The sequence below is a fragment of the Magnolia sinica genome, chromosome 16, assembly GCF_029962835.1.
Source record: "Magnolia sinica isolate HGM2019 chromosome 16, MsV1, whole genome shotgun sequence".
Classification (NCBI taxonomy): Eukaryota; Viridiplantae; Streptophyta; class Magnoliopsida; order Magnoliales; family Magnoliaceae; genus Magnolia; species Magnolia sinica.
The window spans coordinates 7,711,402-7,783,490 of NC_080588.1; the positions used below are offsets into that span (position 1 = coordinate 7,711,402).

The 72,089-nt window shown below is 40.8% G+C and overlaps 1 protein-coding gene across 4 annotated transcripts; it reads right to left on the reverse strand.

The window, feature by feature from the left end:
• Window positions 1–12,180: 12,180 nt before the first annotated feature.
• On the reverse strand, window positions 12,181–48,478 carry LOC131228504 (isoaspartyl peptidase/L-asparaginase 1-like). Of its 4 annotated transcripts, XM_058224188.1 has the most exons (5): window positions 39,931–40,036; window positions 39,737–39,836; window positions 19,847–20,077; window positions 15,849–15,935; window positions 12,181–13,175 (listed from the first exon to the last, which is right to left on the reverse strand). In XM_058224188.1, exons 2-5 carry the CDS (start codon window positions 39,755–39,757, stop codon window positions 12,681–12,683), a joined length of 834 nt encoding a protein of 277 aa, XP_058080171.1. In that variant the 5' UTR covers window positions 39,758–39,836; window positions 39,931–40,036; the 3' UTR covers window positions 12,181–12,680. The 4 variants fall into 4 exon arrangements, with proteins under 4 accessions (XP_058080171.1, XP_058080169.1, XP_058080168.1 ...); XM_058224186.1 differs by lacking the exons at window positions 39,737–39,836; window positions 39,931–40,036 and adding an exon at window positions 48,265–48,478 and having other exon boundaries at window positions 12,181–13,159; window positions 15,836–15,935; XM_058224185.1 differs by lacking the exons at window positions 39,737–39,836; window positions 39,931–40,036 and adding an exon at window positions 48,265–48,477.
• Between the last annotated feature and the right edge of the window lie 23,611 nt (window positions 48,479–72,089).

A 72,089-nucleotide genomic window follows, 5' to 3' on the forward strand; every position in this document is an offset into this window, starting at 1 on the left:
AGAGAAGTTGTGAGTGCCTACGCATGTTCTGCGACAAATAGTTCTTACTGCACGCTCCACTAGAGCGTCTAATTCGCTTCCATTCGGCTGACTCATATGCAAGATTACATGTGAGTTTGGCTATAGACTAGGGGTGAAAATGCCGGTGCCAACCCATTACATCAACGAAACTACTCTCAATCAGATGGAGATTGGGCCATGGCAGCTGCAAGCCCGACTAGATGAGAGTGAGGACAAGACGGCTAGTGTGGAATATGGAAGCGAGGAGAAAAGCAGAGAAGAGATAGAGAAAGAACATGAAGAAGAAGTGAAGGCTCAGGACACGGATGAGAGCTCCCCTCCTACGGCAATGGAGCATGACACTGATCGGGCTCCTAGGGAAGTCCGCTTAGTTCGACTTGAGGAGGGCCGGGCTGCCCTGCGATAGGAGATCATTAATACCCAGACCCTTGTAAAACACAAGTTTAAGAAGGTGACTCGCACCTTGAAAGCTATCTTGTGCAGCCTGCAGGATTAGGGCACCCCTCCTCCGTCGCCAGACTCAGATGTCTAGTCATCCATGTCGTTGCCCTGTATCTTGTTTTGTTGTTGTTTTAAGATGTCCGTGTTTTAAATGTTGATGGGCCTAATAGTATTGTAGGTAGAAAGTGTGTTTGTGTTTGTTAGTTTATTTTAATGTTTGCGGCCTTGCTTGTAATAGCTCATATGCATTTCCTGTCATGATTCATGTAATATCGTATCTCATGTAATTGTGACAATTTTAGTAAATGAAATGCATAAAGTTTCTTAAAACTGTGTGTGAATGTTGTGTGGTTGAGTTAGTGGGCATGCTGAATCTAACCTGGGTTGCACTCTATGTTGTATATAGGGAATGCCACCTAAGGCCACACGGAGTACGACACGTCTCACTATTGGTAAGTCGTTTGACGGGGCACCCCCCCTAAGCGATAGCCATATGGACCCCAGTTCGGGCCCGTCTCCCTCTGACACCATGCCGGATTCTCAGCCGGCCACTAGCCCCACCAATGGGCCTATACCTATTGTACCACCGATTTCAGAGTAAAACCGTGCATCCTCTTCGACGCTATCTGGACCTCAGTCAGTTCCCCCTACTGATAGGTTGGAGCAGATGTTGTTGATACAGCAGCAGCAGCAGGCAGGCACAGCAGCAGCAATTTTTGACCACTATGGCAGGAATTTTTACCCAGGGCATGGGTGTGGCTCCACCTACATCACCTATGCCCCCTAGTGGGAATGTGGGTGCTAGCGGCCTTTTTGAGTGATTTCGGCGCTTGCGGCCCCCTACCTTTGCAGGTACTCACAGACCCGAGGAGGCCGAGTATTGGCTTGACCGCATCTCTAAGATGCTAAAGCTGCTGCACTGCACAGAGCTTGAGCAGGTGGAGTTGGTCACCTTCATGTTCGAGAAGGAAGCCAGCTTATGGTGGGACAGTGTCCTCCATACTGTTGTGGTCAGACACATATAGACGTGGGCAGCCTTTGAGACCCACTTCCACGAGAAATACTATCCCATCACCTATCGCCACGAGAAGGAGAGTGAGTTCCTTCACCTTCGATAGGGAGGGATGTCAGTGGCAGAGTATGAGAACAGATTTATGGAGTTGGGCAAGTATGCCCCGTTGATTCTGGGGGATGAGACGATGCGCATGCGACGATTTTCTAAGGGCCTACAACCAATATCTGCTCGAAGATGTGCTGCGCTAGCGTACCCAGCTATGCTGACCTAATGAGCATGTCTATGTAGGCTAAGCAGGACGGGGACAGGCAGTCCCGTATCGAGCACCTATGGCTCCCAGGCCGCGACCTGATCTTCCGAGTAGACCGTTCCTCAGTAAGAGGTCGCGCACAGACTCACCGCTGAGGCTGATGGCTTCACCTGCCCCAATGAGGCGACCTGATGTATGGTGTGCCTACTGCAAGAGGCCTGGCCACATAGAAGTGAACTGCTTCACCAGGATGAGAGATAGCGGCATCTCACCACCCCGGAGGATCAACCGCCAGCTTCCCCAGGTTATATCAGCACTACCTCTACTGTCGGCACCAGCTCATCCATCATTCTGGCCACCCGCACCTCGATCTAGGCTGCCTCAACGGCCTATGGTACCTCAGCCCAACCGTTTTCAGCAGGCTCGTGTGCACTCACTTACAGTTGAGGCATCAGAGGCAGCACCTACAACACCTATGACTTTCAATGTTACGACACATATTTAAGGTACTCCAGTCTTCTTATTAGTGGACACTGGGTCCACTGTCTCTATCATATCGTGTGAAGCAGTCAAGCGGCTGGGGTTGGAAACTAGTCCTATGGTTGGGGTGAGGATCCTTACCACCACAGGGACTTTCTTGGACGCTACCAGGATCTGTAAAGGGTGTTCGATAAATGTAGGGAGAGGGACAGTGCTCATCGACTTGATTGTCACCCCATTACATCATTATGATGTTATTCTCGGTATGGATTGGCTCACAGAGATGAAGGCAGAGATCGACTATGATACTAGAGTGGTGATAGCCTATGGACCAGAGGGCACGACCTTTACATTCCCAGTGTAGGTCAGTTAGCCCTATCGCATTGGTTGTTACGCTTCCATGCTGGAGGATGTTCATGGTCCAACACTTGAGGACACTCCTGTGGTCCAAGAATTCTCAGATGTGTTCAGGAAGATACCTGGACTACCCCCTCAACGCGAAATCAATTTTACTATCGATCTAGTGCTTAGTACGACAACTGTATCTCTTCCGACCTATCGCATGGCCCCGTGTGAGATGGATGAGCTGAGGAAACAGATCGATGATCTGTTGGATGTAGGCTTTATATGACTCAGCGTGTCTCCATGGGGAGTACCCGTGTTGTTCGTAAAGAAGAAGGATGGATCTCTGCAGTTATGTATCGATTATCGCATATTGAACCAAGTGACGGTAAAGAACAAGTATCCTTTGCCCAGGATAGATGACTTGTTTGATCAGTTGAAGGGGGCAAAGTATTTCTCGAAGATTGACTTGCAGTCAGGTATCACCAGTTGCACGTCAGGGATGAGAACGTGCAGAAGATAGCCTTCAGGACCAGTTTTGGACTCTATGAGTTTCTCATGATGTCGTTCGGCCTTATGAACGCACCAGCCGTGTTCATGGACCTGATGAACAGGGTATTTCGGTCGTTTCTATTCCGATTCATCATCGTGTTTATTGATGACATTCTGATATACTCTAAGAGTCGGGAAGAGCACAAGGAACACCTACGAGCAGTCTTGGATACTTTGAAGAAGAACCAACTGTTCGCACAGTACAAGAAGTGCGACTTCTGGAAAGAGGAAGTCAAGTTCCTGGGACATGTGGTGTCCAAGGAAGGGATAGTCGTGGACCTTTAGGGTAGCGGCAGTTCAGGATTGGGAGCAGCCCGGTTCGGTTACTGAGGTGAGGAGTTTTCTTGGGCTGACAGGTTATTATCGATGATTCATTCGGGACTTCTCCAAGATAGCCAGACCTTTATCTCAGTTGACTTGGAAGGATCTTAAGTTCACCTGGAATGAAAAGTCAGAGGCAGCTTTTCAGGAGTTGAAAGACAAGTTGACGTCCGCCCCTGTGCTACTATTGCCAAAGCAAGGGGTCAAGTATACAATATACACGGACGTGTCTCGAGTCGGTTTGGGTGTTGTTTTGATGCAGAAGGACAGGGTTATTGCCTACCTATCACAACAGTTGAGGAAACACGAGGAAAACTACCCTACGCATGACCTAGAGTTAGCGGCTGTCATCTTTGCTTTGAAGATCTGGAGACATTATCTCTACGGAGAGGAGTTTGAGCTCTTTTGTGACCACAAGAGCCTCAGATACATATTCACTCAGCGGGACCTGAATATGAGGCAGCGGCGATGGATGGAGACCTTAAAGGACTTCAAGTTCGAGGTTTCCTACCATTCGGGCAAGGCTAACCTTGTGGCTAACGCGTTGAGCTGCAAGAAGACCATAGAGTTTGTGGCTCCGCTAATGGTGGCAAAATGGGGTATGGTAGAGTTCGTGCGAGACTTCGAGCAGAAGCTCACCGTGGAGGAGCCATTTGAGAGCGTCGCACACGTTCATGTACGACCACTTATTGATGATATGATCATTGAGGCCCAGAAGGGCGATGGACGATTGTCTGAGCTTCGAGAGTAGGCTAACGGCGATAAGGACGCCGAGTGGAGAGTTGGTATGGATGGGGGCTTACGTTACCGTGGCCGCCTATGCGTCCCAAATGTTCATGATTTGAGGCAGGAAGTTCTTGAGGCTGCGCATAATTTGAAGATGGCAATGCACCCTGGAAGTACGAAGATGTATCGCGATATGAAGAGATCGTACTGGTGGGACAACATGAAGGCCCACATAGCGGATTATGTGTCCCGTTGCCTCAAATGCCAGCAGGTCAAGGCAGAGCATCGCCGACCTCCTGAACTTCTTCAGCCCATGCCCATAGCTGAATGGAAGTGGGATTTCATCTTATGGACTTTATCTCGAAAGACGAGGAAGGGTTATGATTCCATCTGGGTGATCATGGATCGGTTGACGAAATCGGCTCACTTCCTCCCGATTAAAGTTTCGAACTCAGCAGATGAGTTGGGCAGACTATACATCAGGGAGATTGTGCGTCTACATGGAGTTCCCTTGGGGATCGTGTTGGACCGAGACACGCGATTCACATCTATCTTTTAGACTCGCATCCTGGAAGCAATGGGTGTGAAATTGAAATTCAGCACCGCGTTCCACCCACAGACTGATGGGCAGACGGAACGGGTGAATCAGATTCTGGAAGATATGTTGTGAGCTTGCGTGCTAGATTTTAAGGACAGTTGGGACGACTGTCTCCCGTATGTAAAGTTTGTTTATAACAATAGTTTTCAGGCGAGCATTGGCATGGCTCCCTATGAGGCCCTATATACGAGCGCCGCATTGCTTGGCAGAGGTTGGCGAGAAGAGCTTAATTGGCCCAGAGTTAGTTCAAGTGACCTCAGAGAAGATCGTCATATCAGGCGTCGACTTCTGGCGACACAGAGCAGACAGAAGAGCTACGCCGATACGAGGTGGCGGCAGCTAGAGTTCGAGGTTAGGGACCATGTGTTCCTTAAAGTTTCCCCCATGAATAGAGTCCTTCGGTTTGGTAAGAAGGGGAAGCTTACGTTGCGATTCATCAGCCCGTTTCAGATACTTGATCGAGTGGGTGTGGTGGCATACCGCCTTGCCTTGCCCACACCACTTGCGGGCGTTCATAACGTATTTCATGTATCTATGCTGAAGAAATACGTTCCCGATCCTTCCCACATTATCAGATGGGAGCAGGTACAGTTGAGCGAAGATGCTACTTATATACTACAACCGACGCATGTCCTAGACAGGAAGGAATAGGTGCTGCGTAGCAAGGTTATCCCACTTGTGAAGGTACTGTGGATGCATCACATGGAAGAAGAGACTACTTGGGAAACAGAAGCCAAGGTTCGAAAAAACTACCCTCAGATTCTCGAGGAGTACGAAAAGGTACTAATTTCAAGGACAAAAATTTTCTTTAAGGGGGTAGATTGTAACGTCTCAAAAAAAATCCGTACAAAGACCCGAGTACCACCTCAGGCAAAAATCACACAGGACCAAAACCTTTAGAAATTAGGCGGGAAATAACTAGTGTTAAACTAGATTATCTGTGAAATTAGCATTAATCACTTTTAATATAATCTGCAAGACCCAAAACTCGTAGAATCATTGACGCTACCTTATCCTGAAATCTAGAATCAATCTCTAAACCCGGGTGCTTTTGGGAGCACATCGAAACTCCGTATCGGACCTAGACCGCACGTCAAAAGTCCAATAACTATGAAACTATACGAATGTGACCGCCTTGTTGGACTTGACAACCATCCCGCAAATCAAGTCCTAATTATATCCAGAAATGCACAACTTGAGCCCGGAGCGAAGTGTGCGAGAAACGCAAATACCTTTAAGAAATAAATCCAAACTTAAGTAAACTGAGTCGTTCACTTGCAGATCCAAATATAAGGATTCAGACCATCAAAATTTGACCCAATTACACCCTCAGATCAGGGAAAATGTCCAACACATGTCAGTGCACTAGTGACTCTGATCGAGTACCGGTGACCATCGAACTGAAACTGGACCGCCACGATCGATCTGTAAATCCGATGGACCGAAAACTCAGCTTGACCTAGATCCAATGTCAGGGATCTTAAGTCCGGCCGCACGTAGAAAAGGGGCCTCCAGAAGTGCTCCGTTGGACTGAAACGGACGCCCTTTGGATATAACCTAAGTATACCTTGGCCATGGGGCCATTTCCATCAGACCTGGGCCTATATAAAGGCCTAAACCCACTTCTCTCTCACCACATACGAATTTCCAAACCCTAGGAAGAAAAGAGAGAAAAAGAGAAGGAGAAAGTGACAAGAAATGAGTGAAAGTGGGAGTTAGTTGTCGGGATCTTTCCCTGACACTCCACGTGCTTAACCACGATTTCTGTATCGCTATTCCAACGATTCCAACGCTCTTCTTAGGTAAGAAAAACCTAACCCTAACCTGTTTTAGGGTTTCAAATCGTGTAAATGATGAAATAGCTAACTTATTTCATACTGTAGGTTGCCGTTGTGCTGTAGACAAAGACTCGTTATACAAACTGAGTTTGATACTTATTTACCGGCGTAAGGTGCGGACTATAAATGTTTAGGTTATGGTTTTCAAAGCTTTCAATGTCAGCTAATGATCTATGACTGACTTGAACGCTATCACATATGCTAGATACGATGTTTCCGTATATTACACAGATATAAACTATTTTGCTTTTAAATGCATTCCAAGCGTTTATTGAAATGTTTGAATGGATGCGGAATTATAAATTGTGCTTGCCATGACTATTGCATGCAAATACATAATCATTGTGTACGTGACAACTCCTTGGTGAAAGGATTTGTCCTAATATATGTTGTAACCGACATAACATCATGTATGTTGAAAGGTGTAGTTGAGCATATAAAGTGTCCTTATGCGTCCTAATAAATGCATTCTCATATATGCAGTATTCAGGCGGGTTTACGTAGATCGTTCTGATCGACGGGGCTTCAGGGCTTATACTTGTAGTGGACCATTACTTTTTGGAGATTTTGTATTTTGAAACAATACTTGTAACTATTTGACCTAACAATGCGTTCATACTTCGGGGACCTACAATGATTTATATATTTTATACATTGATCACAGTCTTACGCTTGTGTAAATTCAATTATCCCTGGAGTATGATTTGTTGATTTAACTTAATATCATTCGTGTTTTATGTACTAACATGGACAACATCAAATTATCATTATCTATGTTGCATAAGTGATTTTGTATTTTGAAACAATACTTGTAACTATTTGACCTAGCAATGCGTTCATACTTCGGGGACCTACAATGATTTATATATTTTATACATTGATCACAGTCTTACGCTTGTGTAAATTCAATTATCCCTGGAGTATGATTTGTTGATTAAACCATTACTTTTTGGAGATTTTGTATTTTGAAACAATACTTGTAACTGTTTGACCTAGCAATGCGTTCATACTTCGGGGACCTACAATGATTTATATATTTTATACATTGATCACAGTCTTACGCTTGTGTAAATTCAATTATCCCTGGAGTATGATTTACTGATTTAACTTAATATCATTCGTGTTTTATGTACTAACCTGGACAACATCAAATTATCATTATCTATGTTGCATAAGTGATGCATTGGAACTCGAGAGTTGGATACCTACTCGACCCCCGATTTTCAGGGCATTACACTGATGGTACATGAGAGTAAGCGTCACAACCAAATACATAGAACTATGAGTAGTCTACCTCATGAACACTCTACACTTCTTCAAGAATCTTGCATTCTATTGGTATAGACGGGGACCAATTCACCGGGTAATAAGTCATGTTAACGGCCTTCCTCCATAACTCCTTGCCTAATTTATATACCATTACTCAACATGCTTCGCGCTCTCTCTAAGAGAGTATGATTTATCCGCTCTACCACTCCATTTTGTGCAGGAGTGTGCCTCATAATCTCCTCATCTTTGTAAAACTGATTGAATTTCTTTAAAGTAAATTTACATTCGTTATTAGTTTTTAATACCTTTAGTTTTTGTCTTGTCAGTCTTTCAACCATTATCTTTCACACCTTAAATGTGGCGAAAATATCAAATTTATTTTTGAGAAAATAAACGCATACTTTCCTCAAATAGTCATTGATGAATGAGACAAAATATGATGATCCCCCATTAAAAATAATAGGCAACGAGCCCCATACATCTGAATACACATACTCAAGCACACTTTTACAAACATGCTTTTTAGTCTTAAAAGTTAGCCTTGGTTGTTTACCATGTATACAATGTTCGCATATATTAAGTTCAATACTTTTAAAAGCAAGAATCAAGCAACGATCAAAAAGTGGGTTTATACCGTGGTCGCTCATGTGACCAAGGTGCGCATGCCACAATTGTTCCGATGTCAATTCCACTGCAAACAATGCAACTCTCCCAATTTCAGTATTTTCGATTAACTTTTGTTGCGCTTTTATCACAATAAGTGTCAATTTTGAAACTTTAAGGACACTTTCATAACTAGTGAACTTACAACCAAGTGCCTTAAGAGCCCACAGAAATATCAAATTCTTTCCGAGGTGCAGAATATGTTGAACATCTATCAAAATATGCTCCACCCCATCGAGAAATTCTGATGTACACTGAACTGATTCCAACAACTTTACAAGTAATGTCATTGCCCATAAAAACCTATCCACCGTCATACTCGTTGTATGTAGTGACCTAATACTTGTGAGAAGTCATGTGGTATGAGTCCCTCGAATCCAAAATCTAGTTGTTACTAAGGTAACTAGATTTGGATGTAGTCAAGATATCACCACCATTTACCTCCTCGCATGATTGTGCTGCGTTGGCTTCTTTTAGTGCATTCTTTGATTTTTGTCCATTTTGAGCCTTAAGATTCCTGCAGTTTTTCATATGCCCCATCATCCCACAATTCCAGCACTTCATCTTACCATTTTCTTTCGATTTAGATCACGATCAAGAATCGTCCTTCTCCCTTTCAGTATTCATTTCCTTGACAACCAACGCACCTGTAGAGGTACCTTCGCCATTATCCTTCTTTCTCAACTACTTCTCATAAAGGGCTGAGATAACAGTCTCAACATCAATGGTATCCCTAATGTGGATTAGCGTGTCTACCAGATTTTCGAAAGACAATGGAAGTGAATTCAAAAGAATTAAAGCTTGATCTTTCTCTCGAATCTTAACCTCCGCATTCATCAGTTTATATAGAAATTTACTAAAAGTTCTTATGTGTTCATCAATGTCAGACCCCCATGTTATCTTAATATTATAAAATTTCTTCTTAAGATATAGACAGCTAGCTACATAGGAATTTCTTCATGTATGAACTATTTAGTTTCATTCATACCCCTGTGGTGGTCTTTTAATCCAAAACATTATATATAACATTGTCCGCTAAACACAATTGTATCAAGGTTGAAGCAATCCCGAGTAAGAATCAAACAATAAGATATCAAATAAACCATGCACATAAATAATATAAGGTTTTTACGTAGAAAAATTCTCACAGAAAAAACCATGGCATAAAGCGACAACTAATCCACTATGATAAATAATGTTACAAGAGATAGAAGAACTTATTAATCCAAGAATTGACCCTAAAAAACATACAAAACCCTAGCTTTACTACCCCTTTACTTACAAAAGTCCTAAACATGTTCTATATACCATAATCCTCGATTACAAACCCTTACATAGAGTAAAAACTGAATTAGGAAAAAAAAAAAACTACAAATCTGCAAAACTGTGTAGTCAATCGATGGGAGCTTCGATCAGATCGAGTGCCATCGACGACCCATAGATAGGATCGAAGCCATCTTCGATCAAATCAATTTAGATCCAAAACTGTCCAGTGAGCAAAAGCAAAAAAAAAAGGGATGGGGGGGGGGAGTTTATTGATGGGATTGAGTGGATTGTTGATAGGATTGATAATTGCTCGATCGGATCAAATAGTCTGTCGATGCCATCAATAAACGCAATTATAGACAGATCAAAGACATCAAACAATGACAACATGCACTTCTATAATAAGAGAAAGGAGGAAGGAGAACCCTAACCTCCTAAAATCCATATACTGAAAGGGTGAGGTGAAGGCATCTCCAATTGGAGATGCATTCACCTCATCTTACATGTTGAGGTGACTGGATGTGCAATGTGTACACTTTCAAAGTAGCAAGGTAAATTTAAAGATGTTATGTGATCAAAGCATTTTCTCCCTTGATTTGCCTCTCTTTTTCCATGGCCCACCAAAGTATTGGTTCAGGGTAAAAGTTGGACTCTAAGGGTTTCATGGGGTGCTACATCACGTGGACGGTTTAGATCTTGCAATCATATCACAGGAGATGAGTTCTCAAAAAATTCTCACAAGTTGAGAACTTGTGCCCAAGTGAGCATATATATATATATATATATATATATATATATATATAGTGTGTGTGTGTGTTTGTTGACCTCATGGGTACTTCCCATGAGGTCGAGTTGTTTGGACCAACCGTGTGATGTGTGTCGAACATCAACACCATGCATTTGATGGGTCTCCTTTAAATTACGGGATGTCCCAAAAATCAGCTGTATATGGAACTCAGGTGGGTCATACCATCTAAAATATTGTAAAGACATGCCTAAACATATAAAAGCACTTGATGGGGTTGTCTGAAACTTGGTCTGACCCCTCATCCAAGTGGGATACACACAATGGATGGGCTGGATTTGTGAACTACATCTCGATGGGTCCAACAAATGATTATGAATGTTTTAATGGGAGGTTAACCCCTCTCAACTTTTGTATGTGGTGTGGTCCACCCAAGTCATGGATTGACTTGATTTTTAAGCCTGTGGCACACCATGGAATGGTGCATCTAACTGATGGGGTTGATGTTTGACACGCATCACGGTGAGCCCACAAAGCTCAACCTCATGGGAAGTTCCCATGAGGTCGACCTCATAGTACCATTTCCCATATATATATATATATATATATATAGAGAGAGAGAGAGAGAGAGAGAGAGAGATGCTAAGCAATCTAACTAGTATAGCTTTTGGTTTTGGATCCATCTAAATTACGGGCCCACAATTTCGACGGTTTAACTTGATTTGGTTGTAACAACCATCACACTCCAGAGTATCAAAGTTTTCCGCTTTGCGTTCGGCGCACTCATTCAAATGCCGCTGAAGAATTTTAAAACTACCCGATTTTTTCATACATGTGTACCAAACTAATGTTTCGACTGTCCTGATTCACGGACCACGTGATTTACAATGTGGGGCCCACCTACAAGTTTCCAACAAAGGTGGTAAGTTGGCAAACTGCTGCTTCTAACGTTTGCAATTTTCCTTGGAGTGGTTTGGGGAGAAAATCCTGGGAATCCATATTAATTTGGTTTGGCCTGTCATGGAGCTGAGTCACTGTCTTGCTACACACTAACCTCGCAGAACAGGCAAACAGAAATGAATCCGAAATAGAACTTCAATCCTCACATTTCTCTCTGGTTTACAGTGACAACTCAATTACTGAATTGTTAATGAACCAGTTTGAAACATAATTCTAAATCTCAACGAGTTGACTCCAAACTCAACTTGATGAGATTTCAAGCCGATTCACTAGAAACTCATTCACCACTGTAACTTGGTCTTGAATTGACTAAGCTGGCTCAATTGACTCACTGACTCGAGTGTAATCACTCGGTGAGATTTCAACCCGAGTCACTAGAAAACTCATTCACCACTGTAACTTGGTCTTGAATTGACTCAGTGACTCGAGCACAATCACTACCTCAAATCAATTGAAGCTTCGAGTCAACCCAACCTGGCTGTAGATGATTCCAATCAAGTTTTTGAACTAAGGTTGGAAACTGGGTTTAGACCAAGCTGCTCCATATGTATTAAGTCCAATATCAAATGACTTCCACAACAGTTGAAATGGTTAGTCACTCTACATAAACTGGGTCAACAAAGGTTATTGTAATTTGTTGAAACTTATTAACTATCGCAATCTAAATCTGTTTTACATCCAAACACAACCACATCACCCTAATAGGAATTATATAATCAATGGCAGTCCATTACATTCAAATTGTCATTTATAGCCCAAGAATCTGTGATCCATTCTACACAAACCCAACTTGAAATTCACAAAATCCATAGTTTTTATTTTTATTCAATCCTCGTGTTGAGCATATAAAGTGTCCTCAAGCATCGAGTTTGCATGAGTGGGGCCCATAGCTTTGTTACCCAGACCATTGTCCTGAAGGAATCCAATATGGGTAGGCAGGATATGCCAAAAACTCCCAGATTGGAAGAGATCATAATTTTCCAACCCTTTTTAAGTCTTCTTTTCTGCTGAATATGGTGCTTTGCCAATTAAAGGATTAGGAAGTTTGTGGGGAGTCCATCCACATCAGAGCCTTTTAGATCAACGCATCTGATCTCCTTGCCATGAAACCCACTTGTACAAACTTGAGGCTACAAGGTTACTGTGCATACCGAGGGTCAGGACTCTTATAAATCCTCACCTTTTTTTCCCTCCTAAATAGCAGAATCAGTGAGAGAAGGCCATATTCCGATTTCAGAGTACCCATCTTCGGTAGCACATGCACGGAACATGCCTGTTGTGTTGAATGGCATTGTGACTTCTCCTGTAGCAGAAACAGCAACTAAGCCAGCAGTGCCTTCTGGAGTGCACTGTTCTATAACGTAAGCAGCCGCTTTATTGAGAGAGAGTCCTTTGTACTCCATAAGGGCAGCAACGTCCCGGGCCACAGTGGCCCTGATGATGAACTCACCTTTGCCTGTTGCTGAGACTGCACAGAAACTGTTGGCATATGTGCCCGCACCGATGACTGGAGTATCGCCAATCCTACCCACCATCTTGTTCACGAACCCGCCTGTGGAAGTTGCGGTAGCTAAGTTTCCGTGCCTGTCAACAGCCACACATCCAACAGTCCCGATTTGGCCATCTCCTTCATTGGCTGCAGGGTCCTGTGGTTCATCTTTTGGAGGCGATGGTTGCGTGTAATCAAGCTGCAAAGCACAAGAATTTGAGAAGTTTTGTTGTAGCATGAGCAAATAAGATTTCCTTTTCCCCCTTTTCTTTCTTCTGTTTCAGCTGTAGCATTATCTTGATCTCAAGCGCAGAAGTTTTGCCTACCATGGATTCAAGAAATTTGGATCTACTAAAATTCGGGCTCAGGCTCGGTGTGTGTTTGCCACATTTTGTTAAATGTAGTGACTCAATCCACCATAATTGCGGCATCCATGCATCAATCAAGACTGTCCCATAGAGCACAACATGAAAATACACTGCAAATGTTGGCACAATTAATGGCTGTTCTTGAAAATATAGCCAGGCACCCCAAGTTCTGGGGTTGATAGTATGATTTGGGAGAGAATCAGATTGGGTGTTGTGTTAGATCCTGCTATGAGCTCCTCATATCAGAAAACGATTTGTATTTGCTACATTGTGTTAAATGGTAGTGACTCAATCCATAGTAATTGTGGTATCCATGATTCAATCCAGACTGTCCCATGGAGCAGAACATGAAATTCACACCAATTGAACAATCCTAACTGTTCAATTGATGATTATCAAATGGACAGTTGAGAAGCTGAAAATGTTGACCCCATTAACGGCTGTTTTTGAAGAATCATCTGTACATCCCAAGTTGTGGGATTGACAGTATGATGTGGAGAGAATCAGATGAGGTACTGCAAAAAGCATAAAACAAAGAAAACACAAAGGAAAAAGGAAACAGAAAAACAGCTAATCCAGCTACCTCTAACACCTGGCCCACTCCACACCAAACATGAAAGGCTACCCATTCGACATCTCAACAAACATTGTGGAAGCACCGCCCATTCCTCTCACCCGATATCCCCCAAAGAGACCTGCAAGGAGACAAAGTCTCCACACCGCCCAACACTTGTTGCAAAGAGAAGCCCCATGCCACCCAACTAGCAAGTCACCAATATCCCATGGCATGACCCATGCAATGTTGAATCCAACGAAGGCGGCCTATATGCAACTAGAATAGGAGCAATGAATAAAAAGGCATTCTCTGTCAGATCCGGCTATGAGCTCCTCCTATCAGAAAATGAATCAATGGCACAGGTTTTCTCATGTATTTGGAGAACAACTACCTAATGCAGGGGCACTTGCACACCAGGCTTGAGTGGGGTTGCCTGTGGGATGCAGGGGCACACTTGAGGTGGGGGGCCTGTGTGAAGCGGGTGGCTTGTGTGAAGCAGTACCCATGTGATTTGGGGCCCACGAGTGGTGTTCGGCTGAGGGCCTAACCCATGTGATGTGGGGCTTGGGTTATGAGATAAATGGATTAATTTGCCATGCTCTAACAGTTCGAGCTTTTAGAGCAAGTGGTTAATTGTCCATCAAATTGGGAAATGGTCCCTCAAGATATCATTTGGGCTCTTTGGCTAGAGTTTAATAGGAAAATATTTTGGGGTGACTTTTGCAATGTGCCGGAAGTGTTAAATAAGCTCGGGATATTATTTTGGACTGGAGCAAGATGGACAGTAAATTCTGCGAAGTATTTCATAGAAAATGATAAGAGCCAATTATTTAAACTTAAAATTTTAAATAAAAAAAATGTTTTACAGGAATCATGAAAGTAAAAGAAAGATTGTTCCTTTTAATAGGTCCACTGTCCACCTCAGAAAATGATCAGAGCCATTCTATTTGTATTGTTCGGTATTGTTTGATTTTTTGTAAGTGTGACATCTTGTGCCTTGTTATAAAAGTTTAAAGCCATCCACCAAAAACAAAAAGGACAGTTGAAAAAGGAATTGTGCCAACAGACCAAATTCAATAGGGAAAAATCAGATGCCTAACTGCCTTCTGGTGGATTGGTGTGATTTTCTGGCTATGCTCCATCATTTAGACAGTTTTGATTGACATACATAGTTGCCACATGTAATGAGTTTCAACAATTCAGTAAATTAGTTCCAAATGCAGACCTTAGTATTGTCCATTGAAACTCACTATCCAACAGCAAATGGCTTTCAAAACATAGAAAATTTGTTGAAGGTTGTTCAAGGAAAGGAGGAATTATAAGGTCTTCATGCATCTATTTTTTAGTGGGGCCCATGTTTTGGTGATCTAGATGGTAGATATGATGGGCCCACTATGGATGGAGTATAGCCCAAAAAAATTTCCTGATCGGATGACTTCCCATTTATGACTATTATTGAGACAACCATTTTGATTTTCCTAGATGGTTTGGCCATGTGCAATGGAGACCAAGAATTGCGCTGGTTAAGAGTGAGTTGGTACGAGTTGAAGGCTCTAAAAGGGCAAGGGGAAAGCCCAAAAGAACATGGATGGAGGTAGTAAGGAAAGACTTGATGACCTATAGTCTAACTGAAGGTATGCCCCTTGATAAAGTGTGATTGTGGAACAGGATTCATGTGCCAACCCCAATTATTTGCGATAAGGCTTAGATGATGATGATGATTTTGTTTTTCCTCCCAAAAATCAGGACCCCCGCATCATGAATCCTACACATACAAACAGGTGCATCATGACACTATCCATATTCTGATTCATCATGACTCCATGATTCTCCCAAGGAAAATTGAAGGCATATTTCAACTACGTGAAGTTCAGAGATTTGAAAGTATCTAGAACTTGCCAACTGCATTAGAATACATGGAAGCATATTTAAAAGGTATGTGGCTGACCTGCACTCTGTTGGCTTCTTTTGCTTGACTTAGCCTTTCGATGTTTTCTGGAGTGATGAAATGGCTTGCATCAACAGTTTCAACACCCTATGCAAATTGACCACTCAAACAGTTAACTGTGGAAATATGTAAAATTAACATAAATGGATCCTTTTCAATTGAGTAGGACATGGCTAGAACAATCAGAACAGAACACCATGAAAATATAATATAGCATAATGTATCGACATCCACCAATTTCTATGTAATCCATGCAATGTGGCCCTGATTATTTAGGCACCAGGGGACTTGTTAAAATGCACCTGGAAAACTGATGATAAATCAATCCATCGAGTCCAAACCCACGTAACAAGGACAGTTCCATTTCGACATTGTGCAGTGCTGACGGTGTCGTTGTCTGTGTTTGGAACTCATGGAGACTGGTCAAACAAACCGTACAAAAAAAAAAAAAAAAAAAAGTTTTATTTTTAATTATTTGTATCTTCTTTTTTTTTTCCGAGATACTCTTACATTTGAGCAATCAATTTTTTATGTTTATTTTTATTGTTATTTATTTATTATTAAATTTTTTTTGTGGATTACATTTTGGTTCAGGCAAGACCTAAACCGGTACATCAAGATTCAAGTATGACTTGAGCCCACAACTGCTTCTCTAACAAGGGGCATCTTCACCAGCTCAGCAACAGAGCACTAAAAAATTAGGACCTGTTTGAGTCTGCTGAAACATAAATTAAGGGAAATGCTATCCCATGGAATCATATCATCATTTCTGTTGTTTGTTTTTGTAATTGGAAACAACATTTCCATGTCCATCCCATTTCCTGGAAAATGCTCTTCCTTGGCCATGCTCAAGAAACATAATTTCCAAAAACTAAAGAAAAAGGAGAGGAAACAACCCATCTCTCAGTGAAGTGCCACACGTGTCAGCCACAAGTGACACCCATCATCTTCAAGTGCCCCACACGTGCCACCATCCATCTTAAAGTGCCATGGATGTGCCAATGTACAACATGTCCAACATGTGCCACCCCCTTCTTCAAGTGCCCATGTGTCAGTATGCCACATGTTCAACATCTTCAATCAACTGTTCAAGCACCCCATATGCCGTTGTGCAACATATGCTGCATGTACCATCGTCCATCTTCAAGCACTCCACATGCGCAACATATGCCATCGACCATCTTCATGTGCCCCGTGCCATCGTCTATCTTTAAGTGCTTGATATGTGCCACCATCACATGTGCACATGTGACAATGTAATGTATGTGCCACAATCCATCTTTAATGCCAAACATGCACCACCTTCCATCTTCAAGTAGGCTTTCCATGAAAACTTCTGTTTTGCCAAACAAAATGTTACCTGTATACATGTCTGCACCAAGGTATTGAATAACAGTACCGGTGGTTGTAACAGCTGGGCCCAAAAACAATAAGATAAAGGGCATAATGGACCATGTCAGCCGAATTTTTTAGGCACACAAAATCTTGAAAAATATGTAAAACATCAGACATCATTTTTTTGTGTTTTTTAAACCTGTATCCAATGGTGTATTAGACCATCCTTTGATAAGAATGTTGTCTGTCAGCTTGACCTGCTGAAAGTCAGCAAAATAGGTCCTAATCAAACATAAATCAAACATGATTTGGTGGATTGGGGGCCAATTACATATGAATATAACAAAAAGAAGAGAAACAGGAAAAAAAAAAAATGTCATGGTTTACCCTTCCTATATTTCACAAAATGGTCCATCATGCTTTAATTCATAAAACCTGCTCAAAAACTTGTGTTTTGATCCTCAAAATAGGCCTAGATCTAGTCTAAATTAGCTACTAAGTTTCTTCATGGTTGAAATGAAGAAGTGGAACATATGAGAGAAATTTAAGAACAAAAATGTCAAAATGGGGCCTTTATGGTTGTATCGGCATGTATCGCATGTATCAGCCTGTATTAGGCGACACGAACAGATATGGCCCATTTTTTTTCTCAACGACTGGTTCACCACCATATTGTGTAATGCGGTTGGCTGATACAATCACATCGTAACTGAGATCTAAAACCATGGTCTGCACCAACAAACGTATGTGTCCAAGTTCGATGGGTCCATACAAATGACACTTCATAAAACTGGAGGAACAGAGATACTTTGATAAAATGATTAAGGAGTACCCTTTTCCTAAAACTTGAAGCCCACAGTTGCTGGGCTCCGAAGAATGCTAGTTCATTATAATTTGTGAGTGAATCTCACCAATACAACTACCAAAATATTTTTGGGAAATATTTTAACAAGAATGTGGATATGACTGGTAAAAAATCCTTCCCGAACCTGTATTCTGATAATTTTCACTATAGAGGATTGCCCATACCTTATCCTCATTGCACTAAATAATTGTACCTGTGCTTGGATAATATAGGAAGATATCTTCTTTTTATTTTTCTTTTTTTCATTTTTGAATTAATCAAGACAAAAGGCAGATTCACTGCCCACAAATAGTAGTCCAAAAACTTACTTGGTTGCATCTAATGGGGTTACATTTGAGGGTCCATCAGATAACCTGTATGTCTTCTGCAACAAACATGCATAGGCCCCAACTGCGCTGAGGTTTTCCATAGATAATGAAGGCAGTAGGCTCTGTCTAGCCTGGAACTTCATTGATTATGTGGATCAACATTGACTTTGTCTAGTGTGTGGATCACCATGGAATTTGTCCAACAAGCTAAATCAATTAGTTGAGATCTAGTCAATCTCACTTTCCATATGCTCCATCCATTACAGAACCCATGATTTGGAGAACTAGGATTGGCATGCGTGCCATGCGTAATGTGAATGAGCTGCCATACTTAAGTGAATTGTGGCTATAGCATTCTAGTTTGGCTCAATGCAATGGGCTTGCAAATCCTAGCATCAAGCTTTTGCAGCAGTTTTGTCCTCAGACACTACCCTGACACAGCCTCCCTTCATAAGTGAACTAGTATACAATAAACGCATAAAGCGTGATGGCAAAGTAACCCAAAGAGAGGTTCTGAGGAAGTTGTCGAGGTGAACATTCTCACCTATTTATATGCTCATGGCCTGTAGTACAACATGATACCAGTTCAATTGTTATAATCTCTTCCATATGCTTCTTGGAGTGCAATATCCTTCTCCTATATCCACCTACAAGAATTATACAGGAGTTCTTCTCCATTTTTATTTTTATTTTTGCTAGAGCCTCCGAGGGAATTCTAAACTCTTCTAAGCTCCTTTGTACATATCCTATACTAATAGGCTTATGTAGAGTCTTCTAGACTACATTGCTCTAGCCAAGTTTATATGCAAACCAGGTCAAAGACAAACAGAAATGCCGAATTGATAAATTTATCAAGTTAAAAGTTTATGAGCTTTGCTAAGCCCACACGCTTGCAATAAAACTCATGTAAATGCCACACTTGAGCTGGCATGGCATGATAGGTCCAAGAAGATCCAATCCGTCCATCAAAACGGCACCACTACATTGATGCCCTAGCCCAAAAATCAGGCTGATCCAGCGGTCAGGTGAGCACAATTTTCGAAACAAATGTACGGCTCTGAAAAACTTCGATGACTTTTTCCCACCCATCCACCTGTTTCCAGTATTTGGGTCCGCATGCTGATTGGACCAGATTTTATCCTTGGGCAAACATGCACAAGAGGTTGGACCAACCTGATGGATGGATTTGATCCTGCATGTATGTGCCATGCATGTACATGTTTGGCGTGTACATGAGCTTTATTGCATACGTGTGAGCACTTAGCAAAGCTCAAAGTTTATTCTAGCTGGAGAGAGCATGAGCCTTTGAACTGTAAACTTTGAGTGCAATATGAAGAAATTGTACTACATAAATGCTAGATAAAGGAAATGATGTTCAGATGGTAAAAAGAGGCAGTCAACCATTTTACTAAGGTTCACACTTTAACATGTAAGCACCATGTAGGAGAAAGAAAAACTATAAAATGGAAGTGTACTCAGATTGCACTAACTTGTTCCTTTGCAAATGCTTCTGCTCCATCAAATGCCAGATAAATATGAGGAGTTTTCTCCATTACAAGCCGTGCAAGAGATATGGGATTAACAACGGTGGAAAGACCTGAAACAGCTCCACATTTTTTTGTTCCATCCATAATGCATGCTTCCATTTCAACCGTCCCATTGGTAGTTAAAACAGAACCTCTACCAGCATTGAAATGTGGAATATTTTCTAGCTCACGAACCTGTTTTTTAAGGTGGATTAGTTAGAAACACAGTAAGAAACATTTCTTCTTCTTTTTTAATGCTCAATAGCAATTTCATTACAATAGACGTAACAATGAAATAGAGGAATCAAACGAAGCACGTCCAGAGTTTTTACAGTACTGTTCAGGTTCTCAGTTTTTTCGGGTGGGTCCATGGTTTAGTGATCCAAACCATCAATGTGATGGGCCACATTGTGGATGGTCTATGAACCAAAGATTTTCCAAATAGAAATCCCGTTCCTTCAATAGGTGGCCCGACTAATAGATACTCAAAAAAGAAAAACCGAACCATTTTCATTGTTCAACAAATAGAAGGCCACTATCGAGAATCTTCCAATCTGGGGCATTTCCAGTGCATGGGCTATCCAGAGTGAGCCTATCATATCAACAGTTTCAATTATTGAACCATGCCCAACTTGTACAAGGTGATAACCTGAATGTATTTTACAAACTCTTGGCCTGAACATTGTATACTATGTCAAGTTCAATAAACTATATACGCACAGATGCATATGTAGGCACAAGTTTGGCCCATACTGAAAATAGGATACGTGCAACGAGTCGGGCTACAAGGTTGCCCATAATGAAAATAGAAAGCCCCAAAAATAGGACACACATGCATCAAGTGGGGCTAACAGGGTTGGCCCATAATGAAAATAGGATGCCCCAAAAAATGTGCCAATCCAACCATCAAATGGGGCACCACACCACATAAGTTGGAGGTTTTTGGCTGGTGGTCAATTTTTTTCTGTCATGTGGCCCGCATGGTGATTGGATCAGCGTGATTTTTGGATGGATTAGATGACATATATGCACCATGGTGGGGCCCAGATACAGCTAGTTTTAAGGTTTTTTCATGCATTCATATATTTATGTATGTATGATGTATGCATGCGCGCATATGTATATATGTATGTATTAATGTATGTATGAAGACATGCGAACACAAGCATTTGCTCAGCAAAAAGAACTATTACACATGTGGCCCGCCTGTCTGTGATCCAAATCATCAATAACGATGGGGCCCATGGTGGATGGGAGATTTCCACTATTGCATGATCCTAGCCATCCAGTTGGCCACCATCAAAACGTCAACAATTGGATGTGATTGCCGATTGATTGGTAGAATTATCCAATGGTGGAGATTTTACAGCATGGACCATTCCATGATGGAATCCATTAGACAAACCGCTTAGGCTATCGCAATGTAGGACCCATCTATGCCATCATTTGATCAAACAAAGAAATGCTTCATTTAATCAAGATTTGTACAGTGCCTCTCATATAAGGTATACATATCGATAACGGTCACCACCATTATTGATACGGGTATTGGCCATAACAACCGACACAAGGACGTAACGACCATTACGACCCCCACAACGGTTGGAAAAAAAAAATGCCCAAAAAATTCTTTAAAAAAAAAAAAATCTAGAAAATCTAGAATAATGTAAATATTCTAAATATGTATTCATTTTTTTTTGTTTTGAACATGTTTATGGTAGCGTAAGGCTCCACACTCTTTGGTTAGTGTTGTATCGGGTTGTCTGGTCAATTTATGAACATGCTTATATGTCTCTAATGTTTACACATTACAATCAAGCATTAAAACTACAAATCGAAAAAAGAAAGGCATAAATACCACTTTTTTTCAATTTTTTGAAAAAACTGCCATCAAAGCTTCTATTTACTCAAATCGCTTTAATCTATGGTTTTAATCCAAAAAACTATAATACGAGGTAGAAATCTGCTGTAGAATGATTTAGGACGGTTTTTGGAATTGGGAAAGTAAAAAATGAGGAGAAAAATAGATTTAAATAGAACAAAAAAAAAAAAGTTACAGTTTTTCAATTGTTACGGGGGTAAAGATCGTTGTCCTGTAATGGCTAATATGGTCCTAAAAAACCAACTGCCCCATTTCACCCTCATATTGCGTAACTGTCACGGTCATTACTTGGACGTATTGGCTTTTACGGCCATATCGTAACGGATATGGGACACCTTGCTCTTATAAAAACAAGGCAACAAAAAAAGCATGGAATCATGTTCCTTATGTATATTTTTCTCCAATCTGTTCAAGGCCTCATGTTTATTTTTCTCTAATCTGTTCAAGGTACAGATTATAAATTTTGCATGTCTTCGCTAGTAAAACCATAGCCAGTAAAAACGAACACACAACAATGCCTAAGGCTGCTGTGGAAGTCATTATATTCATATTGAGTGGAACAACCAATGGCCGAAATGGCCACTGCATGACATTTTTTTGCTGGCTGCATTCCGCTTACTTTCTTTGATGGACTTTCTCCATTGATTGGGTTTCTAAATGAGGCTTTCAAAATAAGCCTATTTGAAAGTGCAGGTTGCTCCCATTCATGCAGCACAGGGAAGTGCTTCGACTCTTTAAGCCTAAAGGATGCCCACTAATGTTGCATATCTAGTTATAAATTTTGTATATTCTAGTAGCAGCATGCTAGGCAGTAGATACGCATTATCTAAGGCTTTAAGCCACTATTCAGGGTACCACAGTGCACAATGTGCATAAAAGAATAGTTGTTGAATCAGGTGTGCCCACTTCCAAATGCAGAAATATGAACTACATAATCAAAATACCAAGAATCATCACAAGACATGATAGATGAAAAAGAACTTGTAGATGCAATACATTTTTCAGCATCTAAATGTAGGAAAGGGCCTGTTTTTCCTTTCTGGAACAAATCCAAAAATTCTTGATCTTTTAACTAATCTCTTACATGGGAATCCATACCTTTTCAAACAATCATATATGTCCATGGCATTGTAGGTAAGGAACTCCATCCTAATCATATCTGTTCAGAATCTCAGATACTAATTATTTTAAGGGCAATCTGTCACTTCTACTTTGTGCGATAATGTTTATAGCATGTGGGGCTTTTACAAGAATCCCTTCTAGAATTGTATCTGCCACTTCTGCCATCATCAACATGAATCTGTTACTTCTACAATCAGATCTTTTACTTCTACTTCATCGTCAATGAACATCGCCGCCGCCGCCCCCATCATCATCGGGCAATCTGTTACTTCTACTTTTTCAAGAATATGTTTATAGCATGTGGGGAAGTTGAAGAGGACCAAACCTCAGTCTGTATGTCTGTTCAAAGTTGTCCTTTCTTCTAAAATAATCCCCACAAATATGCACGTTACATCATCATCATCATAGCCTCCCCAGCAATTTTGGTTGATATTTAAATTGGCAAAAGATCTCTGATCAGCTTTTCTCCCAGACAACCTCCTCTTTTACTTGAGTTCTTGGAACCAGCCATGGCAGAGGCTCACATTGGAACCACTTGCATTCCAGCATGGTCCCACTGAATATTGATCCCAGCCCAACTATTGCATGCACAATGTAAACTGAGAACAAGGAATGTAGGGGAGTGAAGGACAGTTGCCAGGCAAAGAATATATGTATTAGACTTATATCTCCACCATTTCATGTACATAGTCCCAGTTTGACAGAGATTCTGGGAGTGGAAAAGTTTCCGCAAAATCTGTTTTTTTTTTTTTTTTTTTTTGGGGGGGGGGGGGCACACACTATCGTTTGTGATATTGTGTCCTACAAAATGCAGTTTCAAATAACTCTGTGTGCTGAGATTTGCAGCAAGCAATCCCATGAAATTACAACATTAGCCTTGCAGGCAATGCATTGGCAGTGCACAACTGCAAAAAGAAGGCTTTGAAAAAACTTTTCTCCATGAATCTACATCCAAACTGGCCATTAGCCACTTTTTTGCATGTGTTACTCGTGTTTCCTGCATCAAATCAAGTGTGTGCATGTTAGATAATTTCTAAGTTCTTAACTAATAATATTTTTTTTTAATTGAAACAAAGTTTTTTTTTTTAACACACGCACACACACCCCCACACACTCACGCCGTAGTGGGATTTCACCACCTATGGGCATGAGCATTCTCATCACCCGACAGACTTTAAAAAGTTCCTACTGGATTGCAGGAATGGAGAAAAGATTAAGCTATGGTCTGACCTAACCTTCTGTCCCATTGCTAACCTCTCTGCAAATCAATCGGTTGCTAGCTTTTTATCAACCTGGCCACACAAACTTGGGACTATGGCCTTGTAGCTGCAACCTGGAATGACCCCCAACTTGTCTCATTCTTCAGACACCCGTCAATACCCCAGTTAGCAACTTAGTAAAGACCAAAGAATGTGGTATGTACCCATCCCAATCTGGAACATTACCTATTCATCACCCAGAAAAACCATCCATGGTTAACGAAAATGATCCCAATATCTAGAAACTACTTTGGAAATATCCTGTGGTTCCCAAAGTGAAATTACTCATATGGTTAAGCTTTCACCGTGTCCTAACCCAAGATATTCTCATTAAAAAGAACATCCCTGTTTCACCAACCCCTCCTCTATGTCATGATTGCTGATAAACCAACTTTCATCTGTTTGTTACTCATTTCTCCATTGATATGGTTTTGATTGGCAAAGCCTTCAGTCATTGTACAACCACCTCAGTCCTTGAGGGAGGCCATCTGATTTAGGATGAGTAAATGATGACTTCATGGACGGCTCGAAAGAAACTGGGAGCTTTTGGCAGCCATAACTTTGCAACCAGTTATCTGTTTCACACACATAATATAATGTTGGAAAGCTATCAATGAGCTCTACACCCTGTCCAACCACCCATGGTTCGTTGGCCCCCAAACAGCTCTACAAAATTCATTCGTTTTAGGGGTCAAATTAAAGTTTTAAGTCAAAACTTACTATTTTTAGTAGGTTTCCTTTTTCTATTTTTAGTGTTTTAAGAGTCTCGTTGTGGCCTGGATGCTTTGTTTTAGTCATCAAAGGGTTGTTTATGTGTTTTGGTAGAACTAAACGTCTTTTTACTATTTTTTAGTAATCTTTACTATTTCGGAAAAGTATTCTATCTTGCACCAGATTAGGAATCTAGGGTTTTTTTTTTTTTTTTTTGCATGTACAAGCACATCAAATAAGTTGTAATCAACACTTTCATCAATAATACGAATTTATTTCTCAAGATGGATACCAAGAATGAATCAAAGAAAAATATTATGTCTCCGTCTGAGCTGATGACCCTCCGAATTGCATTGACTAAACTGAATGGAATAAACTATCTATAGTAGGCTACATCTGTATTGGTTTTCTGACAAGAAAAGGAAAGGTGAAATATCTAACTTCCCCCAAATCTGATGAAACTGTGATGGACTATGATAATTATGTACCAGATGTCTAATTAAGGCATTGTTGTGGAACGGTATGGAGTTACATATCGTTGTGAACGTCATCTTCTTCAAGACCGCAAAAGAAGTCTGAAATATTATGAAGGAGATGTATTCGGGTGAGAAGAACCTAACTTGTATCTAAAAGCTTCTACAGAATATATTTTCATTTCAACAAGGAAATAAAAGTGTGGGAGAGTACTACTCTGCCCTGCGGGACATGTGGAAAGAATTAAATATGTATTAACCGATGTCAACAGACATTGAGACTATGCGACAACAGAGGGAGGAGTTTCATGTCGCCAAATTCCTCTCTGGCTTCCGACTTGAGTTCAAACCTGTAAGAGCTTAGATTCTTAGATAAAGTGAAATCACATCAGTCATAGAGGTATTCGCTAGAGCTCAACGTACAGCTAATATGACCAAACATGATTTCTCATCATCTAACTAGTCTACATTTATCTTCGCATCTGGCAGAGGTGATGGAGATAACCGAGGCAGTCGTGGCCACGGTGATTGGTTTGTAGCAATAGACTCAGGAGTTCGCGTTGGAGGCAAGAATACTCGAGGTGGTCGTGGCACAGATTCTAATGGTGGTGGTGGTCGTGGTCATGGTAATCGATATTGCACATACTGTGGACTTAACAATTATATAGTTAATACATTTTGGGACCTAATTGGAAAGCTAGCTTGGGCTAATCAAGTCCGCTCATTGGATGATGGTCTTGAAGGAAGAGCTCAGATTCTTTGAGGAAGTGAAATCACATCAGTCACAGAGGTATTCGCCAGAGTTCAGCGTACAACTAATATGACCACACATGGTCTCTCATCATCTGACTAGTCTACATTTATCTTTGCATCTGGCAAAGGTGATGGAGATAACCGAGGCGGTCGTGGCTACGGTTATTGGTTTCGAGTAAGAGACTCAGGAGGAGGTCGTGTTGGAGGCAGGAATACTCGAGGTGGTCGTGTCACAGATTTTGGTGGTGGTCATGGTCATAGTCATGATAATCGATATTGCACATACTGTCAAGGTATCCCGTATCGGTATCGGTTAGCGTAACGGTGCCCTCCGATACCGATACGGATACGGGGGCGTAACGGCCCGTAACGGTGCAAATTTTTATTTTTATTTTGCCAAAAAATATAAAAAACATATGGATTAAATCCGGAATATTCTAAGCATCCCAAATATGCATTCATTTATAAATTGGAACATGTTTATGGTAGTGTAACAGTCCACTCTTTGGTGAGAAGTTGTATCGGACTGTTTGATGAATTTATGAACCAAATGACCTAAAATTGACTACAAAATTCATATATTTAATTTTCTAAATATCTAATTTATATACTTAACAATTTAATATCATTTCTCCCAATAGTTCTTTAAAAAAATGAAATTAAATTCAGGTAGATAGCGTTGCCAATTTGGGGCTGACTTGAAGGACCAATCCATGCCCCAAATCAACCTCAAATTCATGCAATTTAATAGCATTATCCCACTTATGAATTGGTGGACATTTATTGGATAGTAAATCATGAAAAAAATCAAAAGGCCCTATTTTAAAAAATAAGCATCCACAAATTAACAATTAAAACTATTCAAACAATTTGATTTTGGCATTGTGAGTTAGCAACTACAGTCCATAATTTAATTGGTAAATTTTAAGCTAATACATGTCTCGTGTACAATTTTTTAAGGGCCCAAATTAGGCGGGACTCGGATTGTGAAGTGTAGCACACGAGTATCAAAGTTTTTTGGGCACCACCCGTGATGAATGTGTTATATCCACACCGTCCATCCATTTTGCCGAATAATTTTAGGGCATGAGCCCAAAAATGAGGCAGATCCAAAGCTCAGGTGGACCGCATCATAAGAAACAACAATAATTAAACGTGCACCATTAAAAATTTATTGAGGGCTACAAAAGTTTTAGATCAAGCTGACATATGTGTTTTCCCTTCATCCACATCAATGTGACCCAATTAACAGGTTATATGGAAAACAAACATTACAGTGGACCCTAAGAAATTTTGAAATTTTTAATGGTGAGCATTCTATAACCACTGTTTCCTATGGTGTGGTCCACCTGAGATTTGGATCTTACTAATTTTTTGGATCATGACCTAAAATGATGTGGCAAAATGGATGGATGGCATGGATAAAATACATACACATGGTGGGGCCCACGCGGCACGTGGAGCGATAACAGCGTACCGCGTAGCTTGTACTACACCTATATAGCTGTTGTATTGACGTCAGCAAGTCCTGTGCGTCTGATAATGAGGTATGTGTTATATCCAAACCGTCCACTCATTTGACGAGCTCGTCTTAAGGCTTGACACGAAAAATAATACAGATCTAATTATCAAGTGGACCACACTGCAAAAAGCAATGGGGGATTGAACGTCTACCATTGAAACCCTTTTTGGGATCACAGATGTTTTGGATCAATATGAAATTTGTTTTGCCTCTTCATTCAGGTCTTTTTGACCTTATGAACGGATTGGATGGAAAATAAATGTTATGGTGGGCCCTACGAATTGTTTAACGGTGAAAATCATTATCTCCGCTACTATTTTTGGTGTGGTCCAGACGATCTTTGGATATAATTCATTTTTTGGGTAATGCTCTGAAATGATCGCTAAAAATAAATGAACGGTGTAGATGTAATAAATACATCACTATGGAGCCCATGTAACTTTGATCTCCTTTGAATCGTTCGTGCAACTCGGAGCTCGAGGAGTGTCAGCGCTCGTCTTAGCATGACACGTACCTACAGCAGCTATATAGCTGGTGTGTGGTACACCAGCCAATCCGCTTCCGATTTCTTTTTCCGATACCAGAGAGGGAAACCGAAAAGAAAAGGAGGGAAAGAAGAGGGAGAGGGAGAGAGAGAGATAGAGTGAGAGAGAGAGAGAGAGAGAGAGAGAGAGGGAAGAAGGAGGAGGCACGTAGGGCCGCAACAGCAGCAATCTGGAAAGAAGAAGAAGAGGAAGAAGAAGAAAAAAAAAAAGGGGTATGTTTTTTTTTTCCCTTTTTTTTCTGTAGGCCCGTAACAGCTATTATGGGGCCGTAACGGCCGTTACGGTCACAGAATCGAGGGGGGGGGAGGTGCTCGTTTCGACCCCGTATCATGTAACAGTGTCGGCCGTTATCGTTACGTATCGACCGATACGGCCGTATCGTAACGGATACGGGACACCGTGCATACTGTAGCCTTAACATTTACATGGTTGATACACTTTAGGACCTAGTTGGAAAGCCAACTTGGGCTAATCAAGTCCGCTCATCGGATGATGGTTCTAAAGGTATGCATCCAAGTTTGCCACTACTATTGAGCCGATTACTTCAAGTGACACAGTTACTACGTCCAAAGAAAAATATGTTAAACTTTTGAGACATCACTCCACATGTCTCTTTTTCTACAGTTACTTTTACCCCATCAGGTACAACTTTGATGCAGGACATGAAAATTAAATATGACATGCAAGATCTCAGGCTTTAGATCATACTAATTCAGAAACAATCACATAATAATTCCACATCCCACACAAAAGTTCAATCATTCAAGCAAGGGGAATCTGTGTGGGTCCAGGCCTACACAGGCTAGGGCTGGATCAGTAAAAATTATGGACCAAACGATACTCAAAGGAAAGTGAAATCATCCACACATGCATAGCAATCAGTCCCTAATCCAAGGGATTCACCAATTTCAATTCAAAGAACCCTAGGGTAAGAAAAAGGGCAAACAAATTAAAGATAATACAATCTAAGGTGAGGGTTATGAAAAACATGTATGAGAGGGGTAAATAAGAAGGAAACCTGAACCGGACGACAGTCCCCGCGTACGGACAGCGGGCCGGGTTTGACGCACGTGCGTAGGAGCCTGGCCACACGTGCGAGGGGGGCCCGAATCCCGAAACGTCCTCCTTGGTTCTGGTCGGCCGAGGGGGGCTTCAAAACCTCCAAGTTTCGTGGCGATCGAACGCGCAGTCTGTGCGTGGTGCTCCCCCAAACTTTCAACCCTCTTGCAGGGCTAGAATCTGGAATTCTGCTGTAAAGAGGAAAACTGTTGCAATAAAGGACAGTTTTGAAGCGTGGATGGTGGCAGGAGATGAGAAGTAGAGATGGTAGAGGATGGAAATGAATTGGGATAAATGTGGCTTCACATCACGATAGCTAGCCCTTCGATGAAGGGAGGGTTTCGCACCCAATTGGATTTTTCCACAACTCAAGAACTCGGAGTAGAAAAAAAAATGCAGAATTTTTTTATTAAACTTCAATAAATAAAAAAGTTACAAGGGGTGCCTATTTATAAGAAAACCATATACCCCAAAACTCGCGCATCTAAACCGTCCATGATATTCTAAATAACATTAATAAGCAAAACCTAAAATATGAGATTAATCAGACTAGTGGACCACGATCATGAGATCCCATGATGGGCTTTACTTGACTCTTGGGCCCACTCCAACGAACCAAAACTCCGTCCTCTAACTAGGAGGCCCTCCCTGGACGTCGTCATCAATCCAGATCAACGGTGGGGCCTTCCTTCTCCTTACGTACGTACGTAGGGGGCAGCGTATGTGTGCGTGCGCACGTAATGTCCCCATCAACTCTCCCCGGCTGCGAAGATTTCGCCACTGGCGAAACAAAACTCCTGAACCGCTCTAGGATGTCAGGATCAAGTCTTTGAAACTCCTCCTCAGTGAGCAATGTGCTGTCTAAAGCTGGGCGTGACTTCCATTTAACCAGGTACTTCTGAAACCCGCCGTCCGACGTTGAAATTATCTGATGATCCAGAATATCCTCTATTTCCTCTCTGGGTGTGTGAAGGTTAGGTATGGGAGGTAAAGGTTGGGAAGAAAAGTCGGGAAGAGGCCATGTATCAAGGGACAAATCTGAGGAATCAGGATGGGTGGGCGAAGGGCTGGACAAAGTATCAGTGGTTCCTTGAAAGCAACTAGATCCTCCACATTGAATGTGGAACTAATTCCCATGGAAGGTGGAAGATCTACCACATACGCATTGAGACCGTTTCGCTTTATAATTTTGAAGGGTCCAGCGCTACGCACGTGTAATTTACGAACGGCCCCTGAGGTTCCCACTCAGGCCTAATGCGGACCACCATAGAGTCCCCTACATTGAATTCCTCGAAACGTTTATACTGGTCTGCAGAAATTTTGTAATGCTCATTATTAGTAGCAATCTTTCGCCTGATTTCTTGATGCAATGAATGGATGTGATGTGCAAAAGACTCTGCAGACTCTAATGGCCTAGGGGACAATGACACAGAGACAAGATCAATAGGCTTCCTAAGCTTATAACCAGTAACGACTTCAAAAGGATTTAAATCTATGGACCTATTAACAGAACTATTAAATGCAAATTCGGCTATTGGTAGTACGGCGTCCCATGTCCTGGTGTGCTCCCTCACTAAACATCTGAGCAAACTCCCTAGGCTCCTGTTGACCACCTCAGTCTGACCATCGGTCTGAGGGTGGTAGGCAGAAGAAAAGTGGGTCCTAGTATTCATCATGTGCCATAGTGTCTTCCAAAAGTAACTCATGAATCGCACGTCACGGTCAGACACTATAGTTTTTGGTAACCCATGCAGTTTAACGACCTCACTAAAGAACTTGGCAACATGAGATGCGTCAGAGGTCTTAGAACAAGGAATGAAGTGGGTCATCTTAGAAAAACGGTTCACGACAATAAATATGGAATCGTGTTTCTGAATAGTCTTGGGGAGTCCAAGCACGAAGTTCATACTGATGTCCTGCTAAGGGATGAATGGAACTGGTAAAGGTGTGTATAATCATATATTTTGTTTCTTCTGCTTTGCCAGTTGACAAGTACGGCATTGCCCTATAATTTTGGTCACGTCTCGCTTGAGGCTTGACCAATGAAACCTATCCTCCAATAGGGCAATAGTCTTGTCTCAACCGAAATGACCCGCAACCCCTCTGAATGTAACTCCCAAACAAGAAAATCGCGGAGGTGCGTGGTATGCACAAGTGGTCACTCCTAAACAAATATCCGTCTAAAATCAAATACTCACTGCTAGTTCCTGACGAACTCTCTAACAACGACGCATACACAACTCCAAAATCTGGGCTCTCAGAATACTCTTCTTTGATGCGCTCGAGGCCTGTCACTTCGACACTCATAGAATTGAATAATGCGACTCGACGACTCAACGCGTCAGCAGACTTATTCTCTACACCGGCCTTGTGCTTAAGCACAAAAGTATACTCTTGAAGGAATTGAACTCACTTGGCATGCCTACAGTTTAATTTCTTTTGAGAGTTCAGGTATCTCGAGGCCTCGTGATCTGAGAATAAGCGAATTCTTGCGGCAATAGGTAATGACGCCAATTGCACAGTGATTGCACTACTGCATAGAACTCTTTGTCATAGGTGGAATATTTCTGCTTCACCTCATTCAATTTCTCACCAAAAAAGGTGACAGGGTGCCCTTCCTGACTAAGTACTCCTCCTATGCCGACTCCTGACGCGTCACATGCGACTTCAAAAGCTTTTGAAAAATCCAGAAGTCGCGTGTCTAGAACTTCGGTCATCTTGACCTTTATCTCCTTGAAGGCCTTCGAGGCTGCCTTTGTCCATTGAAACTCTCTTTTTTTTATGCCATCCGTGATGGGAGCCAAAATGGAATTGAAACCTTGAATGAACTGCTTATAGAAGGTGGCTAAGCCGTGAAAGTTGCACACCTCATGAATATTGCAGGGTTTGGGTCAATTGACTATGGCCTTGACCTTCTCGGGATCCGCCGATATGCCCTTAGCTGACACAACAAAGCCTAAGAAGATAACACTACTAGACAAAAACACACACTTCTTTAGGTTGGCGTATAATTTCTCGACTTTAAGAATCTCACAAACTTGCCTCAAATGGTCAAGGTGTTGCTCATTGGTCATGCTATAAATCAAGATATCGTCAAAGTATACGACCAGGAACTTCCCCATGAAGGGTTTCAACACTTGGGTCATCACACACATGAATGATCTTGAGGCATTAGTTAACCCAAAAAGCATAACTAGCCACTCGTATAGCTCGTCCTTCGTCTTGAAGGCCATCTTCCACTCATCACCAGGGCGTACACGGATTTGGTGATAACTACTTTTGAGGTCAATTTGTGAGAAGATAGTAGCATTGGCTATCATATCCAACATGTCATCAAGACGCGGTATGGGAAACCGATACTTGACTATGATTTTCTTAATGACCCTACCATCAACACACATCCTCCATGTGTCATCCTTCTCAGGTGTAAGAAGGGCGGGCACGACACACGGGCTCATGCTTTCTTGAATGAAACCCTTCTCTAGGAGTTCGTCAATCTGTCTCTTCAACTCAGCGTGCTCCTTTGGGTTCATTCTGTAATGCGAGAGGTTTGGTAGAGTCGCCTCAGGGATTAAATCAATTGCATGTTGTATATCCCTAATAGGGGGAAGCTCATTCGGTAGATCATCAGGAAAGACATCACGAAACGCATGCACTACTTGAATGGCTTCAGTGGGTAGCTCTACACTCGCCTCTGGTACACTCTCCCTAGCCACAAGGGCATATACCATCGAGTCCGCCTCCATTTCTCGCTCAAAGTCTTTAGCATTTAGAATATGGAGAGGTTTGGACTTGGACTTCAACTCCTTCAATTCTTTCGAGCCGCTCACACCACTCTGTGTGGTGGACTTGGACTTCAACTCCTTCAATTCTTTCGAGTCGCTCACACCACTGTGTGGTAGACTCCTTTCTAGTCGTTTTCTTGGGTGGCTGTGGATTTAGCTTGACCTTCTTGCCCTCAAACCAGAATGTACACACATTTGAACGACCAAATATAGTGAGATCTCTGTCATAGAGCCACGGTCTGCCCAGAATGATATGGCCAACATCCATGGGAACAACATCATACCAAAGTGTGTCTTTATAAGATCCAAACTGAATAGGAATAAGACAATGGTGCGAGACTGGAATAGAAGTTTCATCAACCCAGGAGACTCTATAAGGTTGAGGATGGGCTTCCAGCTTTAAGCCCAAACGGCTTACAGTGCTAGTCAATGCCACGTTGGCACAACTACCACTATCCACGATCATCCAACAGCTCTTTTCCCCACACTTTGCATAAGTATATAAGATCGTATTACGACGCCAATCGCCAGTATTCTTGGCTTGAGCAAAGGCGCAACGCACAACTGCGAGAGTCGCAGACTCTTACGCTCCCTCTTCCTCATCACTAGGGGTTTCGACTGCCTCATATTCTTCCTCCTCACCGTCGCTCTCTGGGGGCACTACTTTTACTTACCCATCAATAAGGAATATTTGGTGCCCTCTCTCGTGCCACACTAGTGGGCAAAGTGACCAAACCCCTGACACCTAAAACACCTAGTGACCCCACTTCTACGTGAACTAGACCCGGCAATCTCTTTACCCTTATCATCCTTGGGTCTAGGTTGAAAATTATTGGAAGGTTTGTTTTGGTATCCAGTGTTAGGTTTAGCCCCAGAGGGGTTGGCCTTAGCACTGGACTCCCAAAAGTCAAATCGCCTTCCCATAGACGCTTTGAGATATTGCTCGACGTCTAACACTACTTGATACAACTGTTCAATAGTGTCTATGTCTTTGGCGAGCAACTCTCTCCTAATGTCAAGACGGAAGCCCGTTTTAAAAAGAGCAAGGGTAAGTACGGGGTCCTCATCAACCTCACAACGGGTCAAGTACTCTTCGAACTTCTCAATATAGTCAGCAACACTCATGGAACCCTGTAGAAGAGACTATTACTCAATCAACCGTAAGCGATAAGAAAAAAGGAGGTACTTCCCCTTAAGTGTTTCTTTCATTTCTCCCCAATTGACTATTGGGAGTTCCCTCGCTCTTTCTTTTTTTCGCTCTACTGTCGCCCAAAAGCCTCTTTGCTTGGCCCACAAGCTTCATCTTGGTGAATCGGACTCGACGAGCATCCGTCATATCATACCACTTAAAATAGTGGTCCATATCCACCAACCAATCTAAGAAGGTTTTAGGGTCCAAGCAGCGATCAAACGTAGAAGCGTCTACTCTAACTCCCTTGAGGAGTTGCGCATCTGGGTCATATTGAATATAATGTCCCTCACGGTATGGGTGCACAGGTGCGCAACCATGACCAATTCCTTGGCTGCCTCCATTCTTTGGTCTAATCTAATGACCACCTGCCTGAAATTGGATATCTTCCCCAATGATAGGGTTTTCTCCGAGGGAGGTCTCTAGTTGGGTAACGCGCTCATTAAATTGATCAAGGCGTTGATCCATACGTTGTTCCAAGCGCTTATTCAATGACTCAACCTGCTAGGCTAACTTGTTCACTAATTACTGCAACTGTTCTATATTTAGTGTAGGGTGCAAACCAAAACCACGACCCGTACGTGTGGGCATACAATTACTAACTCAACCTAAGGACCTTCTACTGCGGCTATATGCGTCTAAATGAAACTAAATGATCCTATGGGACTTTATATGGGGAAAACCACACAATGTCACTAAAACTCAGCAATATAACTATAAAATAAAGGGATAACAGAAAATTCCAGCAATGCGAGTTGCTAATTTTCTGTTAACAGAAATTTCAGCAACTTTTATCAGGAATTACAAACCTCTAAACAGCTATATATGATGAGACTTGATGCAACATGAACCTAAGCAAACTAAACCCTAAACATGTAATGCATTCCCCTATAAGAACCTGGCTCTGATACCAAATTTGATGCAGGACATGAAAATAAAATATGATATGCAAGATCTCAGGCTTTAAATCATACTAATTCAGAAACAATCACATAATAATTCCACATCCCACACAAAAGTTCAATCATTTAAGCAAGGGGAATCTGTGCGGGTCCAGGCCCACACAGGCTAGGGTTGGATCAGTAAAAATTATAGACCAAATGATACTCAAAGGGAAGTGAAATCATCCACACATGCACAGCAATCAGTCCCTAATCCAAGGGATTCACTAATTTCAACTCAGAAAAGGGGCAAATAAATTAAAGATAATGCAATTTAGGATTAGGGTCAGAGAGAATAGGTATGATAGGAGTAAAATAGGCAGAAATCTAAACCTAGAGATAGTCCCCGCGCGTGGACAGCGAGCCGGGCCTGACGCAAGTGCGAGGGGGGCCCGAATCCCGAAACCGCCTCCTTGGTTCTGCTTAGCCATGGGGGCTTCAAAACCTCCAAGTTTCGTGGCGATCCGACATGCGGTCTGTGCGTGGTTCTCCGCCGAAGTTTCTGCCCTCCTGCAGGGCCAGAATCTGAAATTCTGTTGTAAAGAGGAAAACCGTTGCAATAAAGGACATATTTGAAGCGCGGATGGTGGTAGGAGATTAGAAGTAGAGATGGTAGATGATGGGAGCGAATTGAGATAGATGTGGCTTCGCACCACGGTAGTTAGACTTTCAATGAAGGGAGGGCTTCGTGCCCAATTGGATTTTTCCACAACTCAAGAACTCAGAGGAGTAGAAAAAAATGCAGAATTTTTTTTATTAAACTTCAATGAATAAAAAAGCTACAAGGGGTGCCTATTTATAAGAAAACCCTCTACCCCAAAACTCGCGTTATGTGCGCAACCTATTACTTGGCGATGAAGTAAACAAAAATAAAAATTAATCAAAGAAATCTAAACCGTTCATGATATTCTAAATAACATTAATAAGCAAAACCTAAAATATAAGATTAATTAGACTAATGGGCTAGGATCATGAGATCCCATGATGGGCTTTACTTGACTCTCGGGCCCACTCCAACGAATCAAAACTCCGTCTTCTAACTAGGAGGCCCTCCTTAGACGTCATCATCGATCCAGATCGACGGTGGAGCCCTCCTCCTTACGTACGTGCATTGGGGGGGGTGCGCGTGTGCGCGTGATGTCTTCATCAAACTTGTTGTATTTGTTCTAAGAATGTCCCATGGATTATTGATTTTGGCGCTTCCGATCACATGACCGATAAGCATAGTATATCGTCTCAGTTAGTTTAGTCCTCATCCATCTTTTCTGTAACAACAGCTGCTGGTATATCAACTCATGTATTTGGAGTGGACACTTTTTGTCCTACTCCAGATCTCTAATTATCTTTATTTTTACACATTCCTAAGTTTCCTTAGGCTTATAATCTATCAATAAATTAACCAAAGCTCTAAATTTTCTGTCAAATTCTATCCCTCCTATTGTGAGTTTCACGATCTAAAGATGGAAAGGATAATTAATGGATGACATGAATAAAACAGACTCTATTACCTCGATCGTGAAATAATAGGAACTAGACCTGCATGGTAGACCAACGTCTTTCCTAATCAATAGCATATCAGGCTTGGTCACCCATCTTTAAATAAGTTATGGAGTCTTGTCCTGTATTTGTCATATGTGTCTAGGCTAGAGTATGAAGCTTGCGAGTTAAACAAGCATCATAAAGTGTCTTTTCTTTCATGTGAGGATAAAGTAACTGATAAACCCTTTTACTTGATACATTCAAATGTTTGGAGTTTGGTTCATGTTTCCAATGTATCTAATTTTAAATACTTTGTTATCTTTATAAATGATTGCTACAGAATGACATGGTTATATTTGATAAAAGACCATTATGAGGTATTTACATGTTTTAAAGAATTTCATATGCAGATACAAACTCAGTTTGACGATTGAGTGTGTATTATGAGATCTGACAATGCTATGGAATATACATCGAACAATTTTCGTTCCTATCTTTTATTCCATGGCATCATTCACCAAACATCATGTGCATACATGCTACAGCAAAATGGAGTTGCAGAGAATAAAAATTGTCATTTACTTGAGTCAAACTCAACTTGTGTCAAAATTACATGATCCTAGGCTCATTTGAAAGCTAACTCGATAGGCTTTCAAATGAAACCAATTTCCGTTTTTTTTTTTTTTTTTTTTTTTTTTTTTTAAGCCAACAAACAAAAAGCTTCATTAAAAACGAAAGAGAATACAAAGTAAAGGGAAGAAAAAACAAAGCAAAAAAAGAGACAAAAGGAAAGGGGCCAAAATTGCTGGGATAGCAGAGGAGCCCTAGCAACCTAAAAAGCTAAAATCGTAATTAATCAGACCGTTAACATTAACAACCCATTCAATCACCATCTTTTTCGCCCAAGAACCCACAACCCTAGCGTTGGGCAATTTATCATTAAAACATCCCTCATTCCTTTCTTCCCAAACAGCCCACCAAATAGCAAGAATTGCCATGCACCAAATGACGGATTTGATCTTCCCAAGCTTCAGGCCATTCCAACAGGATAGGAGCTCGGCAGCAGACTCCGGGGTACACCAAGAAACCGAAAAGCTGTGATAGAAATCATTCCATATTGGTGTAAAGAAAGAGCAATGAACTAGCAGATGGTTAACAGACTCAGCCTCCCGCATACAACACAAACAGATATTAACGATCTGCATGCCTCTCTTAGCCAGGTTGTCTACCGTCAGGATTCTATTGCGACCCGCGAGCCAGCCGAAGCATATGAATTTAGGAGGGACCGGGTATTTCCATATGAAAGGATTAGCGTCAGATAAGGTATGAGCCGCAGGATAGATGAGAGTATACCAGAGAAAGATCCCGATTTGTCCAGAAACCACCCGAGATTGTCGGATTGGGAAGAGATAGGCATAGTCTTAGAAATGCAGTCCTGCAGGTCAATAAACTCCTTAGCTTCTCCATCATTCAGATTTTTTATGCATCTAATATCCCAAACAGTTTGCATGGACGAGACGGAATAGCATTTGTTGATGCAGATATCTTTGTCGGGAGAAAGACGGTAGATCTGAGGGAATTGGAATATCAACAGCTTGTCCCCCACCCAAAGGTCTTGCCAAATTCGGATAGAAGACCTGCTACCGAGAACATAACTACAGTTTTCAATCACCGGACTTTTAACAGAAAGAATTCCTCGCCATATGTGCGACACCTTATAATAGGAGGACTCTTTCGGCCACCATCCACCATGGGATGAGCCATACTTTCCTTTTAACAATCAAGGCCCATAACGCCTCCTTTTCTATAGCAAATCTCCAAGCCCATTTCCCAAGCAATGCGGAATTCATAATTTTCAGATTTTTAACGTTTGCACCTCCCTCCCGGAACAATTTGCAAACTTCATTCCACTCCAACAAATGAATCTTCCTCTGATTTTCCTTACCAAACCAAAGAAACCAATTTCTGTTTATTTCTTCGTTTAGCAGAAAAAATGGCCATGAAACAAATGATGAAAATGAAGGAACATAAAAGCTGTTAGTGACTAAACTTATACAGCTCTAGACCCCAATGGAGCTTGCCAAATACACCAAATTAGTTTTAGGAGTGAGCAAGGACCACCATGCAATGCATCACATCTAAAGAAATCCATATCCATAGAGATAGTATATACAAAAAGAGGAACTACATCACGCATTGCTAGAGTACATTGGATAATACACACGCATCCAGTCAGCATCCAGGGGGTACATGCGTAAGTCAATCCACAGTTCCATACCATGAAGATTATGGATCCAATTGTTGATGGGGCATTCCTCAATACAATGATACGGTGATCCAATCCATCTGAACCATTGTATCAAATTTTGCAGTTAGGATAGCCTAATCAGTGGGATTGTGGGACTGTGCCCCATCCACAACAAGGCCCATGATTTTGACAGTCTTGATTGACATGGACGTATGCTACATGCAAATGATCAGCCATAGTAAGGTATCCTTCCTCATACACAAAGATGTAGCCAAAATGGAGAAATGGGTCAGGACAAAACAATGTACAAAACGTTTACCACATGCCCAAAAGAGCAAACACACAGAAATGACACAAGAAGAGCTATACAACAATGCATCTATATATGGAATGCGCTTGGGTAAATAGCCTAGGTACCTACTGGGGTTACTTTTTTTAATGAAGAGGGAAACAACTTAACGTGCATGAAATCCACCCCGTTCATCAGGTATAGCACCCCTTGTTGGCCTTGATCCCAAAAATCAGGTTGATTCAACACAGGTGGCCCACCCCACAAAATTATAACTAAAACCTGGAAATTCATGTGGTACGGCCCACTTAAGTTTCACAGATTTGAGTGGTCCGGCTAGAGGATTGTTAGATCTTTTCCACAATCTCTTTATTTTCTTACTGATTTATTTGCTTTCCCTTTCGGGTTTGCATCAGCGATTCTTTATCCTTGTGAAGCATATCAGCTGAATGGCTTGGATGGTATATAAACACCACTCTGAGCAATACACAGAACTAAAGGTAGGCGTCCAATCCCAACTGTTTCCTTTGGTGTGGCCCACCTGAGCATACGATCATGATGATTTTTGGGTTCCAAAGTGAACATGAAGTAGCGTACCTGATGAACGGGGTGGATCATACGAAAGTTCCACCCGCGTGGCTCTCGGTTAGCGAAAGAAACGTAGCGCGAGGTACGCTCGCGCGGTAAACCCTAAACCCTAAGACATTACAATCAGAGAGAGGGATAGAGAGATCCTTGAGACATTTCTACAAACACTAGCAAGGCAAGAGAAGGGAATGAGAATGGGTTACCACGAGCTCAACGACGTCTAAGGGAGCTGTGTTGACTTTAAGTGCAGAGACGCCGATTTGCAGGCAATGGCGGAGAGAGGCCTCGCGCGGCTCTCTGCGGTGAGCTGGCAACGACAGTGGTATGTCGCCTGCCCCACCGTGAACCGCGATGGCCCACCCCATCTCTCTCTCACTCTCTCTGTCACCGACGACAGGAGGTCACACTTCAATTTCAACGCAGAAAGAAATGAAGGGGATTATACAAGGAAGGTGTTCGGGTTCTCGTTTTCTAAAAGTGGGGCCCATGGATTAGTGATCTAAACCGTTGATATGGTGGGGATCACCCAGAATGCACTAAAAGCAAAAAATTCAGCTAGCCAAGAGGATCCTGGCTATAGAATGCTTGGCTCTTTTTTAGCTGAATATGAACCGTTGTGGTATTTCCATTCCCCAATAGCTGACTGATATGTTGTACCCCTATTGAAAGGTTGCTGACTCTTACATCTGGGAGATCTTTTGGTAAGAAAATCATCCGTGGCGATTCCCATCGAATCAACGGCCTTGATCTATTACCCAATGGTCAGGTTGAAAGATTGTATGGTGCATTTCGGGATCTCAGTTTTATATATAAGCGGCGGAAACGGAAACACCCAGATCCATGTCTGGTGGCAGCCCGAGCGAAAAATTCTTCGTTCGTTTCCACACGGAGGTCTCCGTATCAATTCCCCAGCGAGGTTGGGACCAGCTTGCCCTGATTCAGATGTATATATATTATCTACTCCTTCCATTAGATAATTTTTGGACTTAACCATGGCAAACAGTGTGAATTGAAAGCTTTTGGGTTTAACCATGGGAAACCATGTGAATTAAAAGTCTACCATTGAAAAATTCATGGGAGCCACGGAAGTTTTGAATCAAGCTTATATTTTTATTTTCCCTTCATCCATATTGGTATGATCTTATGAACAAGTTAGATGGCAAATAAACAGTACTGTGGGGCGTAGCAGGGTTTCGACTGCGGAAATCATTATTCCCATTGTTTCTTGTGGTATGATACACTTGAGCATTTTATCTGCTTCAATTTTAGGCCCAACCCCTTAAATGAGGTTTAAAAACAGATGGACGATATGGATAGACCACATACATTCACGGTGGGCCCAACTGATTTTACTCAGTACGATAAGATAAGTGTGTATCTACATTCACCTTGGATATGCACCTGTAGTCGTGCACGTCAACAGACTCAACAAACCAATAGTTACAGCTGTAGATACGTGTCGTGCAAAGAGGAGTGGAGACGCACCTTGAGCTCCGAGTTGACAGAATGCTCAAACGATATTAAGATTACATGGGCCCCACAATAATGTATTTAGTATATCCATACCGTTTATCCATTTTTCGTGATCCTTTTAGAGCATTTGAATAAAAAATGATCCACAGATCCAACCCGTTCCGACTCGGTTTCCCTGACCAAGTCGGACTCGGTTCGGGTCAGGCCAACCATATATCGGATCGGTTCGGGTCAGATGTCCCGGACTTGATCCCGAATCAGATCGAATTCGAGTAAACCCAGGTACATTTCGGACCGAATCGAGTTGGACCCAATGCGGTCCGACTCAGTTCGATGCCCAGCTCTACCCGTGGCTGGTGGTCGGTGCTCTGTGAGCCCACCATGATTTATGTGTTTCATCCCTTCCATTCATCCATTTTTAAAGATCATTTTATCGCTTTATCTCAAAAATGATAGAGATATAAATCTCAGGTGGACCACAACATAGGAAAACAATAGTGATTGGATATCCATCATTTAAATTCTCCTAAGGCCCGCTGTACTGTTTATTTGACATCCAATCTGTTTATTAGGTCATAAATACCCAGATGAAGGGAAAAAACAAAGATCAACTTGATCCAATACTTTTATGGCCCTCAAAAAGTTTTTAATGGTTGACGTTCATTCAACCCTGTTTCTTGTAATGTGGTCCACTTGAGAGTGGTATATACCTATTTTTTGTGTAATACTTAATGATCTAGAAAAATAGATGGAAGGCATGGATGAAACATATAAATCATGGTGGGGCCACAGAGCACCGACCACCAGCCATTGGCTGGTAGCAGGTGGAGTAGCCAATCCGTTTCCTTTCAAAAGGTAACCAACAAAGTAACAGTTAAGAAAGAAATACATTAACGGCTCCCATTTACCAACGAAATAACAAAGTTTCTCTGGCTAGGATCAACCGATCTTGGAGAACTTTTTACTATATGAGCCATCTGCGCTGACTGCAGTCGTTTCAATGGCTTAGATCACCGAAATATGGGCCCCAGTTTTACGAACAGATAACGTTACTTTACCATGCACCGGCCGAGCATCACCATCGTATGATACCTCATTTTATAATGAACCGCACGTGAGTTTGTACACTTTGTTGGGTTTTATACGGAAACGGATTGGCTACTCAATGGCTGGTTGTCGGTGCTATGTGGGAGCCACCATGATGTATGTGTTTCATCCATGCTGTTCTTCTAATTTTCTAGATCATTTCATGGAATGAAACAAAAAATGAGGTATATCCCAATCTCAAGTGGACAACATTACAGGAAACAGTGTTGAATGAACGTTGACCATTAAAAACTTTTTAGGGCCATAAAAGTTTTGGATCAACCTGATATATTTTTTTTCCCTTCATCTGCGTATGCATGACCTAATCAACAGATTGGATGTCAAATAAACAGTACAGTAGGCGTTAGGAGGATTTTAATGGTGGATATACAATCACTATTGTTTTCCTGTGGTGTGGTTCACCTGAGATTTATATCCCTTTCATTTTTGGAATCAAGACCTAAAATTATGTATAAAAATGGATGGATGGAATGGATGAAACACATACATCATGGTGAGGTCCACAGAGCACCGACCATCAGCGACCGGCTGGTGGCAGGGCAGTAGCCAATCCGTTCTCGTTTGATACTAGTATGAGTGGGGCCCTTGGTTCAATGATCCAAGGGTTTGATGTAATGGGACTTACCAATGCATTAAAAATGGCCCACAGTGGGAGATCCACACTATAGAATATTTTGGGCTTTTCTAGGTGGAATATGAACCGTTGCGTTGTTTTTCTTTTTGATCATCTATATGTTGGGTCACCAATTAGAGGGTTAGGATTTTTTATTTATGATTTTTTTATTCATTGGCCATCTACATCGAGTTCCATCTTATTAATATTTTGGATCACTAAATCATGGCCTCACTTAACCAAATTGAAAGTCGAAGGTCATTGTACATATTTTTGACACGAAAGTTGATCTGTGAGGACAATGGATAGGTGGTGAGGCAGCCTGTAGTGGAACTTACCGCTAGGTGGGGTCCACCTTAATGTTTGCTAGGAATTCACTGCCGATAGGTTTTTTCATATTAAGTTAGCACATCGGACAAAAAATTAGGCATATCTAAAAATCAGGTGGGTCACGTGAGAGGAAAAAGTGGGTAGGAAAATGCTTACAGTTAAAACCTCCCTGAACCATCTTGATGTTTATATGTAATCCATACCTTATTTGAAAAATAGATGGATTGGATGGATTTTTCACAAACATCACAGTGGGCCCTACTTGCTTCTGCTGGTTGCAGGAAGTGCATTTAGGAAATCCACAGTTGAGAGCTTCTTGGGGCCACAAAAGTTTTGGATCATGATGATATTTGTGTTTTTGCTTTATACATGCGTAGGGTTGTACATCGAGCCGAGTCGAGTCGAGGTGGGCCAAGCTTGGCTTGGCTTGTCCGTACTCTTCCCAAGCTCGAGCTCGAGCTCGAGCTTACTATTGAAGCTTGGCTTGATTGACAAAACTTTCGAGTCGAGCTCAAGGCGAGCAATGGATCAAGTCGAGGTGAGCTTACCTTGAGTCGAGTCAAGCTTGCTCCCAACCTGACCCAATCCCCGACCCGCACCTGACTCAACCCAACAACCCGACCCAACTAACCCAACCCCCAAATCAAATATTTAATTAATAAAATACACACATATAATATTAGAAAGAGTCATAGAAGGTACCTTGTTGTTGGTGCAGAGAGAGAGAGAGAGAGAGAGAGAGAGAGAGGGGGGGGGGGGGGGGAGCTCAAGCGCGACGGGTTAGGTTAGGAAGGGAAATGGTAAGAGAGGGAAGGACGGGTAGGGTATGGTTTATGTTTTAAATTTTTTTTTAATGGGATTCAGGTTAATTGACTATGGCCTTGACCTTCTCAGGATTCGCCGATACGCCCTTAGCTAACACAATAAAGTCTAAGAAGATAACACCACTAGAGAAAAACGCACACTTTTTAGGTTGGCGTACAATTTCTCCACTTTAAGAATCTCACAAACTTGTCTCAAATGGTCGAGGTGTTGCTCCTTAGTTATGCTATAAATTAAGATATCGTCAAAGTATACGACCAGGAACTTCCCCATAATGGGTCTCAACACTTGGGTCATCACACACATGAATGTGCTTAGGGTGTTAGTTAGCCCAAAAGGCATAACTAGTCACTCGTATGCTCGTCCTTTATCTTGAAGGCCGTCTTCTACTCATCACTAGGGTGTATATGGATTTGGTGATAACCACTTTTGAGGTCAATTTATGAGAAGATAGTAACATTGACCATCATATCCAACATGTCATCAAGACGCGGTATGAGAAACTGATACTGGACTGTGATTTTGTTGATGACCCTACTATCAACACACATCCTCCATGTGTCATCCTTCTTAGGTGTAAGAAGAGCAGGCACGACACACGGGCTCATGCTTTCTCAAATGAAACCCTTCTCTAGGAGTTCATCAATCCGTCTCTTCAACTCAGCGTGCTCCTTTGGGTTCATTCTGTAATGCGAGAGGTTTGGTAGAGTCACCTCAGGGATTAAATCAATGACATATTGTATATCCTTCATAGGGGGAAGCTCATCCGGTAGATCATCAGGAAAGATATCATGAAACTCATGCACTACCTGAATGGCTTCAGTGGGTAACTCTATAATCACTTCTGGTACACTCTCCCTAGCCACAAGGGCATATGCTATCGTGTCCGCCTCCATTTCTCGCTCAAAGTCTTTAGCGTTTAGAATATGGAGAGGTTTGGACTTGGACTTCAACTCCTTTAAATATAATAATAATAATAATATATTTAAGTCGAGCCAAGTCGGGTTCGAGTCGAGTCGAGTCGAGTTAAACTCCACTATGTTTGAACTTGGCTTGTTTTCAAAACGAGCTCAGTCATATAAAGCTTGGCTCTTGTTGAGTCATCATTCGAGTCAAGTTGAGCTAGATCGAGCCAAGATGAGCGAGCTTTTCGAGCTAGCTTGGCCTGTGTACAGCCCTATACATGCGTGTGTGACCTTCCGAATAGGTTGGATGACAAATAAAGATGACAAATAAACGTTACCATGGGCCTTAAGGAAGGATTCAATGGTAGACATCATTATCTCTGCCATTTCCCGTGGTGACTTCGATTTGGATATGCTTCCATTTGAAATCATGGCCTACAATGAGCTGTAAAAACGAATAGGCAGCATGGATAAGACCCATACATCTAAGGTGGGCCTCCCAAAGTTTATTCAGAATGCTTATAGCATATTAAACTACCACTCACCCATGCGGCAAGATTGTTCAGTTTTCCTGTGAAAGCTTACATCTATTTTAAAAAGCTCATTTTAGGACATGCAAATAAAAAGCTAGGTGGACACAAAGCTCGAGAAAACTATAAGGAGAGAAAACTTTTGAAAATAAATGCCTACCATTAAAATTTTATGTGATGTCAAAACCGATTTAAGGTCAGTCCCACTTAAGGGTGCACATGGGTCGGTTCAATTCGATTTGGGGTGAAACCAGAACTGAACCGTTCTTAACGGTTCTAGAATTTTCGAAACCAGAGCTGGACCGTTAGCATCCTAGAATCGAACCCGAACCAGATCGTTAAAATCGGTTTGGTTCCGGATCGGTTCCACAATTTTGGGCTTTTTATAATCCAGCCCAATAGAGGGGGGGGGGGAGAGAGAGAGAGAGAGAGAGAGAGAGATGGGCAGCCGCAGCAGGAACTTAGGGTATTAATTTTTTTTTTTTTAAATAGTTTGGCTCTTGGTTTGGTTTCGTGATTCAGTTCCACGGTTCGGATCTACGGTTTAGTTCGGTTCTACATACCCCAAACCGAGAACCGACCGATGTAATCAGTTCTTTGATTTTTGGAACCAGAACTAGAACTGGTACGCTTTAAAATCGGACCAAACTGGACCGTTTGGTTGGTTCCGGTTCCACGGTTCTACTGGTTCGATGTGCAGCCCTAGTCCCACTAACATAAACTAAACAAACAAAAACTTATCATTGTATAAACGGTTTTTTATGCAAGTCCTAAAATGATCTCAGTAACTAATGGACAGAGGTGGATTTCTCACAGATAGAACGGTGGCCTCACCTAGTTCGGAGGAAATCAGCATGGTTGTAGGTAGGTGGTGCCGGTCCATATCCAATCGGTCAAGAAACAAGATTCGGTTTAACTGGGAGCAGATTAGGTATGACTCCGGATCCATCCAGTGGGTGGGACCCCTGGTTGCGGAGCTCATGGTGATGTACGTGACTACATCCACACCATCTATCCACATTGAAAGCTCAATTTACGGCATGATCCAAAAAATGAAGTAGTTCCAAATGCCAGATGGAATATAGTAAGGAAAACAACGGTGATTGATCATTAAAAACTTCCCATGGGTCACAAAAGCTTGGATCAAGATGACATTTATGTGGTCTCTTCATCTAGTTGTTTATGACCTTATCAATAGGTTGGATGGCAAATAATTAAACATTCCAATGGAATCCATAAAGTTTTTAATGGTGCCGATTCAATCAATAACAACTGTTTCTTGTGGTGCGGCCACCTAAGATTTGGGCCAGCTTCATTTTTAGGATCATGTCCTAAAATGAACTTTTAAAATGGTTGGACGGTGTGGATTTAAGTCACATACATCAGTATGAGCCCCACAGTAAGGGTCTCACCCACCTCATTCGATCGAGGGTCTCACCTTGGATTGGCTTTGGTCTGAAATTTTTGAATTTTGATTAGTGCTAGCCGTACGGCCCGGCAAGAACAATTCAAGATCTAGGTAGAGACCTACCCACGTCCGGCCCATTGACTGCCTACCCATGACCCTATCTACAGGAACCTCTATAGGTAGGACTGCAGGGTTCTTTATACCGTGAGACATCTAGTCTCTACATCAGTTTATTCAACTTATGCTGCCAGACTACACATAATAGTTGGGATGAGAACTGCCACTATTGAAACTTTTACTTCTACTTGGACTACGGCGATATTTGTATTCTATCCGAACTGTTTATAAGGTTATTGCTATGTAGATGAATAAAAAATACAAATATCAACCTGATTTAAAACTTTCTATCATTTATTTGGACTATTTCATCATATATGGCTCACTTTTGATTGACCATAGCTCTCAAAAGTAATTTTAATTGGATGAATCTAACCATTGAATCAATGGTTAGGATAATTGATGATTAATATTGATTATACTATAAGACTGATAATTTATTTAGACTGCTTATTATGTTTAACTCCCCTTTGATGGTTCATCTCCCTTAAAAATTGCTTTGATTGGATGGTCCCGGCCCAACGCTGTGGTCACCGTGATGTATAGGTTTTATCCACACCGTCTATCCATTTATCCGTATCATTTCAGAATGTACGTCCAAAACTGAGGCAGCTGAAAGACACAGGTGGACCACACGATGGTGATTAAACTCCTACCGTTGGAAATTTCTTAGGACCACAGAAGTTTGGGATCGAGCTGATATTTGTGTTTTCACTTCATACAAGTCTACGTAACTTTTATGAATATGTTGGATGGTAAATAAACATAACTGTAAGCCATAGAAAAGTTTCAACGGTAAGTATCATCATCACCACTGCTTCCTATAGTGTGGTCCATTGAGCTTTGGGCTTTCCTAATTTTTAGTCCCCATAAATAAAATGCCACGGAGAAGTAGATGAACGGTGTGGATAGACCCATACATCACGGTGGCCACTCAGAGCTCCTGCCCGTTCGTAGCTGGAGACGGACGGGTGTAGGAGGCAATCTGCGTCCGTCCTAACCATATCCATCAATGGTTAGGGGAATTGATAGTCCACATCAGTTTTTGCGATCATTGGTTTGGACCATCCAATTGAGAGGTCCCTTCCCAAATTGGTGAAAATGGAGGGAAAAAAAAAAGTACCACTTGAATGCTATCTCCTTCACAAATAACAATCAAATGGCATTTATCATTGAGCGCATGAACTTCAACAAACACTTGTGAGGCAAGAGAAGAGAGTAGAATGGATTACCACGAGCTCCACCACGTCTAAGGGAGGCGTGTTGGCTTTCAGTGCAGATACGCCGATTTGCAGGCAATGGCGGAGAGCGGCCTCGCGCGGCTCTCTTTGGTGGACCGGCAACGACAGTGGCACGCCTGCCCCACCGTGAAGAGCGATGGCCCACCCCATATCTCTCTCTCTCTCTCTCTCTCTCTCTCTCTCTCTCTCTCTCCACAGCAGATCTACTTCAACGCAGAAAGCCGACTTAATTTCAACGCTGAAAGAAATGGAGAGATTATACAAGGAGGGGTGCTCGGGTTCTCGTTTTGTAAAAGCGGGGCCCATGGCTTAGTGATCTAAACCGTTGATATGATGGGGATCACCCAGGATGAGCGATTAACGAAAAATCAGCTAGCCAAGAGGATCCTGGCTATAGAATGTTTGGTTTTTTTTTTTGAGTTGAATGTGAACCGTTGAGGAATTTTCATTCAGGGCCACCTGTCGAAATGTTTCTGACTCTTATATCTGGTTGATATTTTGGTAAGCAAATCATCCGTGGCGATTCCCATCAAATCGATGGTCTGGATCTCTTGCGCAATGGTCGGTTTGAGAGATTGTATGGTGCATTTCGGGATCTCAGTGTTGGTCGGGCCATGGTTCAATGATCCAAACCATTGATATTATGTCTCTGAAAATCTCCCACACGGAAAATCATAAAGTTTCAACAGGCGACCAACAAAGGAACAGTTAAGAAAGAAATACTTTGACGGCTCCAATTTGCCAACGAAAGAACAAAGTTTCTCTAGCTAGGATCTCCCGATCTTGTAGATTTTTTATTATATGGGCCATCTGCGCTGACTTGAGTCGTATCAATGGCTTAGATCACTGAAATATGGGCCCCACTTTTATAAACAGATAGCGCTGCTTTACGATGCTCCCGCTGACCATCCCCGTTGTATGATAACTCATTTGGGGACGATTGGATGTTAATTTGATTACGGCGGCTGTTTGGGTACATGTATTTGTCTATAAAAGCTTTACCAATCCTAAATAACTATAATTTGAATATTTTAAATTGCAGGTAAATCTTTGGAGCTAAAAAGATAATATACATGCTAGAACAAAATAATTAATATATAATCACGATATGTGGAGCCAAAGGAAATGTGCATGACTCATCCAATCTATCCACCGTGCACTTCCCTTGATACTCTCTTTTGCCCTACAAAAATAGCTCATCCATTGTCAAATGGACCACATAAGGAAAGGATGGAACATCGTTAAAATTTTTAAATTGTATTTGGTGTTAACTATGATGGGTGGAAGACTTTCAATCCATTTTGTGTGTGCACGCTTTAATGCTTTTTTAAGGTTTTAAAAAATTTAAATCTTTCTTACATGATTTGCATATTTTAGAAGTTTCACGATCCAAACTTTATAGTATAAATACCTATCTTATTCATTGTAAACACTTAACAAACTAGCCAAATATAACGTCTATTTACTTGCAAACATACTACTACTTAAAAATCAAACAAAATAGCATGTAATCTAATCACACCGAAAAATCTTTTCAAGTGTAATGTGTTTACAGCCAGGGGGGCATTTGATGCAGGGTATTAGATAGGATTACTAGGGATAGAATTGCATTTAGTCTCATCTAATTCCATCCAACATTTGGAGAGGATGGAAAATGTTAGGATTAGATGGGATGGAATTGTATTTAGTCACATGGAATTGCATTGGGTCTCATGTAGGAATTCTGTGAATTTTGAAATCCACTACACATGTGAGCCCCACATTGATGCATGTGTTTATCCATACCATCCGTCCATATATGCCATTTACACGTGACATTTTGCTTATAAATGACATTCGTTGTAAATTTGGTCCATTGATTACAATTTCATGGTCCCAGACATAATTTTACTTAACCTAGTATTTCCTTTTAGCAAAAATTTTTATTCCAAATATAGGATTAGATTGCTACAGTAGTATTTTTGGACATACAATCATTAAGCAATAATGATGTTAATCCCATCTAATACAATTCAATACCATCCAAACATGACCTGAAATATTTCGAGGCATCTAAACAACCCCTTATGGTGCCCTAGCTGTGAGTTTTGTACACTCTATTTGGGTTTTCTATTAGTACACGTGGGGCCCTTGGCTCATTTATCCAAACGGTTGATATGATAGGACTCACCCATGTATTAAAAATAGGCCAGATGGGGAGATCCTCGCTGGATTTTTCTAAGTGGAATGTGATCTGTTGCTATGTTTTTCTTTTTTATCATCTATTGTTGAGTCACCAATTAAAAGGTTAGGAATTTTTATTTATTCATTGACCATCTACAATGGGGGACCTTATCAATATCATGGATCACTAAATCATGGCCTCACTTGACCAAATTGAAAGTGGAAGGGCACAACGAATGATTGACCCGAAAGTTGCATAATATGTCAAGGACTGATTAGGTCCTGAGGAACTCATCACTCACTTCGTGGCTAGATTTGATTGGTGGGACTGTACATTGTTAGTGATGTACAGTTCTTGTCAATTCACCGGCCCATGTCCATATGCACAAGGAACAAGGTTCGCTTTAAATGAAAGCAGCTAAAAGCGGTTCGCCCAATTTCCATATGCACAATGATCAAGGTTCGCTTTGAATGAAAGCAACTAAGAGAGGTTCGCGTGGGAGCGGATTGGAACACTTCAGTAGCCAAGGCTACTGAAGTAACGTGGCAAATTTTCATAGGTGGAATACCAATGGGCAGTTTTCTGTAATGAATGCCTGTTTACTGCAGTTTCGTTAGCCTCCGTTTCCGCCGTGAACAGGTAAAGTCTTTTTTCATTTTTTTTTTTCACTCTCTTTCAATTTTCTTACCACCCGCCTTGTATCCTAAATGTCATCCACTCGCGGAATATCTCATTTCCTCTATTTTTTTGATCAGGCCCTCAACGACACCCACCTCCGCCTCTATCCAAATCAGGTTCGCATAATAAGTGAGAGGGGACCTATTTAAGTCTGCGTTTCAAAGGATTTGAGCCCATAGCTCAGCAGTAGACAAGGTGCTGTAAGGTTTGAGCCCAGCTTTTTTTATTTTTTATTTTTTTCAGTAGACAGGGTGCTGCAAGGTTTGAGCCCAGCTTTTTTTTTATAGAAAGGTAATACTACCAGAAATTGAACCTACAACTCAGGTTCAAGCCCAGCTTGCGTAAAAAAATGTAAATGAGAATCACATATGAGTTCATTATCTTGCATGAGATGGTTCCTATTACCTCTGAAGCATCATTTCTCTTTGAGCATAATTACATAGTAAGCTGAATTCACCTTTTTTGCTTCAACAACAAAAGGGTGCCTCTCCTAAAAAATAAAGCAACAAACTAAAGTCTAAAATAACCAGTTCATTAAGGCTGCATTTGGATGATTGAATTGCAATAACTACTTCAATAAAGTGGAAATGATCATATTGGAGTTACCCTCCTCATCTTGATATTGAGGGCCTGGATTCCATATTACAATTAGATTTAATTTCAAGTAGGACTTGATGCTAGCAAATGTCCATACCATTTAGTCATTTCCTCTTTATTGAACTTGAAGTTTGCAATTCAATTCAGTTTCACGTCCAAAAGCAGCTGAAGAAAACTATTTAAGGAATATTCTATCATCAATTTCTAGTTAAACTTCCACCACTTCCGGCATATTTTTCCACTTTTGAAATCCCCTTTGATCAATCTCAATCTGATCCACATTCTTGTAGAACTTCTTAAAGCTTTCCCTACAAAGCAAACATAAAATGTGAAGAAAGCCTAATTTCTATATGAAATGAATTTCAGTAATTTTCATCAAACTCTCGTCATACTCTAAAATGCCAAATAAACATAAAATGTGAAGAAAGCCTAATTTCTTAACAAATAACAAATATACTTTCATGCACCTGTAACATAACTTGCTTAATTGACTAGATTTAGTCATGTTGAGATCACAAACATCTGCCCCACCACAAACTCAAAAATTCTGCTTATCTACATGTATGCTTCAAATATGCAATTACTCAGATTAAAAGTGTCAATCCACCATCGCCTCTTAGAAAAAATGTAATCACGAACATGCACCCCAAAAACCAAGTCCGTTTTCCGCCTATTTATATAAAGCCAAGTCCTCAATTCCTCACTGCCACATTCTCCTTCCGTGGGAATGTGTCATGATCCTTTCTCTTACTCTTGGATGACCGTGGAATATGAGGGCGGCATCTGAAGTTTCAAATCACCGTAAATTGGACTTGATGACGCTCTTTCCACTTAAGAAAAAAGTTATTGCCTAAGAGTTCGAAATCTTAGGACTTTATGCTAAGCTTAGAATAAGTGGGTTGTGGCTTTCATGATGTAAGCACAACCTTGTATTTTGTTGACCATGTCCCTCAATCCTCATCATTGGGGTTATTGTTTATTGTCCTGTCCATTTTCTTGTATAAAATATCAGTATTAGCATCTTCTGTGTAAAAAATAAAAAAATAAACCAGCACTAGTCCTTGGGCCAAGTTTAGTGGCTAAATCTTAGATGTATGGCCCATTACCAGCCTTAGTACACCGATCAACATGCCTGTCACTTCACTCCATGGTCAAGACATTTTGTTTTTCCTTTATTTATTTATCCAAAAACCTACACAACAATGATATATTCCATTTGCATTAGCCTTGTAACTATGGATATTCATCTCTTGAAATTTAACCAACTGAAGGTTCAATAAATCTAAAAAAGTATGATTTCCATTTCTTTGGGTTAGCACTTGAATGATTCTGACTTTCCTCTATTTTGTGATTTTTACTTTTATAGGTAGTGAAATGGATGATAACGCTTTTAAAAGTCAATCATTTTTTCAACCATGTCGGAGGTTAGAATTTGATGTTGAAATATATAATCAAGAAGCAAGCAAGCAAATAGAGGATCAAGAAGCAAGCCAACAAATAGAGGATCAAGAAGCAGAACAAGAAGCACTAGTCAATGCATATGAAAAGTTTGATGAACAACCAAAAGTCGGAATGGAGTTCACTTCTGACGAGAGTGCATATGAGTATTACAATAGTTATGCTGGGAAGATAGGATTCAGTGTTCGAAAGGATTGGGTAAGAAAATCAGATGGGGTCATACTTTAAAGAAGATTTTGTTGTTCTAAAGAAGGTTGAAAATATGAAAAGAAACAAATCAATCAACCAAAGTTTAATCGTCCAATTACAAGAACTGAATGACAAGCAAGCATGAGTTTGAAGCTTCGGGCAAATGAAAAATATTGTGTAACCGGCTTTGTGGCGGAGCATAACCATGAGGTTGTTTCACCATCAAAGGTACATATGTTAAGATCACAAAGAGGCATGACTGATGTTTAAAAGACTAAAGCAGATATGGCGGATGATTCAGGAATAACACCTAAAGCTACTGTAAATTATCTAAGCAAGCAATATGGTGGTCGGGAAAATCTGGGTTTCCTACCATTGATTATAAAAATTACTTACGGAAGAAGCGAATGACAGGAGTTGTTTTAGAATACTTTCAGAAAATGTAAGTAGAGGATCCATCTTTCTTTTACGCAATACAAGTAGATGAAGATAATCAGATTACATCGGCTCATGGCATGCTTAAGAAGTATGATTTAGTGCAAAACAAGTGACTACATGATTTATTTAAAGTAAGAGAAAAATGAGCTTTGGTTTATGGACGAAATACATTTTGTGCTGATATGAAGAGCACTTAATGAAGTGAGAGTATGAATAGTTTATTAAAAAAATATTTGAAATGTAAACACAATCTCTTACGTTTCTTTACTCAATACGAACGGGTGGTAGCTAATCAACGATACCAGGAATCCATGGCGGATTTCAGAATGAGGCAAAGTACCCCTGTAATGTTTGTTGATGCAAATATGTTAAAGGAAGCAGCAAAAGTGTACACTCTAGAAGTATTTGATATATTTCAAAATGAGTATAAGAAAATTCTTAATGCCGCAATTTATAAATGTGGTGAGTTCGATACAGTTATGGAGTTTTAAGTTATTTATAACAACAAAGATGAAGGACGGACTGTTAGATTTGATTCATTAGACAGTTCAGTGATATGTAGTTGTAAGAAGTTTGAGTTCGTGGGAATTTAATGTAGTCATGCATTGAAAGTTTTAGATTATTATAATATAAAGGTGCTTCATCCACATTATGTTTTGAAGAAATGGCAAAGAGATGCAAAGGTCGGTGTTGCTAGAGATCATAATGGTTCAAGAATACAAGTCGAGTCCAATATTACTTTAGGCAAGCGATACCAATATTTATCTCACAAGCTTCTTAAAATTGCGGCAATGATTGAGGAACATGACGAGGTTTTCAAAGTGGCTGATAGATATGCAGATAAATTTCATAATGTAGTGATAGAATATATGAAAGGGATCAAAGAACCTCCATTAAGGTTGTCTCAATTTATTGATGAAAGTATAGATACTGAATACGCATGCCTTCAGCCGACTGAATCTTTACATAATAAGCAAGCATGCCATGAGCCGATGGAAAAAGAGATTACTTTTATTGATAATCTGAGTTCATAAACCGTAAATGGAATTAAAGTAAAGCCTAGAGTTGGGGGCAACTCTCATGTGTATAAAAATTTGCAAGATAAATTAAAGAAAAAAAGATCTCGACATGAATTTATGCAACTACAAGAAAATCGAGAGAGACGAGAAATAGCCCAAGCACCAAACATCATGCACCATTTTTTGTTCCAATCTTCTCATTATACATTTACAATCCCCCAAATGCATCATTTCAATCAGGTATTATAGAAAACATATTTACTAAAGCTTGTTATATCATATGTTATTGTTGTTTAAATTTCTTATTCTTTTTTTTTCTTTATTAGGGATCACAAGTTATGGTGGTGAGTCCTTTTGAATTACCAAGTGGATCCCATGCAAGACATGGTCATAATACGGTGGTGGGCTACACTCAATGTGGGTACCAACCACCTCATGTTAGCATGTTTCAACATAACCCTTTGACAACTGGAAATCAGGTAAACATGGGTTTTAATGTACTTGACTTGTTATATTACATTTAGCATTCGTATCACTTATGCTTATTGGAACTTCGATTATTATGTTTTTAATTTACTAGAGTTCGAATGTTGCCGGATTCAGAATACCTGAGAGTGGCCCTAGTGAATTCATGAATGTTCCTTTGGTTACTTCTGGCTACCAACCAAACATCAACTTATACCAACAAATTCACTCAAGCAACCCGCAATTTTTACATTTATGTCAAGACTCATCTCAAGGAAACATCATGGTTAGACAGATAAAATTGAAAATTTCTAACTCTTATGATATTTAATAAACCTTATCAATTTAGATATTGCAAAATATGTTATTCATTTAAGTGTGAATTTTGTTATGCAGGACAATGACATTCATTCATGAGCAATATATATGGAGCTTCCGTTGCCCCAGTTTTTTTATTGGCGCCCATTGAAACCGTTGGATGAATGACTCTTTTTGTGCAGCTTTTTTTTTTGTTGGATATATTTGATAGGTGTGGCTATTTTTTTTTTTTTTGCGCCTACCTAAAAATTGGATTGATGGTTCATTTTGGGTAATTTCTTCAATTATATTATTTGGTGGGTCCACAGGCTAAAATGACATGAACAAACAAGTATCTATAAGCCCATGTGGCAATTACTTGCACGTGGATTTCTCTCTAGCCATTAAGCAGATGGAGAGATTGTCCACTTTGGTGCTTTGAAAAATGTGGACAATCAAATCAGCCATCCAGACAGTATTAAAATCACTTTGCATGGGCCATCATGAAAAATACACTACTAGAACACTCCATAGAAGATGTGATCTTAGAACACTAAAGCACTTCTCTAGAGCTCTTAGATTGCAGTGAAACTTTGATTTCTCATTTTTCATTAAGTCACTTATTTGCTACACAAACTATGGATGCATGTGTACAAGATGTGGGGCATTGAATAAGTTGGATGGACAGTGACTGTTCCTTTGTCCAAAAAGGTTTGTCAGCTTAACTAAGTAGACCACCCATTTAAATTGACAAACACCGCACACCCAGTCAAAAGATAGGCAATTTCACAATACGCGCTTTTTATAATATTCAGCTCAAGGAATACCCAACTCTAACACATGAACCAAACAACTGAATTTGAGCACATCAATGTTAAAATATGGCCAATGTCTAGCTAATCAGTTTTTAGCAATAAATTCAACCCGACAATATGTTAATAGTCATTGGTAGCAATAAAAGTTAAGCACACAATTAAGTTTTTTCTTATATAGGCCTTGTACATGCCTTGTTATAAGTTGGGTATCACAGTCCTGAAAAAAATATAGACATTCTTAATTACTCCGGCCACTAAAACCAGAGTCATCCTAGTCTCATTTACTTGATGAGAATAGCTTGAATGAGACAATTTCACTTGAAAGAGACCATTGGTGTGAATTCAATCCGCTCTCTGGTAGAATAAGCTTATTCTAAAAACGTTGCAAAGAAAGTGTAAAAAAATAATACGGATATAACACATACATGCCATGATAGAACCACATGAGCACTATACTTGGTACACTGGTTTGTACAAGTGGGGCCCACAAATGGGAAATCGAGACCATTAACTCGTTGGTTTCTACCATGGATGGACCAATTCCTGAAATAATCCTCCATCAGATTTTCATAACATTTGGATTTGTGGCCTATAAATAAACGGTGAAGACAAGAAACTAATGATATTCCACATGCAAATGAAAAACGGTCAAGATTAGTGGTTTTGATCTTCTAAACCTGGAAATATTTCATATCACTTACACTTTCTATGTGAGCCAAAATATCAACGCCTCGTTTATTGAACTATGGGTCTAGTACTACATGCTCAAAGCCTTAGTATAATATGCATATCTTGGGTCGAGGACCTATGATTTGGATAAAATTGAAAAGTGTCGCGGATGGTGGTAAAAAAAACTGAGAGAGAGTGAAGGAATATAAAAAAAAAACTGAAAAAGAAGTTTACCTATTCATGGTGGAAACGAAGGCTAACAAAACTGCAGTAAATGAGCATTCATTACAGGAAACCGCCCATTGGTATTCCACCAACGAAAATTTGTCATGTCACTTCAGTAGCCAAAAGGCTACTAAAGTGTTCAGTATCCAAGCCGCTCCCGGTTCGCATAGAGTGTACGTGACTTTCGTGTGACCCTTAAAACATATTGGGGCTTGCCATGTCTACAAGACATAACTCCGTAGTGCCTATCTAAGACTTAAGTGGGCCACACTACACCAAATAGTAGGGATTGAAACTCCCACTATTGAAGCCCTCAAAGGTTGTAATAATAGGCATTTAATCCCCACTACCTATGGTGTCCCCCACTTAAGTTTTGGATCCACATTATTTTCTAATTAATGGTCAAAAGAATAGATGGCCCATATTAAGTATGATTATATATGGCTCACCTTTAATTACTCTTCACTCCTAAAAGTAATTTTAATTGAATGAATCTAACTATCAAATATGTTTATCACAGATGAGATAAATTGATAAGATCCCCTCATAATAATCTTGGAATAGAACCCATCAACTAGCTTGATTCGATTATTAAATAAGGTATATGCACAAAATGTAGCTTCCTTGCTAGCCACGTGACCTATGTCTCCAGAATTGATTACCCATGATACATGAGGTTGAGACTCATGTTGAGATACATGGTGGGTAGAGATACTTGAAAGATCTGACGACTTAGTAGTAGATATACGCTGAGGATGATCTACTGCACTAAGATAAGATTCAAGTATATGGTTAGTAGAGCGACCCTCCACCCTCAACCCCGCGGTGTCAGCCCCATGCCAAGGCTTGAGTTAGAGGTGGGGATGTAAGTTGTACTATCATGCCCCGAAAATCGGCACCCAAGCATGGAGACTTTAATCTCGAGTTCCTATGTGTGAATTAATGAAAATGCATGTGGGCGAGTTTCCACATGCCTGCGCAGTCCAATTAACATTCACATATTGTCAAAATCAGAGTAACTTTAAATCACCGGTATCAAAAGTTAAGCAGGGATAACTAAACTTAGAAATATATGGCTAATATTTAAAATGTATAATTCCAAATATGGTGTCTGCTCAAATGAAGATTATATAAGTTATAATATACATACCTAAAATGATTAAAGTGTAAAGTTTTCAGTTTTCATCGAATCTTTTAAAACATAATGGCGGTGGTGTAAGCCGATTTAAGCCTATCCGTCTGAGATCTTAATAGTACCTATATCAATAATATCATCTGTTTGGTGTTTTAAAATACTGTCTCAGGTGAGAGTGAGTAGCTAATTCAGTGGTTCTATTACTTGAAAGTTACACATGTTATCGACTCAGCATTGGTAATGATAAATCAAGTAAACAATCACTTCTTAAATACTTTTGTTAAATGTACAAATGACATTATGAAATGATGCATGTGTCTTACAATCCAACACTCCCTCATAAGCGACTTTAATGCTTAATTCACAAATGTCAACACTCTCTCATTATGCGACTCCAACGCCAAATCGCAAAATCCTAATCTAGTGTCATGTGATTGATTAGTATGATTAACCGAGTGATTATTAATCATAGTTCATATAGCAAAATAGTCTTGAGGGTCAAATATTGCATATTAGACCACGGTATTACCTGATTTTACGAACATGATAATACTTAACGTCCTATTTTAATCATGTTTTTGTTGCAAGGTGAATTTAAGAGCTTGGATTGAAAAATGGTACTAAAGGTATGGATTTGATGCTCACAAATCACCAAGGCAAGGGACGGATCGTAGGAGAACAAGATTGAAGAATTCACATGCCAAAAATCCGAGAAAATCAAGTGATTAACGATAAAGAAGCCTGAAAATCTCCTGAATGCAAGATCACAGGGTTCCCACCATCCGTTTAACTTAAAACTTTATATATGGCCTGAGGATCATAAAGTAACCATACACGTAAAATTTCAATCATTGGATCTTTGTAGAAGTGGTCCAATGGATAGATCAGCCACAAAATTACCAATTTGGGGCCCACCTGATCCCTGAATATGCTTCAATTTTGGTCTCAGCTCCTTAAATCATATGGGAAAACAGATAGACAGAACAGATCCTTCCAAAGATATCTCTGTGGGCCCCACCGTGATGAATATTCATAACATCATGTGCATTGGCAGTGCACCGGAAGTGTAAGTACGGTCAAACCATGCTTTCCAAAGAGGGACCTCTCCTTGTTTCCGTGGATGGACGCTCAAACGGACATCGTCTGTTTGAGTAATGATTGTGGGCCACCAAGATCATCTGTTCGGATGATCTGGACCGTCCATTCGAAGACCAAAGGCCGTCTGACCAAGGCCTAGAGGAGGAAATTTCAAGGAAACAGTAAGAATGGTTTCCACACATTCAAATGGAGGATGGATAGTAGAAAAAAAAAAAGATCCCATGGGCCGCATTAACGGACAACCAAAAATGTCCATCTTTGATCGAAATTTTGAGGTGAATCCAATGGACGAAGTGGATTTCCTCGCCAACTCCGATCATGGGCCCACCAAATATCACAGCGCAAGTTCATGCGCAGGGGAGTATGAACGTGAATCACGGATCGCCCGGCCTCCGTGGGCCATTGTGTGATCATAATCACGGTCGGATACTGATCCGAACCGTCCAGAAGATGCAGAGGGTGGTCACGACCCTCATCATGGAGTCTGAATCAGAGATTGAGACGTTCACCGTCCCAAAAACTTGACCAAACGCAAGACTGTTTGCATTTTTCATGTTTCGCTGCGCACGCAAGGTTCGAAAGGAGCTGTTGCGTAAACTCCACCGCCACAGCCACCACCCTACCTTGTGTCTATAAAAGAGAGGGAGATAAGGACGTGAAACACCATCTGGGGATCATCTTGGGACGTGGATATCTAAGGAAGAGAAAGAGGAGAGAGAGAGAGAGAGAGAGAGAGAGAGAGAGAGAGAGAGAGAGCATGGCCGGCCAAGCTCCATCCAGCGTTTTTCCTTCCTCTCCCTTTATTTGCGTTAATGTTTTCTAAGATTTTAGTGTCATCATGTCGATGATAGGCTAAACCTCTTAGCTAGGGCTAAGAGGTGAAGCTTGTAGTGTGATGGGATTGTTTCTATGCCTTTGACTCATGTTTAATGAACTCTCCTTGATTATAGTTTGATTATAAGGAATGTTGTTAGTTTTTAATGGTTTATTGTGACTTAAATTACAATGGATTTGTGATAGTTCTGAGCATGTCCTTTTCATTATTATGATTGTGAAGTTAGGAAGCCCTGTTGTTCACTATCGTCTCATGGACATGGTGGGATGATGGAATTCTTCTTAACGTTCATAATTCTCTCAGATTGGATGTGGATTGGTTAAATTCTGTTATTCACTTTGTTTCACGAGAATGGTTTTGTAATGGAATCAATTCTAGTTTTCATCCCTCTCTTCCATTGAAAACTAGATCAAAGGATGTTCATATTTGAGTTTTAATGAAATATCTTCCAACTGGATGGAGATAGAACTCTAAATCCAGTTGAGTTCGTGAATCAAGCATAGATTTCCCTGATCTTTACAAATGGATCCTTGGAAACCCTAAATTCCCACCTTTGAATTTTACAAGTTTTAGTTAAATAGTTTACAATTATTCTCTTACATTCTTTAGATTTAGATTGCATCTTCTTTTAATTCTAGTTCTGGTTACCTTCATAATACGTACAAGGTTCAGTCCCTGTGGATCCGACCTCGGTCTTACCGAGATTATTACTACATCGTAACCCTATACTTGGGGTGGTGAATAAATGGTGAAGCTAAGATACTGCCATTATATTACAGGTCTTTACTCGGATCACGAGGCTCGATGCGGCCATAATGACTCCTTACATGTATCCCTTGATCCATTTTAGGGTTCATCACCAAAGGACGACCACAAATAATATAAGGGTCATCACTCAAATACAATTGTGGTGGATTCACGACATAAATTCCATTTATAATACGGTTGGCTCATAGCATTCACATGTGCTCAATGGTCACCACAAGAAGGCTCGTTACCCAATTTTGTACCAATATTGTGGGTTCGCCACCCTATTTTTTTTTACCGATATGGTAGGCATGTCACCCCAATATAGGTTGATAGCTCGGATACGGTATCCCATACCACCATGCCCAGCTTATTAGTCTTTGTAGGATCATATCGCTAACCGTTATAAGTAGACTCATTCAATGGGAATTGGGGTATCCTAAATTCAATTGGTCATTGTCATACATGATTAGTCAGCCGTTAGACTAATTTGATTGACCTGGGAGAATCCCGGCATAACCGGCATTGAGTACAAGCATCCCAGGTAGTCTAGCTACTGTTAGTTGTCCGTATTCGATCCGGGTCGATAGAACAAGCCTAGGGTGGCTGACATAACTCGGGCTATTCCTTATTTCGGTGATTTGCCGACTAACCTAACATTTTAAGAAGTTCTAAATATCAATTAAAGACTAATTAACTGTTAGACAATCACAATGAAATTTAGCATAAACTCTAAATTTAATAAATTATTCAATCTAACATTTCATTGAACATGTGAGTATCAATAAGTAAGAATTAGCACGGCATGCAATTAAAAATCAAAGCGTAGACATGTTGTCATACACTACATCATTCACTATCAAGCATCATTAACTGAGACCCTCATGGGTCGTTAAATGGTAATGTATGAATAATGGTTCATACCATAGAGGGTTTCACGCGACCTAATCATGCTTAGGGTTAGGATTTTTGGAGAAAAATGCCAATTCCTAATCAAATCAATTGAAACTTAGGTAAGATTCATAGAATCTAAAATGTGATAGTTTTACTAGGAGGTAGGAAGCAATAGCTTGGGTTTCGTCACTGGAGTTCTGGTGCAAGCAAACATTAAGGACCCCACTCTCTCTCTCCCTCTCTTTCTCCATCTGTTTCTCTCTTTCTCCCTAATTTCTAGAAAAATTTCATATGTGGAGAGGGGGTGTGAAATGAAATGGTATTTATAGTGACAAATTGTGCATAAATGGCCCCAATGGTCCTTTGTTCATTATACTAAACTTAAAGGAGGTTGTTTCCAACCAATGGGACCCAATGTGAGGTGTACAGGTCAATATAAGCCATGCGATCAGTGTCCCGCTAGGCGATCTATGTTTGGATACAACCATTCAATGATTGGGCATGTTGATCAACCGGAAAGGCCCCAACTCAGATTGACAGTCATCGAGCATTAATTAAGTCTATAATTATACAGATCTGAATAAGGTAATAATCTCAATCGGTGACCTAAATTTGGTCATCATCTAATGGTCCGAAAAACACAACTTTGATAAAGACCGGATATAGACAATTAACTTAAGTTCCTGATTAATTCCAGAAATATTCACAGATCTCATGCATTGGCCTTGCGAGTTCAAGTTGAACGATTCGAGATGCAATCCTAGCTCGATGTCCCATGATGGACGTCAAACCCACTAAGACGAATGTCTTTCTATAGTCTCAGAGTTTAATGGCCCAGTAACGAACGGTCTAAAGCTTATTCGAATTATCAATGCATTTCTAGAATGAATTGGATAGCGAGATTTCTTGTACACAATGATTAGGGTTTGGATTAGTTAAGTTCATAGTATGGCCTATCGCAACTAGTGAAAATGATAATCCAATCCTAATCATCATAAACCATTGGTTCTTAGGCTAAAAGAGTAACCGAGTCAGTTTGGTTTGTTAATTAAGATCTGACCCCTAGTTATCTCGGCTTTACTTAGGTCTTTATTTAGTTACAACTGTCTTGATTAGTCAGTGATATGTTGGCCAGATTTGGGGCCCTATATGAATAAATCACAAGGCTAGACTCTGTTAGTGCATCGATTTATGTATCTTATTTGTCCATCATGTGAGTCCTTGTATCATGTAGTCGGTTGAGCCTCTAGAAGCTGAAGACCGAAGACATAAGAGGATAAGAGCATTAAGGAGCAAAGAACAAGTTAATAAGGTGTCTTGGTGACCCTAACCCTTAACCCAAAACAATCATTGAACCTCTAGATGATCTTTACTTAATAGATAAACCTTGTTGATCATCTCTTAGTTTTAGAAATCTAATTAGAACATGATAAATAAGGCTATAAGAGATACGAAACTACTGCGAAATCATTCACCCAATATAGCAGATTTCGAGTGCTACTCCATCCCATCAAGTAAACCTCGAGGGGTCTTCGATGACATCGAAAACCTCTCGATGGAATCAAGTAGGTAAATCGGATACGTCCAGCAAGTTGTCTGAGTTTCTTGATGGAATAGATGAACTTTCGATGACATCGAATGATATCCTCAATACTATCAAAGATGACTCGATGACATCGGATAGAATTGTTTAAATTGTTCAGTAACAATTCAGCTGGAGATTCGATTTCTTTAATGCCATCGAAGCCCAACTTGATGCCATCGAAGCCTAACTCTCTTGTTTTGGTTTTTTGTAGGAATTTATAAAATATGTGGATTTTTCATATCCATACCCTTATAAATCCTTGGGTTTGGAGCAAATCTAAATACACACAAAAACTACTTCTAAATCTACAAATGAGAGATTCTCACGAGCTATAGAAATGATTACACCCTGATCCATACCTCAAGTGGTAGACTGAGTGAAAGATACCTCATTTCAATGCTGAGGCCTTGGTATCTATCCCTAGTGGGAGTGGCTAACAGTGAAGTGTGAACTGGTAGTAGGGTATACTAACAAGCTAACAAAAAAAAAAAGCTATAGAAATGATTTTCTAGCAATAAATTTTATTTTCATTATAATAAATGCTAGCCAAATCCATGTATTTTTTAACTTGATTACCAAATAATAGACTATGGGATTTGCCAAAGTCAATAGGCCAACATTTGCAAATAAGCCTCTTAAACAATTACCTGTTTGTGAGAATCCCTACTGGGGGTGGGTAACAGTGAAGTGTGAACTAACAGTGGGTGTACTAACAAGCTAACAAAAACAAAAAAAAATTACCTGTCTATGAGACATTGGATATACAATCTTACCATGTTACACGAACTACAAATGGAAAGTGCAACGGATGCAGAGATAAGATGCTAGGGAGAATGAGAGATCGATACGGATGTCACTAGGATATACTTAAAAAGAATGAGGGAGAAGGTGTGGCTACGCACAGTGAAAAGGTGTGGGCAAGTTGTAGGAATAGAGAGAGACCTACATTGTTGACGGGCTTTATTTGGTAAAGGCCAAACCATGGAACCGGATTGGCTGGTGTACCACACACTACCAATCTAGCTGGTGTGTTGATGTCACCAAGTTATGAGGAGCGGATTGGATACTGAACGCTTCAGCAGCCAATACGCTACCGAAGTGACGTGGTGAAATTCAATTGGTTGAATGCCATGAGCGTGCTCCCTCACAATTAATGCTCTTTTCTTTGGAGTTCCGCTAGATGGCTCTCTCCGTTTGCCCGTGCACGCGCTCGACCAAATAAGGGGTAAACGTTATTTTCAACTCATTTCTTTTCTTTGCTTCCACAGGCATCACCACTTTCCATGGGCGCTACTATGATGTATGTATTATATCCACGCTATCCATCCATTTCGTGATATCATTTTAAGGCATAATGCAAAGAGTGATAAAGATCCATATTTCAAGTGCACCCCACCATAGAAAACAATAGAAATTGAATGGCTACCATTAAAACCTCTTTGGGCCATAGAAGATTTCGATCAAGCTAATATTTATGCTTTACCTTATTCTATATCTTTTCTAGCTTAAAAAAAGATTGGATCTCTAATAAACATCATAGTCGGCCCTAAGAAGGTTTCAACGGTAGCCGTCACCTCCTACTGTTTTCTATGGTAGGGTCCACTTGAACTTTGGATCTGCCTAATTCTTTTGCTCACTCCCTAAAATGATCTCTCCAAATGGATGAATGGTGTGGATACAACACATATATCATGGTGGGTCCAAAGAACGCGGTGACGTGACATTAGGAGCAAGAACAGTTAGCGTCTGGTTCAGTAGCCAACCGGCGTCCCAACTCTATTTAATTTAAAGAATTAAAAGTCCCATCCTCTGCAAATTACAAATTACAAAAATGCGGTCACATGAGTATTAAAGTAGTAACATCTCGAAGTGGCACCCACCATAATGTTTTTGATAAATCTATCCCGGCCATCAATTTTTTTAGATTATGTAACAACATAGACCTAGCAATGATATTGATCCAAATTTCTATTGGGCCACACGATAGGAAAAGATGGGGATTAAGCTTCTGCCATTGAAATATTTAAGTGGCCACAAAAGCTTTGGATTATGTTAATATTTTTATAATTTCAGTTCATCCTACTAGGAATGACCTCTTGAACCATATGGATGACATATATATATATCACGGTGGACCCAGGAAATTTTCAACCACAGGAATTCTCCCATTTACTGTTTCCAAGTGCTACGGCTGACATGAGTTTTAGATCTACCTCATTTTTTAGCCTACGTTATCAGATGATAGGAAAAAATGATGAACAGAATGGATTTCCACAAATGTCATTATGTGCCCCACCTAGCTTGCCATGGAAGGAAGTTCACGCGAATGGCTTTGGCCGCAATTGGAAACGGATTGGAACCGGAAGCTGGTTGGCTTCTAAACCGGACGGATGGTACGTCACCAAGTTCTTTGTGCCCACCATGATGTATGTGTTGTATCCACACCATCCATCCATTTGGAGAGATTATTTTAGGGAGTAAGCAAAAGAATTGGGCAGATCCAAAGTTTAAGTGGACCCCACCACAAAAAACAGTAGGTGGTGACGGCCACCATTGAAACCTTCCTGGAGCAGACCATGATGTTTATTTGAGATCCAACTTTTTTATAAGTAGAAAAAGACATGGAATAAGGTAAAACATAAATATTAACTTGATCGAAAGCTTCTGTGGCCCAAAGAGGTTTTAATGGTAGGCATTCAATCTCCATTGTTTTCTACAGTAGGGTGCACATGAAATTTGGATCTTTCTCACTCTTTGGATAATGATATCACGAAATGGATGGACGCTGTGGATACAATACGTACGTTATGGTGGCGCCCATGGAAAGTGGTGACGTCACTTAAGCAGGGCAGCACAGAAAAAAAATGTCTTAAAAATAAAGTTTACCCTCCCGTGGTCGAGTGCGTGCCCCGGCAAACGGAGGGAGACATCTGACGGAACTCTAGGGAATAGAGCATTAATTATTAATTATAAGGGAAAATGCTAATGGTAGGCTACGGAAGTGTGCAGTATCCAATCCGCTCCCCAAGTTATGTGGGTGCCATTATGAGGTAAGTGTTATATCCAAACCACCCGTCCATATGGAAAGCTCATCATAAGTCTTGAGCCAAAAAATAAGATATGTCCAAAGATTAAGTGGACCACACTTCAAAAAGCAGTGGGAGAGTGAACGTCTACCATTAATACCCTTTTATGGGTCATAGAAGTTTTGGATCAATATGATATTTGTTTTTCCTCTTCATCCAGGTCGTGTGACATTATGAACAGATTGGATGGAAAATGAACGTTATAATAGGCCTTATGAATGTTTTAATGGTGAGAATCATTGTATCACTGTTATTTTTTGTGTGGTCGACTAGAGTTTTAGATACGACTTATTTTTGAAATAATGCTCTAAAATGATCTCACCGTATGATGAACGGTGTGGATATAATAAATACATTATTCTTGTCCATGTAACTTTGATTTCCTTTGAACCGTTAGTACAGCCAGGAGCTGGCCGCAGAGCTCATCTTCACACGACTCGTGCCAACACCAGCTATGTCGGTGGTGCGTGGTACACCAGCCAATCCGCTTCCATGCTGCTAACTGAAGTGGATTGGCTGTTTACTACACACCAGCCATATAGGTCTCGTCTTCGAGCGCCGATGCTCCTCAAGCTCTGAAATGTATGAACGGTTCAAATGAGATCAAAGTTACGTGGCCCCACATTGATGTATCTATTATATCCATTCCGTGCATCCATTTTTCCAGATCATTTTATAGCATTAGATAAAAAAATAAATCTTATCCAAAGCTCAAATGTACCACACTAAAAATAGAGTGAGGATAATGATTTTCACGGTTTGAAAAATTCCCTAGGGCCCACCATAACGTTTATTTTCCATCCAATCTGTTAATAAGTTCAAAAATACATTGATGAATAGGAAAAATAAATTTCATATTGATCAAAAACTTCTCTAATCTCAAAAGGGTTTCAATGGTAGACGTCAAACCCCCACTATTTTTTTGTAGTGTGGTCCATTTGGTCTTTATATCAGTCTTATTTTTTGGAGCTGGCCAAATGGATGAACAGTTTGGATATAACAAATATCTCATTAAGGGACCCACAGAGCTTGCTTATGTCAATACACCAGCTATATAGATGTGTGTGGTACGCCAGCCAATCCGCTTCCCTGCTAACTAGCCACACGCCTCCGTATCACCAAAATACCCTCTCTTCCCTGCTAACTAGCCACACGCCTCCGTATCACCAAAATACCCTCTCTCTCTCTCTCTCTCTCTTTTTAAAAATTCTAATGCTTTCACATGTCCTTTGAATATTAAAATTTGGGTGGTTTTATAAATCTAATTACATGGGTAAGAGTTTCCTTCATTACTCCCCTCATATAGTAGTAGAGATTATTTCCCAAGAAAATAAAAATAAAAATAAACAAAATCACATTTTCCAATGGACCTACCAGATATACATGAAAAAGAAGAATCGTGGGATCCTTCTCAATTTAATAATGTGCAGTGTTGATGCCATGGGTTTCACACTTTTGGTTCAAACCATTGACACGATAGTCCAGGCTACCTTAAGGATTCCCAAGATATCTCTTGGACTGAAATATCTAAATCTTTTTAGTCTATTGAATGTGAAGCCTTGCTGTGATTTTCTCTAAGCCAGCTGTTTATATGACACCATTGTCAAGGCACAAATATCTTTGGTTGACCCGATGGATCATACGACTAAATCCGCAATAAGTGGGTCTTGGTCTAACTTTTGGAGTATAGTGGATTTGGGTTCAAAATATGGACCTGAATTACTAAATGGCTTAGGTATGTAATTATAGGAAAATAAGCAAAATACACAATGTACGAAAGGAAAAAATGAGATGAATAAAATTAGTAGAGTAGTCTATATCTCAAGGTACATTTGCTTCTTCTTCTTCTTTCTTTCTTTCTTTCGTTTTTTTTTTTTTTTTTTTTTCTTTTTTTTTTTTTGAGATTTCAACAAGTGCAAAAGAAGAAAAATAACAATTTGTCTTCGGAATATAGTGAACTCATAGATTCGAATTTCAACACAAAAATTTACACTTTTAAGTGTTTAATAGATTTTTAGTTTTGACACTGATATGACTCTTAAAGTGGTCTAAAAAAGACATAGCATGATGGCAGATTTAAGAGCACTAGACTATATGTGGCTCGATATGGGAGATGGAGTACATTTTCTCTAGACTATGATTAGAGGTGTACGTGAGTTGAACCGAGTCAAGCTGGGCACGGCTCGACTCGACTCGGCTCGGCCACTTGCTGACCCCAACTCGAACTCGGCTTGGCTCGGTCCTCGAGCTTGATTGGCCAGCTCGACTCGATTCGATTAACAGCTGGGCCAGTTCGAGTCAAGTTCGCCTGTGCAACATTTTTCACAAACATATGGACTCCACCTTCAAAATCTCACTGTATGTAAAACAACAGCAGTGGATTTACAGGTATTTCATCAAACATATTCTAAACAACATAAAAATCATGAAAAAAGGGTATTTGTTTCATATACATACCTTCCTTGCCACCAGCCACACTTCATTGAGTCATTTCATCAAACACTTGGTGAGCCACATCATTATCGGGCGCTGGAGAACGGCGATAAATAGAGGTGAGGAGAGTGGCACTAGTCGCCGGTCGTTGTTCAGGCGCTGAAGAGAGTCGAGTTCGAGCTCAAGATCGAGTTAGGATTAGGGTTTTTAGGGTTGGGCGAACGGCCGAGATGAGAGCGGGCGCTAGGGTTTTTTTTTTAAAATATATTTAAAAAAACCTATTTTGGGCGTTCGGGTAGATTAAATATTATATATACTTACTCAAAAAATCGATCTGAGCCCATCCGAGCCGAATCGAGTCGAGTCGAGCTAGGTCCAGCTCGGACTCGACTCGAAAAGTTTCAAGCTTAATAAAACTAGCTCGATTCGACTCGAACACAGTTTCGATCCGAGTTGAGTTGAGCTTTTTCAAGTCGATTCGAGCGAGCTAACGAGCTAACTCGACTTGTGTACACCTCTAACTATGATGTCTAGGATTTATAAAAATTGAAGAAATATGGTGTCCTTCTAAGTGAGACACTCATGTACCTTTTTAAGGCATTCACACCCGTTTACGACAACAGACACTTTTCTATGAAATGACATTATCCCTTGTTTTGTGGTAGTTATTTTTATCCATTTTGCGCAAAGAGGGTTATCTAAAAACATAAAATTTTTACCACATGTAACTCAGGTCTTAATTATCATAATTGTTATCTTGTGAGCGTGGGAAGCGGATTGCGTCCAACCCTGGTCAGACCTGCGTCCAACCAGATCTGTGTGGGGGCCCACTGTGACGTATCTGTTTGTCTACATCATCCATCCATTTTCTTAGATCATGTCAAGATATGGGCCAAAAAATGAGGCAGATCCGACACTCTAGTGAATCTGACTCTTTCATTTAATGCCTTGTGCATTTGATGCACATTTAATGCACCCGACCTTATTATTTGGCGTGGTCCATTAGAGCATTGGATCTACCTCATTTTTGGGCCCATATCTTAACATGATCTTAGAAAAGAAATAGATGGCTTGGATAAAAAAATATATCGCTGTGGGCCTTCACACAGATCTGGCTGGATGCTTAAAGGTTTGATTGGGGGTCAGACGTAATCTGCTTCCATGAGTGCGGCACCAATGCCACATGTACAATTATGTTACAATCAATCTCAATCAATAATAAAGTTAAAACTCTAGGCGCCATAGGGTCAAACCTCCTACTGGACCCTTGTTCACTCCCAATTATACCATGGCTCGGATGAGTTCGAACCACATGTCCTCTAACTAGACCCAGGTTTACTCTTTATTACACCATAGCTCAAATAGGTCTGAATCATGTGCCAAAAAGATTAAGTACTTTTGCAGCTCTACTATAAGACCTGTATCCTAGTTCGTACCGTTTCGTTAGCTTCCGCGGTCCTTCTGGTCAAATTCCAGCAACCTTCGCACCGTATCCGAGGATTGCGCACGATCCTAAACTAGGTCCCGCATACCAAAGTCGGTTCGAACCAAAACTTGTATCATAGTGACCGCGTCGTCGCCGCGGTTCCAACGCTGCGACTCGTGCACCGAACCGATACCCAGACCAGGAGATGTGGACCTGCATTCATTCTGAAGAAACACCGCACATTGTGGATTTCGAAGAAATTTCTACCAAATGTCTCATCAATCAATCAATCACTCATGTCAAGTACAAGTCAAGTCACACCTCACCCAAGTACAACAACCCATCCCTCTTTCTCCACAAAGTCAACTCTCTCTTTCTCTTCACCCATTCCTCTTTTCTCAAAATTTCAACCCAACCCATACCTCTCCTTCCATCACCCATCACCCATCACACCTCACCCATCCATATTACTCCCATCACTTCTCTCTCTCTCATTTCTCAAATCTCCCAAACAACAAAAAATTTCACACGTCCGAACTTCCCTCTCCCTCCCAAGTGTGGTCCACCTTCTCATCTTCCATCTACACCCTCTCATCTCTCATCCACACCATCAATCTCCCATCAACCTCCATCAAAAGGCAAGCTTAGGAGCAAAGGAGTTCAAGGGATCAAGAAGGAGGCCAACGAGGTGGGTGATCCACCGTTAATTTCAAAATTTAGGGTCCACTTGTTGTGGGACCCACTTGATGTATGTGTTGTATCAATGGAGGGCCCATAATGGCGGGGTCCCTCCTCTCCATCACCGTCTCTCTTGTCTCTCTCTCTCTCTTTCTCTTTTTCCATTGTGATGGTGTGGATCCCACCAAAATGTGTTATATCTACTCCGTCCACCAACATCAGACGGTATGACCCACCCTATTGCAGGTGGTGATCCACACCATCCATTGTTTAGATGGACCCAATATACCATTACTTCTATATATAATATATAATATATATGATATAATATATATATATATATATATGTATATACATGCAGGTGGGCCACGTGTATGTGGGACCCACCATGATGCTGTAGCCGTCCAGCGTCTCTGGACGCTGGGCAGGGGTGGCTAACACGGATTGTGTGTACTTACAGGGTGTGTACTTTCAAGCTAACAAAGAAAGAAGGGGCTTTTTGGGTGGGCTACTTAGGTAGGCCCCACCTTGATGTATACATTTAATCCAAGCCGTCCATCCTCTTCCTCAGATCATTTTAGGCGTTGAGCCGAAAAATGAGGCTGATCTGGTTTCCTGGCGGGCCATGGTATAGGAAACAGTATTCCTACCATTGATATACTCCCTGATGCTCCTGTACATCAAAAACCACCCAATATTGGACTCGATGGGATTGTATCGAGCCACAGGGACCAATGGCTGGGTTGGATTCATCTGAGGTGGGCCCCACCTACCAAAAACCATGGATTTTCGTGTTTCAAAAAAAAAAAACAAAACAGCAGCAGCGCTGCTGTCAGAAGACGCAGGCGCTGCCTGCGGCTGCATGGGCGGGCGGACGGACGAGCT

Excerpts from the sequence above, each read along its gene's own strand:
- LOC131228504 (XM_058224187.1), bottom strand. The coding sequence starts at position 40,092 with ATGGGGTGGGCCATCGCGGTTCACGGTGGGGCAGGCGACATACCACTG. Across the intron at positions 20,078-39,930 it reads TAGACGTCGTTGAGCTCGTG|GTTCGTGAGCTAGAAAATAT; the intron begins GTAACCCATTCT and ends CTTAAAAAACAG. Across the intron at positions 13,176-15,848 it reads AAGAAGCCAACAGAGTGCAG|CTTGATTACACGCAACCATC; the intron begins GTCAGCCACATA and ends TGTGCTTTGCAG.